The 72089-nt window shown below is 36.7% G+C and overlaps 2 protein-coding genes across 6 annotated transcripts; both read right to left on the bottom strand.

Moving 5' to 3' along the window:
- Positions 17486 to 42846, bottom strand: PMP2 (peripheral myelin protein 2). 5 transcript variants are annotated; one of them, XR_002343005.1, is made up of 7 exons: positions 42670 to 42810; positions 40130 to 40302; positions 39576 to 39677; positions 23523 to 23765; positions 20414 to 20586; positions 19829 to 19930; positions 17486 to 18507 (listed from the first exon to the last, which is right to left on the bottom strand). XR_002343005.1 is itself a non-coding variant. In XM_021088493.1 (6 exons), the coding sequence occupies exons 3-6, from the start codon at positions 23593 to 23595 to the stop codon at positions 18457 to 18459; spliced, it is 399 nt and encodes a 132-aa protein (XP_020944152.1). In that variant the 5' UTR covers positions 23596 to 23765; positions 39576 to 39677; positions 40130 to 40245; the 3' UTR covers positions 17486 to 18456. The 5 variants fall into 5 exon arrangements, 4 of the variants coding, with proteins under 4 accessions (XP_020944152.1, NP_001171994.1, XP_020944151.1 ...); XM_021088493.1 differs by lacking the exon at positions 42670 to 42810 and having other exon boundaries at positions 40130 to 40245; XM_021088492.1 differs by lacking the exons at positions 17486 to 18507; positions 19829 to 19930; positions 20414 to 20586 and adding an exon at positions 33343 to 33378 and having other exon boundaries at positions 23597 to 23765; positions 42670 to 42846.
- FABP4 (fatty acid binding protein 4, adipocyte) lies at positions 57896 to 62705 on the bottom strand. The gene is made up of 4 exons (NM_001002817.1): positions 62563 to 62705; positions 59762 to 59934; positions 58820 to 58921; positions 57896 to 58348 (listed from the first exon to the last, which is right to left on the bottom strand). The coding sequence occupies exons 1-4, from the start codon at positions 62633 to 62635 to the stop codon at positions 58298 to 58300; spliced, it is 399 nt and encodes a 132-aa protein (NP_001002817.1). The 5' UTR covers positions 62636 to 62705; the 3' UTR covers positions 57896 to 58297.

Raw genomic sequence — 72089 nt, 5'->3', positions numbered from 1 at the left:
GCCCTCAAAGAACAGATGCTGAAGATAGGGTTTGGAATCTTGACCACTGATTTTGCATACTGACCCTTTCTTCAAATATTGAGGAAAACATTTTGAAAATTGTATCGGAAAGACTGCCTTCTCAAATTTATTTGGGAACTTCCTAAATTGCTGAATCACCTTTCACCTTGAAACTCTGGAGAAAAACACCTAAAGGGATTTGGTGATAAAATTTGTTTTTTCAAAGGTGTCCAAATTCTCTTGTCCTTTAATGAATCATCTGCCCAAGATGTGAATAGAATTTGAAACAGAATCCCTGGCCACTGAGGCTATGGTTTCCAGAGAAGCATTTAACCTTTCCTTCTGATCTGTGAGGGGCCCATACACGGTAGGACACATGCAGTCAGCCCAGGAAATCAATAACCAGGTCTGGCAATAGCGTTAGCAGAGAAACTCTTCGCAGAAAAACTGGCTTGTCTTTTCCTCATGAGAAAATTCCAAAAAAGTGAAGCCGTGAGTTTCCTCTTTTAGAAGGGTAATACATGTTTGGGATAATGTGTACAAAGGCAGAAATATATATAAAGAAAAGCAGCTTTTGCTCAGAAATAAATATCCTCAGAAAACATGGTGGTTGTATTATATCTTGACTGACTGATGTGAAGACGAGGTGGACTAGGTGGAAAAGGGTGCTGCAGACTTCCTCGAGGATGTTTGGTGGACTACAACTTGAATCCTGGCTGGTTCCTGCTGATATGCTTCCTGAGAACTGCTAGTAGGGAAAGCACTTAATGAGCACAGCTTGTTTTCCTGTCTTCCCTTGCTCATGATTTTGTTTAGCTTCTAATCAGGAAGAGGCTGAATATCTTTAAGAAAATCTAAGAATTTGTTTATATGTCCTGGTCATGAAGGGATGAAATCTTAGACAACGTGGCTACAAATTACATAATTAATTTTCCATCAACTCTTTTCTAGTGACTTCCACATTTATTTATGTTCTAGATCTAACCTTCTCCCTTGTCCTTCTGTTTTCAGTTCTTCTGTCCAATCACTATGTGCGCCATAGCAGAAGGAGCGCTAAACTTGGAGTCGGAAAACCAGAAGTGTGTGATTTGGAGCAGGTCACTCAGTGTCAAACATTAAACAACCATCATTTTCTAAAATCTAGAAAATGAGAATTATAATAGTTGCCTGTCTCTCAAGGATGCTACAAACATCAAGTGGACATAACTAGGAAAGTGTTTTGTAGATGTTAAAGCCTAAAACAAATGTTGGCTGTTATTTATTTGTCTTATATCGGCTTGGGGGAAGATTTTAGAACATTCATTTCTTGGATGATAGTAGAGATGTAGAAATGAAAATATCAAAAGTGATTAATGTCCTGAGTTCTTTCCATTGTCAGCAGCACAATGAATATCTTTAGGAGGATGTTCTGTATACTTTGTGTGCACAGGAATTACCTGGAAAATCTTGTTAAATGCAGATCTGTTGCTATAGATCTGAGTGGGGCCTGAGGCACTGCATTTCTAAAAGCTCCCAGAGGATGCTCAAGCCACTGGTCCACAGACCGCACATTGAGTAGCAATGGATCACAGAGAAAGAAGAAGTGGGAGGAGGTAATACAGGTGAGGGAAGAAGTGAAGACAGAAACTTTCTGTCATCTTTGCATCGTGGTACCTTATCAGCGAAATGACTTAATGAAATAGTAACTTAAGAAATCTTTCTGTGAATGCTGTTAAATATCTGAACATGGCTTGTTGTTCTTAATTGAGCCTACTTCTTTGGGAGTAAATCTAGGGCAAAAGGTACAGAGAGGAAATTGTGGCCTAACTAGGAACATGCCAACCTTACTTGTGGTCTACCTACATGGTAGCAAACTAGGGAAATTCAGTTTGTAAGAGAAACAATTTGTATTCTGCCAAGTGGGAACTGATTCAATGATGATAAGATCATTAGCTCCTGTGACCTTAGCCATATTTAAGGAGTATTCTCTTGGGACCCTAGTATAACATATCTTGATTGGACATTGTGAACTAACATCCTTGTCGTTCACATTTAGAACCAAATGACTTCCTCTTGGCGTTTGCACAGTGATTTGGTAGCCTGCCATGATATTATGTATTGTTCAGAATAATTTTCCATGTTACTGAGCTTGATTCCCCTGATTTATAGCTTTTTGTAAAAGTTGTTTCTTAAAAGGGGTGGAGAAGTCAAGAAGAAAATAACTTTAAAATACATAACTTCAAACAAACAGTGGATAGTAACTTGAAATAACTAATAATTCTATCAAGGTATAGGCTTATGGTAAGCAGTTGTTGTTGAGCAAAGCCAAACGTGCAACTGTTGCATTTTTTTTTTTTTTTGAAATAAAGTGCTGTCTTGGCTCTTTGTTGGCTACCAAAATAACCACTCCTGAAAAATGTGCTGTTTAGTTAAAGCTAAACAGGCATAAACTTTTGCTCAGGTACCATTCTCTAAGATTTGCCATGTACTTAGACTCTCCACTTGAATAACTACAATTTTGGTTAAAATTACCTGTAGGGGAACATATAGTGAAATATCTATTTACACCAATAACTAATACCCTTTAGCTTGTTGTTTTATATTAAAAGGAGAAAATCAGAGAAGACCTCACTTTGTGAGTAAATCTTAACTATATAGTGAGAACTCTACCTTATACTTTTGTTTATTGTAAAGTTTTTTTTAAGAAGTCATTAATATAGAAAATGTAAGAACACAAAAATACTCGTTTGGTTCTATCATTAAATTTCTATTTCCTTTAAAGAGATGCTTTAAGACTTTCAGTTGACTGTGAGGTCTGTGCAATGGTGCAGTCTATACCCAAACTGGTAGTTGTTGCTCACATCTAAATCTGTTTCGAGCTCAATGTTAGGCCTTACTGCCCTAGAATGATCACTTCCGTGTATGGGCATTTTTAACACTTGTGGCAAATTCTCAATCTGTCATTGTTCAAGGGTCTAATACTGAGTCTTTACTAAGTATAGTTCCACAGCTTTTGCTATCTCTGTTCTTAATTGCACAGAACTGGAAGAGGCTGTCTGAGCCTCCAAAACCCATTGTCGGATGAATGCCAACAGTTGTTTCATCCCTCTGGTGGCCTCTCCCTTTAAACACTTCATCTGACTCCCAGGGCCAGTGACTTTGCTCCCACTCTGAGTGTGGTGGAAAAAGCAACTTCCAAACTGATTACAGGTTGAAAAACTGCTGTAACATACAACATCTCTGGATCAACCCATTAGACCCTCCATTACTACCTAAGAAGTGCCACTATCACGCCATGGCTACCAATCAGGGAGGCTATAATGTGAGATCCTATAGAAGAAATGGATTATTGTAATCAATTATCTTTTTACCAGAGATAATCTGGTATTAGTAAAAGTATTCTGTGATGTCTGTAAAGAAATGGAAAGGTATCCCATGCTCCTGGGTTGGGAAAAATTAATATTGTAAAAACGGCTAGACTACCCAGAGCAATCTACAGATTCAATGCAATCCCTATCAAATTACCCATGACATTTTTCACAGAACTAAAACAAACAATCCAAAAATTTATATGGAACCACAAAAGACCCAGAATTGCCAAAGCAATTCTGAGAAACAAAAACCAAGCAGAAGGCATAACTCTTTCAGACTTCAGGCAATATTACAAAGCCATAGTCATCAAGACAGTGTGGTACTGGGTACCAAAACAGACATACAGACCAATGGAACAGAATAGAGAACCTAGAAATAAACCCAGACACCTATGGTCAAGTAATCTTTGACAAAGGAGGCAAGAACATAAAATGGGAAAAAGACAGTCTTTTCAGCAAGTATTGCTGGAAACCTGGACTGCTGCATGCAAATCAATGACATTAGAACATACCCTCACACCATGCACAAAAATAAACTCAAAATGGCTTAAAGACTTAAACGGAAGAAATCAAATTAAAAGAATAATCAAATTAGACATTGAAAACTTTTCTCCAAAATAAAAATATTTTTCTGAAATATCAATAATTAATATTTATCTGGGAAGAAATGAAAATACAGAAAATTAGAGTTCCCATTGTGGCTCATCTGGTTAAGAACCCAGCATACTGTTTGTGAGGATGTGGATTCAATCCTGGCCTTGCTCAATAGGTTAAGGATCTGGTATTGCAATGAACTGAGTTGGCTCCGATCCCATGTTGCTGTGGCTGTGGCATAGACCAGCAGCTGTAGTTCCAATTCAACCCCTAGCCCCAAAACTTCCATATGTTGCAGGTTTATCCCTAAAAAGAAAAACAAAAAAATATATACAAAATTATGCTTACATCTCCTCAAACCACATCACATGGAAATAAACGTTAACATTTTTCTGTGAGCACTCATTGCTTTCTTCATATTCTTGGGCAACTTATTCAATCATTCACTTTTACCTAATAGGTAAAATGGGAATAAAAACAGTACCTACCCCTAGAGCTGTTTTGATATTTGCATGAATTATAATCTATAAAACATATGACAGTGCATGATAATAAACTGTTAACATTTATTAATATCTTTGCTTTATACATATTTACAACTTGTATATAAATATAATTTGCAAATGGTATAAAACTACACATGCTATTTTGTAAACTTTCTTCATTCAGTAATATGTTGAGGTCATCTTTCTATGTCAGTGAATACAGATCTACATCATTATTTTAAATTACTGCATAACACTGGTGTAGGCCAGCGGTTACAGCTCCAATTTGACCCCTAGCCTGGCAACCTCCATATGCTGCGGGAACGGCCCTAGAAAAGGCAAAAAGACAAAAAATAAATAAATAAATAAAACAAATTACTGCATAACATCCTATTATAAAAATGCACTCAAATGTTTTAAAAATCTGTTTGTTCCTTTATCATCCTCACTGGTACATCTTTGTAAATTTCCTTAGATTAAATTCCTAAAAGTGAAAAATCATCAAACAACACAACACTTTTTAAAGAAAATGTTTTTAAAAGCTCAGTTTAAGCTATTTTAAGCTATTCTGTAGTTCAACTTAATTTAGATTGACTAAAAAATGCACTTTAGTAATCATATTTGATAGGCAAATGAGAGAACCTGATGTGTGGTGGCATGCATGGTTGTTATGAGCACTGGCTTTGAGGAAGCTGACCTGGTCCACTACTTACTAGTTGCATGACCTTGAACAAGGTCTTAACCACTTGGTGCCTCAGTAGTCTAATTGTAAAAGAGGAATTCTTTAAATGGACCAATTTTATAGGTTGTTATAAGAAGAAAATGGGACTATGTAGTCTGAGCATTGTGCCTAATTCATAGTAAAAGCTCAACAAATATTACTGAATTTTTTTAACATTGGCAAAGTAAAATAGAAAAGGGAGTCATTATCTACCAAAATTGCTCTTTACATATCTTAGGAAAAGTGAAAGAAATTTCACAACTTTCCCCCAAAGAACTATTAAGAAACACCTTAATCCATTATAAATTATTTTCTTCTCCTTCCTTCATTCCATATATGTTGTTAGATTAACTGACTAAGATAGTTCTAATGCTTTGGCAGACGATGAAGCAAACTAGAAGATAAGCCTGTAAACATCTCGAGGTTAATAAATCAGAACCTAAAGACAACCCATCACACCCAGCCAGCTGGGCTTTTCCCAAGCAGTCAAAGGCTTAAGCTACAGCCAGTCGAGTATTTTCCTGGCTTTGCTTCCAGCTCTTCTCTCTAGGCTCCTGTTAGTGGAGGGCTCCTAACCACTTCCAGTTGGATGCTAGTGATTGGAATCTACTTTGCTCAAAGAAACTACTAAAAAGTTTAATATGCCTCAGTATAAAATGCTAACAATGGAGTTCCCTTCATGGGTCAGTGGAAATGTAACGGACTAGTATTCATGAGGACTCAGGTTCAATCCCTGGCCTTGCTCAGGTTCAATCCTGGCCTTGCTCAGTGGGTTAAGGATCTGGCGTTGCTGTGAACTGTGAGTAGGTCTCAGATGTGGCCCAGATTAAGTGTCGCTGTGGCTATGGTGTAGGCTGGCAGCTGTAGCTCCAATTTGACCCCTAGCCAGGGAACTTGCATATGTTTCAGGTGCAGCCCTAAAAAGACACACACACACACACACACACACACACACACACACACACACACACACACACACACGCTAACAATGTTGATACAGCATCACTGGAGGAAGTGCTTTGATTTCTTGGGGAATAAGGGACCAAATCATCTGAGCTAAACTGCTTAGGACCTCCCCTTCACAGTGTTGTGAGTTTTGTCAAAGTTATTTGTACTCCTTTTTAAACTCGAAGGCACAAACAGAAAAAATCTTTCTTTTGCTCCGGCTATTGCTTGGCAATAGACGTAAAAGAAAGTCATATTTTAAAAACACTGAAAAGTACCAGCAAAAACAATTTATTTGGCCTTGTCCATAAAAAGGATTTTTTTCATTCGCAGCACCAATTCTACTCATATACTTAAGGTAAAGCTGCAGGTGTGAGTTTTAATTAAATTCTTTTTTAAAAATTTAAATATATTTTGATATTGGTTCAGCCTTCTTCAAGCTCTTTCAGCTAATGTCTTTTACTAATCATGTAGACTATTTTAAAAAGAAAAAGTATAATATGACCTTTAATTTTTGTTTTTACAGCCACACCATATGGAAGTTCCCAGGTTAGGGGTCTAATCAGAGCTGCAGCTGAAGGCCTATACCACAGCCACAGGAACACTACACATCAGAGAAGCATCTGTAAACTATGCTGCTGCCACCAACACTGGATCCTTAACCCACTGAGTGAGGCCAGGGATGGAACCCACATCCAAGAAGACAGCATTGGGTCCTTAACTCACTGAGTCACAATGGGAACTCCTGATCTTTGTATTTAAGTGGCTTCCCAGACCAACATAATTGGGTAAAAACAGAAAAGACCTACGCTGAGTGTCATAAGTTTTTCTACTTTACCAAAAGGTGAGAACTGCCTGATGTCTTCTTTTAACAAAAAATAATTCCCCTGTACTTATGTAGCCCTGATCTTGCCAGATCTGCTTGGTCATAATTGGTGGTGAGACTGCCAGCAAAGCAAGTAAGAGACAATGGTGAGCTTTAAGAGCTTGGGACATCTTGGTCTGTGATCACAACTCAGGCAGGTAACTTGCCCTGCATTATGCTCTGCTGAGCCACATAGCAGTGATCACCCAGCAGTCATAAGGGAAAAGTTGGTTTAAATTGTGTTATGAATGTCCAGGTTATAGATATGGAATAGTATCACCTCTAAAGAGTCTTTTTTGCCCATCAGGTATAATACTATTTTATTTTATTTTATTTTTAGGGCTGCATCCACAACATATGCAAGTTCCCAGGCTAGTGGTTGAATCAGAGCTACAGCTGTCAGCCACAGCCACAGCTACAGCAATGCTGGATCCGAGCCACCTCTGTGACCTACACCACAGCTCAAGGCAACGCTGGACCCTTAACCCATGAGTGAGGCCAAGGATAGGACCTGCATCCCCATGGATACTAGTTGGGTTCATTTCCACTGTGCCACAATGAGAACTCCCTCAGGCATAATTCTTAAGGAAGGAGAAATGGATGATAGAGTAGAGGACCACTCAATATTTATGCTTAAGTGGATAGTATCAACTACCTTCCTTAAACCTATCCTCAAAGAACAACATACAACTCAGGAACATTTCATCTTTTGATGAAATTGACCTGTCATCCTCTTCTCACCTGGCCTCCCACTCACTGAGTTGTTACTTGCAGGCAGGATCTTTGCTTATTCATTTGCTCAGTAGTAATGTTTGTTGAATGACTAACTCTGCCCTTGAATTTCGATGGTGATTTGCTTATTTAAGGTGATGTCTCACATATTGTTGTTGTTAACATTACTGTGTAGGAATAATTTTTCTATAATTTTTTTCACCATATCCATTGGGATCAAGAGTGCCAAGTGTGGGAAATTTAGTGTCCTTGTGGCTTAGGAATCATACTTTGACTTTCAAGTAAATACAGTAAATAGTGATAAACACCAGTAAACATTTGATGATATTGCCTTTTTTCTACTTCTTTTTTACTTTCCAAAAATAGATTTATGTCCCTTTCTGTTCAACTGTAAGTTATTTAAGTATTTACCTGGGAGTTATTTCAAGTATCATCTCCATTTCTCATTCACTATCTATTGAGGACAAAAGAATGTTGACCCAAAGAGGTCAAGGTGCTTTGATTTAGACGTTTGCTGGCTGTATTTGACACATCTCCCAGCTGACTCAGCAAAACAGATCTCTGATAAATCCTGTGGGAATTCTAGATTCAATGAGATATAAATGCAATTCACAAATATGCAGAAAACTGAATGGAGTTTTCTTCTGTTTTGACTGCCCTTTGTGTTCTTTCCACTCAAATTTTTTGCACTCACATTAACAATTCAAAAATTAAAATCACATGAATTCTGTTTTTTTTTAATTTACTAATGAAATTAACTTTAGTGATATGCAACAATAACAGGTTTCTGGGATACAAAATCTATGATAACATTGTAATTTATTTTATTTTTTCACTTTTAACGTACCATTGAAGTATAATTGATTGATAATGTGATAATTTCAGCTGTAAAACAAAATGAAAAGTCAACATGAATTCTGTACACGATAAATACTGAGTGTGCAGTTGGAAACAGTATTCTAATTTACACTCTGTGTTACAAGCGGAAATAAACCTTAATCTGTTAATAAATAAATAAACCTTAATCCTGTTAATAAATAAATAAACCTTAATCCTGTCCATGAATTTCATGGACTCCCCTGTCTTTTATGATTTCTAAAAGAGAAATTCCTCAGCTTTCCTGTGGAATCAGGAATTTAACAGGAAATCTGTTAAGTCAGGTATTTAATGATCTCTGGGCTATGCATGTAACTTACCAGAGAAACAGAAAACAGACAGATTTCCTGTTTATAGTTTAACACTCCAGACCTAGCCATTTCAAGAGCAAGGAAGGGCAAGTTAGATGTGACAGCACATTATAATGGCATCTTATTATTTTTTGTTATCTGTAAAATTCCTAGGAAAAAGGATTTACCTTGACTAACCTGAGTAAAAATCTAACCATCTGTTTATTTTCAAACTCAGCATGGATGGAACCTCAGTGTGCAGGAGATTGTGGTCAGAATTGAAATGGTCATAATTCATGCATTTATTTATCCAGCAAATATTTACAAAGCCTCTTTAGAACTCAAACACAGTGAGTGTAAATGTTTTAAATTAAAAATTTCTTCAGTTGAGCTCTCAAACTAGAACTGTAGATGTCAATACATTGCTATCTTATCATGGTCACACAGTGAAGGGAATTATTGAATTCTTTTTCTTGGAAAGGAGAAAAAGTTAGCATGGGGTTGATAGCTCTGTAAATATTTTTTACAAAAAAAAATTGTAAATCCTAAAATTGAACCCTATCATCAACTTACTCTACATTATTTTACAACTTAATGTAGTTTATATACATTAATGATGCATTCATCATCTGAAAACATGTAATTATAGAAGACCAAGAATAATAACACTCTGATGCCAAATGCCAGATTGTGCAAAAATTCATGTCCATCTGGAATTTCAGCAACGGAGGGATATTATCTGGTCTTCTTAATGATGTGAAACTTTAGACTTGTCAGAGAAGCAGTTTTCAAAATGCTTTAACTGCAGAAACATCAATCCTTTGGTGCTGCTGGAATTGTCCCCCTGTCCTACTAGGCCAGTTGAAACTGTTACACAAGTTAGTTACTAAAAGAAGGATAATATATTTCAGTAGCTAGTAGCTAGTCATAGAACTTGGAACCTGAGAATTATGCATTCCATCTCTGATCTTTTTTTTAATAGACAGTAAAAGGTGAGATGTTATTTCAAATTTAGTCCCATACCACATTTTTGAGTAAATTGACCTTACTTTCTAAATTCTGCTGAAAGATGATTTCTTTTTGGTGAAGGTCTAGCATTATTTTATAGTTTGTTTTCCCTGTTGATCCACATTTTGCTATTTTTAAACCTTCACTTTTCCATATGTCATGGAGAATTGGCCAATTATTTTGCCTCCCATGGAAATAACAATGAGGTAAACACTTCCTTCCCTAACAAAGGACCTGATTACATCTGGGTTGATTTTAGAGTAGTATTTTCACTCTCTGTTGTTATTTAGGATCACACGGGGAACATTTGGTATTTTCACTCTCTGTTGTTATTTAGGGTCACATGGGGAACATTTGGTACTCCTGGCTTTGATGACCTTTGACTCTGTTTTAATTGGTAGCCACATAAGAGACTACATTAAAATTTTAACTTTGAAAGTATTTGGCACAGTGATTCTCACCCCTTCCTGGGTTGTTCTAGGAAAAATACCTATGCCTGGGTCTCACGCATCACCTAGATTATGACTCAATGTGTCTGCGGTGCCATCTAGTAAAGGAATGTTTAAAAACTTCCAGGTGATTCTAATGTGCAGCCACATTTGGAGAGGTACCACATGGTTTACAAGAAATCATCCTAAAAGCTAAGCAACAGTGTCATTTTAAGAAATCACCAGGTAAATCTTTAGTCAAGAATTTGAAATATTATGGTCAACATGAATCTAAGACTCTTACTAATAAAATCCAATAACTATGCTACTTTTAGACAATAATGTGTTAGTGAGTGTTTAAAACTATTTCCTCTGGCACAAATTGTAAATCGACTGTACTTTAATAAGAAAACAAAACAAACAAATAAAAAACCCATCTCCTCAAGAAACAAAGCTCTAATTGGTTATGTTTTAACTCTCTCCCTGGTGTAAATATTCCTATTATGGGTGATCTCAAGTACCAATGGTTTAAGAATCAGCTTGCCAAATTTATGAAAATGATATAATCAGCTCTTTTGAGACAGTTTTAAGCCAGTTCCAGCACATGGCTGCATATTAGAGAACTGACTTCTAAGAGACTTGACATCAGATAAATTACTTATCCTTTGGGGATTAAATGTATTTATTTGGGCTTTGTTTAGGTTACAGTAGATAATCATCAATTATCATTTTGCTTAGATTAGCGGAGTTATATAGAAATGTTTGTTAGTTTTTCTTTTTCTTTTATTTTTTGGCTGTGTCTATGGCATGTAGAAGTTCCCAGGCCAGAGATCAAACCCTAGCCACAGAAGTGATGCTGACAGATCCCTAACCCACTAGGCTACCAGGGAACTTGTTAGTTTTCTATGGATTCATTTTAATAGGCTTCTGGACTATTTCTACTTTTGTGGAAATAATGTTCTTAGTAAAGTTAGTCACTAGGTGTACAAATCCACATCCGCAGCTCTGAGATCCTGTGAATTTCTCATGTTTGAACATTATGTGCATCCCTAAGAAATAATAACAAAATACTTGTAATATGTTTTTCCTCTGCCAACCACTGTTCTAAGCACTTTACATATGTTAATTTATCTTTTGATCTCAACTCTTTGATGTATAGTTTATTATTATCCCCATTTTTACAGATAAAGATACTGAGGATTTGGGAGGTTAAGTAACTTACCCAATGACGCATAGCTAGTAAGTGGCAAGTTGGAATATGAACTAGGCAGTCTGACTACTCTTAAGCAGCTTATATCAAAAATAACTAGAGAGACAGGGGATTAAGATGGTGGAATAGAAGGACTAGAGCTCAACTTCTCTCCTAAAAACAACAAAATTCACAACTAAAGGCTGAGAAATCTTCAACCAAATGGACCAGAAACCTTCAAAAAGATATCCTACTCCAGGAGACAAAGAGGAGGCCACATCAAGAGGTAGGAGGGGCAATTACCTGATATAAGCAAACCCATACCTCTTGGGTGGGAAACCCCACAGACTGGAAACTAACTGGTTCACAGAGACTCACCTACAGGAGTGAGAGTTCTGAGCCCCACGTGTGGGGATCTGGCACTGGGAGAAAGAGCCCCTGGAGCATCTGGCATTGAAAGCTAGTGGGGCTTGTGCACAGGAGCTCCACAGGACTGGGGGAAACAGAGACCCCATTCTTAAAAGGCACACACAGACTTTCACGTGCACTGGGTCCCAGGGCAAAGCAAAGTTTCCATAGGAATCTGCATCAAACCTGACTTCAACTCTTGGAGGACCTCCTGAGAAAACAGGGGTGAATGTGGCTTGTTGTGAGGGAAGGACATTGAAAGAAAAGCTCTTGGGAATATTCAGCTGCTGTGCCTTTCTCTGGAGGTGACCATTTTGGGAACATCTGGCCCACCCATTAGCACTAAGAAGCTCCAGGGCAAACAACAATCCAGATGGGATCACAGCCCCACTCCTCAGTAAACAGGGATGCCTAAAGACCCCTCAGGCACACAGCTGCCTCTAATCCCATCCAGAGACAAAGCCCCACCAGAGGGATTAGAATCAGCTCTACCTACCCGTGGGCAGGCATCAGCCCCTCCCATCAGGAAGCCTACAGCAAGCCCCCATACCAACTTCAGCCACAAGGGGCAGACACCAGAAGTAAGAGAGGCTACAACTCTATTATCTGTAAGAAGGTCACCACACCAAAAACCTATAAAAATGAAAAGAGAGAGAACTATAACTCAGATGAGGGAGAAAGAAAAAACCCCAGAAAATCAGCTAAGTGATCAGGAGATTCTTAGCCTCTGGGAAAAAGACTTTAGACTGCCGAGGCAAGACATTGGAAATAATCTGGAGGCAAAGATGGATAGCTTACAGGAAACACTGACTGAAGAGATACAAGATATAAAACTTAAACAAGGAGTTCCCGTCATGGCACAGTGGTTAACGAATCTGACTAGGAACCATGAGGTTGCGGGTTCAGTCCCTGCCCTTGCTCAGTGGGTTAAGGATCCGGCGTTGCCATGAGCTGTGGTGTAGGTTGCAGACGCGGCTTGGATCCTGCGTTGCTGTGGCTCTGGCGTAGGCTGGCGGCTACAGCCCCGATTAGACCCCAGCCGGGGAACCTCCATATGCCATGGGAGCGGCCCAAAGAAATAGCAAAAAGCCAAAAAAAAAAAAAAGAAAAGAAACTTAAACAAGAAGAGATGCAAAATACAATACTGCAATAAAAAAATCACTAGAAGCAGATAACAGCAGAATACAGGAGGCAGAAGAACGAATAAGCAAGGTGGAGGACATATTAGTACAAATTATGGATGTGGAACAGAAAAGAGAAAAAAATTGAAAACAAATGAAGAGAGTCTCAGAGAACTCTGGGACAACATTAAACACACAAACATCCGTATCATAGAGGTGCCAGAAGGAGAAGAGAGAGAGAAGGAGACAGAAAAAATATTCCAAGAGATAAAAGCCGAAAACTTCCCTAACATGGGAAAGGAACCACTCACTCAAATCCAGGAAGTGCAACGAGTACCATATAAAATAAACCCAAGGAGGAATACACCGAGACACATATTAATCAAACTGCCCAAGATTAAAGACAAAGAGAAAATCTTGAAAGCAGCTAGAGAAAAGAAACAAATAACATACAAGGGAACCCCAATAAAGTTATCAGCAGATTTTTCAGCAGAAACTCTGCAGGCCAGGTGGGAGTGGCATGATATTTTTAACATGATGAAAGGAATAAAACCTCCAACCAAGATTACTCTACCCAGCAAGGCTCTCATTCATAGTTGAAGGAGAAATCAAAACCTTCACAGATAAGCAAAAATAACTAGAGAATCAAAATTATTTTCCAAGACTATTTTTGAATACCACAGAACTCTAGTTTTGTTTGTTTAATTTTTTTATTTTTATTTTTTGTTATTATTATTTTTAAATAGTTATTTCCCCAATACAATTTTTTTTCTACTGTACAGCATGGTGACCCAGTTACACATACATGTATACATTCTATTTTCACACATTATCATGCGCCATCATAAGTGACTAGGCGTAGATCCCAGTGCTACACAGCAGGATCTCATTGCTAATCCATTCCAAAGGCAATAGTTTGTATCTATTAACCCCAAGCTCCCCAACCACCCCACTCCCTCCCCTCCCCTTGGCAACCACAAGTCTATTCTCCAAGTCCATGATTTTCTTTTCTGTGGAAAGGTTCATTTGTGCCTTATATTAGATTCCGGATATAAGTGATAACATATGGTATTTGTCTTTCTCTTTCTGACTTACTTCACTCAGGATGAGAGTCTCTAGTTCCATCCATGTTGCTGCAAATGGCATTATGTCATTCTTTTTGATGGCTGAGTAGTATTCCATTGTGTGTATATACCACATCTTCGTAATCCAATCGTCTGTCATGGACATTTGGGTTGTTTCCATGTCTTGGCTATTGTGAATAGAGCTGCAATGAACATGTGGGTGCGTGTGTCTTTTTTAAGGAAGTTTTCGTCCAGATATATGCCCAAGAGTGGGATTGCTGGGTCTTATGGTAATTCTAGGTAGAGTTTTCTAAGGTACCTCCATACTGATCTCCATAGTGGTTGTACCAGCTTACAGTCCCACCAACAGTGCAGGAGTGTTTCCTTTTCTCCACACCCTCTCCACCAGTTGTTATTTGTGGACTTATTAATGATGCCCATGCTGACTGGTGTGAGGTGGTATCTTGTAATGCAATTACATAATTGTGATTTGATTTGCATTTCTCTAATAATCAGGGGTGTTGAACATTTTACCATGTGCTTGTTGCCCATCTGTACATCTTCCCTGGAAAAATGTTTATTCAGGCCTTTTGCCCATTTTTCAATTGGGTTGTTGGCTTTTTTGTTGTCCAGTTGTATAAGTTGTTTCTATATTCTAGAGATTAAGCCCTTGTCAATTGCATCATTTGAAAGTATTTTCTCCCATTCTGTAAGTTGTCTTTTTGTTTTCTTTTGCTGAGCAAAATCTTGCCAATTTGGTTAGGTCCCATTGATTTATTATTGCTTTTATTTCTGTTGCTTTGGGAGATTGACCTGAGAAAATATTCATAAGGTTGATGTCAAAGAATTTTTTTCCCCTCTGCTCTTCTGTTTGTTTGAAAATCTTTTTCAAATTTGGCAATACGTATCACCTGCTGAAATAATTATTTTGTTTTCCTCGTTTTATCAGTGCAGTTCCATTTTTCCTGTTCTGAAAGCAAAAGCAGTCATGCTTTTTGTATAATAGTGCAATTATATTTATTGAGGAATACATTTTATGATGAGATGTATTACCACAAACCTCTAAAAACAGCAACATAGTTTTTAAAACTCTTCTTTTTATGAGTTTATCTAGTTAGAGCCAAAAACTAAATAAAAAAAAAAACACACCTTAGTTAAAATGCCCTCCAGACAGTGCTGACTGAATGCCCAAAGGCAGAGGAGCTTTCCAAGTGTAGCTTTAAAAAATTTGCTTGGAAATAACTTTAAACTTGCATAAAGTTCAAAGAATCAGACTAATTCAAAGAGAACACAGAAAGCTTTTACGAGATTAGTCCGTTGTTAAATTTTACCCTGTTTGAACAGTATGGAGATTCCTCAGAAAACTAAACATAGAACTACCATTTGATCCAGCAATCCCACTCCTGGGCATCTATTCAGAGAAAACCATGACTTGAAAACACACATATACTCCCGTGTTCATTGCAGCACTATTTTCAATAGCCAATACATGGAAGCAACCTAAATGTCCATCGACAGAGGAGTGGATCAAGAAGATGAGGTACATATACACAATGGAATATTACTCAGCCATTAAAAGGAATGAAAATCTGGCATTTTTAGCAATGTGGATGGACCTAGAAATTATCATGCTAAGTGAAGTCCGTCAGACAATGAGACACCAACATCAAATGCTATCACTGACATGTGGAGTCTGAAAAAAGGACACAATGGACTTCTTTGCAGAATGGATACTGACTCACAGACGTTAAAAAACTTATGGTTTCCAAAGGAGACTGTTCAGGGGGTGGAAGGATGTGCTGGGGTTGTGGAAAGGAAATCCTCTAAAATTGTATTGTGATGATCATTGTACAACTATAAATGTAATAAATTCATTGAGTAATAAAAAAAGAATATAAAGAAATTTACCCTGTTCGCTTTATCAATTGCTCTCTGTATTTATGTATGTATGTATATATATGTATGTATGTAATATTATGAGTACAGACACACACACAGTACTTTTTTCTAAAAATTTTGAGAGTAAATTGTATACATTATGGCTCTATTACCCCAAATATTCAGTGTACATGTCCCAAGAATAGGGAGATTCTCTTACCCAATCATAGTAAACTTCTAATTTATTACCTATATTCCAATTTGCCAATAAACCTAATATTGTCCTTTGGAGTGTTTATTTTATCTCCAGTGCAGGATCCAGTCTGGGATCACTTACTGCATTTAGTGTTCATGTGTTTTTAGTTAATTTAATCTGGAACCTCTTCACAGAGTTTTTGCCTTCTATGACATTGATATTTTTGAAGAATTCAGTCAATATCCCATTCCCCCTTTTACTAGAATATTTGTCATTTGGAATGTGTCTGCTGTTTCCTCATGATTGGATCCAGATAAGGAATCCAGGCTGGAATACTGCAGAAGCCATGTTGCTTCCTTCTCAGGGTATCACAATTGAAGGCACATGGTTTTCATCCACCCTCATTGGTAAGATTAATTTTCATTTTTCAGGCCAGAGGTAATCCAATTTTTCCACTGTGTAGTTACTATTTTTTCCCTTGTAAGTAACAAGCAATCTGTATGGAGTTATTTTAAGACAAAACTAAAATCCTGCTCCTAATCGAAATTTTGCCTTAGCTTTAGGATCCAATATTTGCTGTGATGATTGAAAAATAATGGTTTTTCCAATTCTGGTGCTTTCTCCACATTTATCAGTCAGCCTGTGACATTCTACTATAAGAAATATACTTCCTTCTCCTCTTTCTTTCTCTCTCCCAGGATGTATTCACAGATTCTTATTTACAATTTTCCTCTATTATATTCTTCTCAAACTGCCCCAGTTTTGGCCAACTGAGAGCACTTTGGCCAACTGATACTTTGCTGACATATCTCTATTGTTTTTTGGAACACCTCCTTACTTTCTGACATAACAAGATGGATCAGGCTTATGTTGTACCTACCCTTCTCTCATATCAGAATCAGCTATTTTCCCAAGGACCCATCATTCCTTTTCGTGGGGAATATATTAGACACCAAGTTCCAGGCACTGGGTGTACTTATTTCTACCGAGGTGTCTTTGCTTCTAAGCTCTTTAGGCTGATAGAGCTAAGAAATTTAAGCATGTGTATACACATATACACACACATATGAATTTATATCTATTCCGACCCACTGGCAAATGGTTCTTTCTTTCCTTCCCTCTGCCGAATTTGTGTGTTCCTTCTTCCAGGAGGAAAATTCTAGCTCCTAACAACATTAACACATCTTCTCATTTTCTCAATCATGTACTATATCAGAAATAGTTCTGTTACTTGGTTCCTTACTCCTGCCTGTCAAAAATCAATTAGACCCAGTAATTCCATGCCCAGTTATTTACACAAAAGAAAAGGAATGCATATTTCCACAAACAACCTTGTACAAGAATGTTTATAGTAGTTTTATTCATAGAAGCCAAAAACAGGAAATAGCTCAGTGGTCTTAAGAGAAGAATGGATAAACTGCAATATATTCACGTAATGGAATACTACTCAGCAATAAAGGGAGCAAAGTACTACTGCACGCAACCACATGGGTGAGTTTCAAAAACATAATGCCAAGTTTAAAAAAGGCAAGCAGAAAAGAACATATAACATGTAATTCCATTTATATGAAATGTGAGAGTAGGGAAAACTAATCTATAGCTATAGAAATGAAATCACGTCTTGCTTTTGTTGGAGCTGGGACAGGGCGGGGCATTGACTGGGAAGGAGCATGAGAAAACCTTCCGGGATTAGGGAGTGGTGCTATATCTTGAACAGGATGTGAATTATGTGGGTGCATGCACTTGTCAAATTGGATTGCACTCTATCTTTAGTATCTGTGCATTTCACTGTCTGTAAATTAACCTTCGTTTTTTAAATTGGCAGAAGTAGACTGCCTTTTGTAGCCCAATCTGGGGGTCTTCATTAGAAAACAGCTTCTACTTCTAGCTCGCCTCACTTGTGATCCTTCTCCGCTCGACCCTTCTGGACCCTGAAGACATTTGAGTTGGTGACCACAATCAATATATTTACTTCCTTTTACTATCCTATTACTTCCTTTTACTATCGTTTCAAATATGCAAAAGTACAACACAGGTTAGAACTCCACAGATAATTAAATGACATTATCCACTCCTGAGGTCTGGCTGATATACATACTTTAATCTTGAAAACAGCCAACAAGTACAAAGTGAAACTGTTTAACTAAAGTGAAACTGTTTAGATTAATCCTCAGTTTAGGTCTTTGCCTGTCAAATCTATTAAGACAAAAGCAAACAAACTGCAGTATAGTCAGGCCTTGCCAAGGGAAACAGCTGATTTCCAACATCAAATGATCAAATATCACTTCAATGAGGAAACAGTTTTCTCAGACCTTCTCATAAATTCTGGTGCACACCACATCCTTCATCTTACATTCCTTAAAAAAAGAGAAAGAGATTAATTGAGTATTGAAAATTAAAACTAGGAGACAGTAAATTTGTAATAATAACAGATATTAGAAGAAATGTCATAACATTAAACTCAAAAAGAAAACAAATTTTACTCTCCAAGAATTCAGAATCATTACCATTGAAATGAAGGAAACAGTTTTAAAGTTGATCTAAGTTAGAACAGAGTTTTTTTTTTAAGTGGCAAGTTTTTATGCATAATTTGCATAGATTTAAATCTATTAAAGTAATGTTTTTCTTTTCTTTTTCTTTCTTTCTTTTTTTTCCCCTCTTTTTAGGGCTGCACTCATGGCATATAGAGATTCCCAGGCTAAGGGTTCAATCAGAGCTGCAGCTGGCAGCCCACGCCACAGCCACAGCCACATCCACGCAGGATCCAAACCATGTCTGTGACCTACACCACAGCTCATGGCAATGATGAATCCTTAATGCACTGAGCAAGGCCAGGGAGTGAACCTGCATCTTCATGGATACTAGTCAGGTTCGTAAACCACTGAGTCATGACGGGAACTCCATAAAGTAGTGGTTTTCAAAACTATCTGCACATTTGCATTATCAGGGGAACATTTTAAAATACTGATGGCTTCTTCCCCCACCAAGAGATTTGCATTCAGTTGATCTGTGTTGAGGACCCCATATTAGTATTTATTTCCCATGTAAATCTGTTGTGCAGCCAGAGATAAGATCTTCTGTGCTAAAGAAAAAAACATTCACAGCACTGCATGAATCTACTTATAGTCAATGTATGTGTTGATTAGTATGAACAGAAGTAAGACTTTAAAAAGTTGTTAGAAGTCATCTCATATAATCTTTGTTTTCATTTTTATCTGCCACCTACAAGAGAGCTCTAAAAAGCTAAGCTTGAGTTATTGACATGATTTAGTCCAAGTTACATTGGATTCTTGAAAACAAAATTCTTAGATATCTACAAATATTCTACAATTGACACTTTCAAGATGAGTTCTACTTTTAAAATTTAAACTTGCTTTTCTCTTTGTGAGTCCAAAATAATGAGGTTTATCCATACTTTTTTTTACTATCATTTTCAAGTGTTGTTATTTCTAAAATAACAAATAGGTTTTGTCATTTCTAAATTCTTATATCTGAACTTGAAGTACATATAGATGAATCTTTGTAGTTCAAAAATCACCCAAACATTAACTCTGACTTTATTTCCAACCATTCTTATCCATTTGTATTCCAAAGAAAAAAGATTACCTTGAAAATAACATAACCAATTTCTCTGTTTAAATAGCATCTTGATGCATTTAGAAAAAAAATTGTTCTTACCACTACCATTTTTCCATCCACCAGCTTTCTCTTTATTGTTGTCTCTTTGCCATCCCATTTTTGTACTTGATTCAGCGAGCCTCTTGCCAAGGTTACAACGCTCTGCAAAGATAATTTCACATAATTGACTTATTTAGACTCTAAAGGATTAAAGAAACAGTTCATTCAGTTTTGAATCATTTTCTTTTCTTTTTTTGCGTGTGTGTCTTTTTAGGGCCACACTCATAGCATATGAAGTTTCCCAGGCTAGGGGTCGAATCAGAGCTGTAGCTGCTGGCCTATGCCACAGCCACAAAATTCGGGATCCGAGCTATGTCTGTGACCTACACCACAGCTCACAGCAATGCATGCTCCTTAACCCACTGAGTGAGGTCAGTGATCAAACCTGAGTCTTCATGGATACTAGTCAGATTCATTTCCGCTGAGCCACGACAGGAACTCCCTGAATCATTTTCCTAACATATTTCATAAGGCACATTCGTTTTCAAGAGAATGAGGTGGGCTACCCTTTTGAACACTAGCAAGATTAATTCTCTCCCAAAGCAGTAGACCAAACCTATTTTGAAGAAAAACAATGAAGTTTACCTTTGCTTTCCTATTGTCAGCTGTAGTTTCTTCAAATTCCTGGCCTAGCTTGAAGGAGATCTCTGTGTTTTTAAAGGTACTTTCAGTTCTTATAGTTATAATATCCCCTTTCTTGCTGATAATCACTCTGGGTTTGGCCAAATTTCCCAGTTTTCTGGTGGCTAATCCCACTCCTGAAAACCAAGAGAATGTTAGAATATTGTTGACTAAGAAAGCATTTACCTAAAGAGACTATGGGTTGCCACATCCTCCACTCAGCTGTGCCTCAGGTGTGTAGATGACAGGTTAATATCACTTACTGCCAAGTACTTCCTTCCATATTTCAGTATCTAATGGAAACCATGTCCACGCACTTGAATGTTTTGTTTTGTTATTACAAAGTACATCTGCAGATTTTAAAGATAAACGTGTCTAGCTGAAATAGTGCAAGTCATCTGCTTTTACCACATCCAATCCCATGCTCCATTAAAACCACTAATTACAGTTCTGAGTAAATCACTCCAGACTGTACATACAAATAATATAGATATATTTTATTTATTTATTATTTATTTATTTATTTATTTTTTAGGGCTGCACCACAGCATATAAAAGTTCCAAGGCTAGGGGTTGAAACAGAGCTGCATCCACCAGCCTATACCATAGCCACAGCAACGTGGGATCCGAGCCACATTTGTGACCTACAACGTAGATCATGCAAAGCCAGATTCTTAACCCACTGAGCAAGGCCAGGGATCAAACCTGTGTCCTCATGGATACTAGTTGAGTTTGTTAACTGCTGAGCCATGACAGGAACTCTTATCTTATAGATATATTTTAAATGAGAATATGACATGTACAAGTTGTTCCATGATTGTTTTTTTCTTTTTCTATTCTGGAAATAGAAAAGAACTCCCCCCACGTCCTTGGTACAATCTCACTTCTTTTTTCTTTTTCTTTTAACTCAATGAATTTTATTAAATTTGTAGTTGCACAACAATCATCACAACCCAATTTTATAACATTTCCATCCCAAACCCCCAGCCCATCCCTCCCAACCCCTGCAACCTGTCTCCTTTGGAAACCATAAGTTTTTTGAAGACTGTGACTCAGTATCTGCTCTGCAAAGAAGTTCATTTTATCCTTTTTTTAGGTTCCACATACAAGTGATAGTATAAGATGTTGGTGTCTCACTGTCTGACTAACTTCATTTAGCATGATAATTTCTAGGTCCATCCATGTTGCTGCAAATGCCATTATTTCTTTCCTTTTTATGGCTGGGTAATATTCCATCATGTATATGTACCACATCTTCTTTAACTACTCTGTCAATGAATATTTAGGTTGCTTCCGTATCTTGGCTATTGTATACAGTGTTGCAATGAACATTGGGGTACATGTATCTTTTTGAGTCATGGTTTTCTTTGGATAGATGCCCAGGAGTGGGACTCATTTAAAAAATTTTGTTTTGGCCCCTAAATCTATCTGTATCATGATCACAGATAAAGAAAATATTTTTTTAAATTTTCTGCTTTGGAAAACAAAACAAAATTAGGCCCTTAAGTATTATTACTCTAGCCACCCAAGATTATAGAAACAGATGGAAAAATAGAAATAGAAATACATCTGGAGTTCCAGTTGTGGCTCAGTGGTTAATGAAACTGAGTAGCAACCATGAGGTTGTGGGTTTGATCCCTGGCCTCACTCAGTGGTTTAAGGATGTGGCGTTGCTGTGAGCTGTGGTGTAGTTCACAGATTTGGCTTGGATCCTGCGTTGCTGTGGCTGTGACGTAGGCTGGCAGCTGTAGATCTGATTCGACCCCCAGCCTGGGAACCTCCATATGCCACATACACAGCCCTTAAAAAAAAAAAAAAAGACAAAAAAGAAAAGAAATAGAAATACATGAACAAAACTAGTTATGTATAAATATATATGTATAAGCATAGTTGCATATACATAAAGGAGTATGAAGAGTTAGAGCTAATAAAGAATTGTGAACTCTCTTCTAATTCTGATTAATCTTTTGTTATTTGGTATGATTAAGAACAATGTTTTTCAAACTAAACTTCTACAGTAGAGTCTAAAAATCTACATTTTACACCCCCCTTGGTGCCTTCATGCACACCAAAATTTGAAAATGACACAATTAGGGAGTCTTTCATTGAGACTTCCTTCTATTTTTCTTCTTTCTCAACTGTAAGAGGAACCCCATAAATCTAGCTAATCTTATACTATGGATCTATTCCCATAGGTTCTCATAGTTTTCAAGACAATGCGACATGATTTTGCTTATTTTATCTAAAAACGGAACCCTTCTCATAAGCTATCTAAACAGATAAATCTGCAGGAACTTGATAAGCATAGTAACCTAACAGAGTCACTGTCATCACTCTCTACTTATTTGTAGAGCTCTGGGTATTTCCAAAGACTCTTCTCACCTACTGTGCTCATACCCATGGACCATTCCCTAGAAATAGTATCAAATAAAAACTGATGTATCAATGACTAGACTTTCCATCTTCATCCACTGCTCCAACTCCAGGAAAATCTGATGTTAGTGTAAATGAGTTTGAATTCACTGCCACAACCCAATACTCTTTCTCTTGGTAACTTTCCTAAACTGTGAACATCCTTCTCTTTGAAGCACTTACTTTTTTTTTACAAACTCTCTATCACATAACTATGTAATAACAGACAACCTAGAGGTAGAGAGAAAACTTCTGGTTCAGCTGAACATCAAAATTTTAAATTGAGGTTTTCTATTAACTTTAGTATAGTCAACTTCTTATTTCATGTGCACCTTAGTTGTTAGAAAACTAACTTTCAGGAATGTCAGAGGATGGGTTGGCTAAGCTTCTATGATTTCTTTCTTCTGGAACCAAAACCCTATTGATATGAAATTGCCTTTGAAATCATCAGGAGTTCTATGCATCTATGTACTTCTTATCTGAGTTAAAATCTATTAAAATTACCACAAACAAACTGCAAATTAATTATCTATTGACACAACAGAAGATTAATCCCAGAAGAGGATTGTATTTTTAGCCCGAGCAAATTTTTTCAGACTCTTGGAAAAGGAGTTAGAAAGAAATAGTCTAAGTCATTAGAACAACAAAGAACATTTCTTACCCAGAGCTTTCATGTAATCATCAAAGTTCTCACTGGAGACAAGTTTCCAGGTACCTAGGAATTTGTTGCTCATTGTGATGGAAGAAAATTCAACACAGTGCTAAGTGAGATTCAGGAGACTCAAATGAGATGCCGAAGCTCTCAGAAGATTCTTTTCAAAGATGTCCAAAACATGTGACTCTTGCAGAGATCCAATGGGGAAAAGCAGTGTCAGGGCTAGGCGATGAATGGCTCTTCAATCATCTATTGGGACAAAAGAAAACCCCACATAATGTCTCCTTCAGCCTCCAAAAATGTTTATTAAAAATCAATGATAGTACAATTTGAACCTTCAACAAATTTTTGGTCCATCTTATATTTTGACAAAGTGCTTAGGTCCTTAATGCTTTGGAAGAAAGTCCATGAATTGAGTCCTCTACCAAATTACATTATATGAGCATCAATGAATGAATGTGTGTGTGTTTCAGCATCTTGCTCACTCTCCATCCTGAGTCTGCACAATTAAGAATTCTTATTGAAAGAGAAGAAAGAGGGGAAAATGTCCATGAGTATTGTGGCAACAGCCTCAAATATGTTGTGGGAGAGAAATGCAGGGGAACAGTGTGAGGAAGTATTGATAGGTAAGGGAGGCTTGGCATAGTTCGCATATCCAAGGCAGGCAGAGTAGGCGGACAATACGGTCAGTCTATTAGAGCAGAGCACAGAAATCGCATTCATGGGTGAACAAGAAGTAGCACTATAACACGCTCTTTGACCACAGCAAAGATTTTCATCTAAAAAAAAATAGGTCCAAAGTAAGCAGGTTCTTGGCTAATACAACTTTAAGTCCTTTAAAAGAAATCTACAGTTTCTTAAAAAGGAAGGATTTTATATAAAAATAAAACTAATGTATTTTGAGAGCACACAGTGGGCTAATCGCTATGCTAAGTGCTTAATATGGATTATTTCACTTAATCCTTTCAACAACTCTAAGAGTAAGGTACTATTATTTTTTAATTTTTTAAGTTTTATTGAAGTATAGTTGATTTACAAGGTTGTGATAATTTCTTCTGTATAACAAAATGATTAAATTTTACATATACACATATCCATTTTTGTTTGGATTCTTTTCCTACACAGATTATCACAGAATACTGGGTAGAGTGAGGTACTATTATTATATCCATCTTACTAATGAGAAAATTGAAGCTTGTAAAGGTTAGGTAACTTGCATCTAAAACTTTAATAAGGAGAGATAGAATTTAAACCTGGTATTGATTCTCAGTGCACAGATATTAGACCATTATCTTACATGGCTCCTGATACATATGTTGGAAGCTCTGGCTGAAGATCAGGCAATACTGACATCACCATGACTAGATAGAGACATGCATTTTTTTGCTAAAAAAGCAAGAGAAGTAAAAATTAAGAGATGAAGCATCCAGGTTATATGATACATCAGACTTCCACTTTTTGACCAGGGGGAGCAAATAGAAGACTATTTCAAATATAAATGTTGCTCTTGCTAATACCAAGTTGATGCCATACCCTTTCCTAGCAGGTTTCCCACATTGGCATTAATCCTGCCCTTGACACAACTTATTATTACTAGGCTTTATATATTTGGTACACTAGGCTTTATATATTTTGGTGCACTCCTCACAATAATGAAAATAACCCATTATCAATTTACTCATAACAAGTAGAATCACTGATCTCTAGTGTTTAGATTACCAATGTCATAGTTGTACCTAACAATGGCAGTTATGTGGTAAGGTTGTAAATAGAGTCAAAAATATAGAATTATACACAGTGGATCCAAGTGTCATCTTACGTTACCCGTGCCTGGATAACTCAAGGTAGGAATGAAATAGTGACTAGAAAAATTCTTAAGCTAATTATCTACCCAATCTTAGACCCAAGAAAATGTAAGTGAAGGCAGTACATTGTACTGGGATGAAGGAAACAGCTTTGAAAGAAAGGGCCATTGATTAGTGGATGTGTTGTTTTCTCATCCAAAATACTTAATAAAAATGAATAATGCTATGGCTTGTGTTTTCAAAAATTTAGGTGTTCTGCCTAAATCTATAAAGTACTCCCAAACCTTTCCACTTGAGCCAAGGAAGGACTCATTTAGGAGAGGTGTAGGAATTGTTAGCAGCCCTTATTTTGTATTTAGAAATAGCTATGAAGTTTAAAATACAAACTTTGAGCTATATATTGGTAAAGCTTATAAGTTTGAAGCATAGTTCGCATATCCAATGGAGGCAGAATTTTAAACAAAGAAAAAAAACTATATTTTAGGCTTGTAAGTAATGTACCAGAATTCTGAAATTGGCCAAAATGAAATTCTAAGGCCTATGTATGATTCAAAGGCACAGATCAAAGCAATGAGAGAGATACTGGCTTGAGACTTTAAGTCACTCCTAGGTAAGAAAGTAATCAGTATCCTAGTGAGAAATGATAAAAAATAAACATCAGAACCACATTATAATTAGACATATATACTTATGCTTGAACTAAAGATTCAAAAAATGGATTTAGCCTTTCTACACTTTGGGTTCACCTTTCATTGATTTGCTGACTGTATAAATTCTCAAGATTAAAGAAGCTACTTGAATCATACACCAGAAAGAACACCCAGAAGTCCAAAGAAAATGGACAAGGAAAGCTTGCTCTATACATGTCATGTATATATATCTTATATATTGTCATCAGGCTATACCAATTGTATATTTGCAAAAGCAATAATCATCCTGTAGCATAAGAACAAAGAATTCATGATCCTCCCCTTGAATGCCAAAGATCTGACTCCACTCCTTTCATTCTTTTACCTGCATAGGTATTGAGAGCCTACTAAGGGCTAGATACTCTTCAAGGTGCTGGTTAAACATCATTAAACAAAATTCCATGCCCTTGGGGAACTTATGTTTTATTCATTAGTGGATAAAAGCTTGAAGCAAGAAATTTTAATTCTAATGAGTCTGAAATTATTTGTAAAATAGAAGTGTTATGATAATAACTGGTAGGAGGAAAAAACACATAATATAACAGGAAACATAACAAATAAAAAATGGTCATTTAAAAAATTGGGGGGAGGAGTTCCTGTTGTGGCTCTGCAGTTAACGAATCTGACTGCAGGTTTGATCCCTGTCCTTGATCAGTGGGTTAAGGATCTGGAGTTGCTGTGAGATGTGGTGTAGGTTGCAGATGCAGCTTGGATCCTGTGTTGCTGCGGCTGTGGCATAGGCCAGAAACTACAGCTCCAATTCAACCCCTGGCCTGGGAACTGCCATATGCTATGGGTACAGCCCTAAAATGCAAATAAAATAAAGTAAAATAAAAAAATAAAAAATTGAGGGGAGTTACTATTGTGGCTCAGCAGTAATGAACTTGACTGGTATCCATGAGGATGCAGATTCCATCCCTGGCCTCTCTCAGTGAGTTGGGGATACAGCATTGCCATGTGCTTTGGTGTAGGTCACAGATGCAGCTCAGATCCCATGTTGCTGTGGCTGTGGTGTAGGCCTGCAACTGAGGCTCCATTTCAACCCCTAACTGGGAACTTCCATATGCCACAGGTGCAGCCCTAAAAAACAATATCTAACTAACTAACTAAATAATTGACAAAATAGAAATAAAACATAATTTTTATTTCCTTATGATAGATGAGAAAAGTAAACTAACTATCCAACTATGATATCTAGAAAGAAATTAACAATATTTTTAAGATTCTTCAAGATATAAAAGATTTTTAAAAGGCAGAGAAAAGTTAAGGGTTTAGGACTTGGGCAAAAGAAGAAAATCGGTGAAACAGGCTCCATATTTAGGTCTGATGCCCTTCTAGGAATCTGTGAATTGCAAGAGGCAGATGAGAGACCAAATTTGAAAGATGTTTATGACAATATTGCAAGAATAATGGAAGAGTGAGGGAGAGTCCTGATTAATCATGATTTTAGTTTGGGACTTTGAAAGGCTGGAACAGAAGAGAAAAGAAGAACAAGAAATAGATTTGTGTTAACATCAGTGAAATTCTTAAAATTGGTTTTGTGTGATCTGGGAAAGCTAGTAAAGTTACCAGTCAGAAATAAATATAAACACTCTCCCCAAAAGTGATAATGTCATCATAGGGCTAAACTTATTTCTATAAATTTTCATATATAGTGCTAATCAAAATTAAATAACAAAAAAGATAGGAAAATATGCTCAAACAACCAAAGAAAAAATGAAAAACAGAAATAGATGATCCACAGACAAGATGTTAATAAAACAAAAACAAGCATATTACAGAAAATATTATTAATTCAAAAGTTTTTAAAGGCTAATAAAATTGACAAACTTATCGAGATGGATTTAAAAATAGAGAAGGCAAAGTTTATTAATTGCAGGTATATCAATATACACTATTAGAAAGATCATAAGAAATATTATGAACTCTTCATGCCAATAAATTTGAAAATTTAAAAGAAATGTGTAAATTCCTTGGAAAACAAAGTTTACCAAAAATATGCAAGAAGTCAAAATGTGAATACTCCCAAATCTATTGACATTGAATCTATAAATAAAACTTTTCCCACAGAGGTACTCCAAGTCTGTAAGCTTTAACAATGAATTCTTACAAATATTTAAGGAAAAAAATTACACCAATCTTACACAAAAGTTCCCACAGATTAGAAAAGAAGGTACTAATTTCCACCTTGCTTCCAGCAAGGTGTTTGCACATACAGTTCCCTTTTCCTGGAATGTTTAACCACTCCCATACAGTTTAACTCTCAGCTCAATTATACTTTCCTACCTTTGTTGACATCCTTTAGATTCAACTCAGTCATCTGTACTAACCTTTTATAGTATATCCTCATTTTATAGTTACTGAAGTTAACAGACGTAAAAGAAAAAATGAACAATAATACAGTAATAGTAGGAGACTTTAACATCCCACTTACATCAATGGACAGATCATCCAAACAAAAAAATCAATAAGGTAACTGTGTTCTTAAAAGATGTTAAACCAGTTGGACTTAATAGCTATCTACAAGACATTCTATCCAAAAACAGCAGAATACACTTTTTTTATTCAAATGCACATGGAACTTTATCCAGGCTAGAGCACATGTTAGGCTACAAAACAAATTAAAGGGGATAGAAATCAAGCATTTTTTCTAACACAGTGGTATTAAACTGGAAATCAATTACAGAAAAAAAAATGGAAAAAGAACAAACACATAGAGACTTAACAACGCTATTTAAAAAAAAAACATTAGATCAATGAAAAAACAAAAGATGAAATCAGAAAATGCCTCAAGACAAATGTAAACACAATACTTCAAAATCTATGGAATGCAGCAAAAGCAGATCTAAGAAATAATTTTATAGTGATATAGGCCTACCTCAAGAAACAAGAAAAATCTCAAATAAGCTACTCAAACTGCCTGAAAAATTAGAAAAAGAAGCATAAACAAAGCCCAAAATCATAAGAATGAAGGAAATAATAAAGATAAGAAAGGAAATAAAAAAATAGAAATCAAAAAACAATAGGAAAGATCAATGAAACTGAGAGCTTGGTTTTTGAAAAGCCTTTTTTTTTAAATTGATAAATATTTAGCCAGGCTCAACAAGAAGAAAAGAGAGAGTTACAAATAAACAAAATAAGAAATGAAAGAGGAAAAATAACTGATACCACAAAGATACAAAAAAATTATAAGAGAACACTACAAAGATTTATATGGCAACAAATTGGACAATGTGGAACAAATAGATAAAGTCTTAGAAACATTCAACCTTCTAAGACTGAATCAAGAGGAAATAATTTGAACAGACCAATCACCAGTCCTGATAGTGAATTTAGAATTTAAAAAAAAAACCTCCTAGCAAACAAAAACCCAGTACTGGATGGCTTCATAGGGAATAGGGGAATTCTACCAAACATATAAAAAGGAATTATTACCTATCCTTCTCAAACTATTCCAAAAAACATTGAAGACAAGGAGGAAACACTCCCATATTCACTCTACGAAGCTACCATTATCCTGATAAAAAAAAAATCAGATAAAAACACTACCAAAAAAAAAAAAGAAAAGAAAATTACAGGCCAGTATCTTTGATAAATGTATATGCAAAAATGCTCAACAAAGCATTAGCAAACTGAATTAAACAATACCTGAAAAGGATCATACCTCATGATCAAGTTGAATTTATTCCTGTGATACAGGATGGTTCAATATTCACAAATCAATCAATTCGATACATCACGTTAACAAAAGGAAGGATAAAATAATATTCATTACACAATAGATGGAGAAAAATTATTTGACAAAATACAACATTCATTCATGGAAAAAACTCTCAGCAAAGTGGGTATAGAGGGAACATATCTCAATATGATATAGGCCATTTGTAACAAGCCTACAGCCAATATTAAAATCAATGATGAAAAACTGAAAGCCTTTCCTCTAAATTTAGAAACACAAGGATGCTTACTCTTGCCATTTCCATTTAACATAGTTTTGGAAGTTCTAGCCACAGCAATCAGACAGAAGAAATAAAAGGCATCCCAATGTGAAAAGCAGAAGTAAAACTATCACCATTTGCAGATGACATGATACTATATACAGAAATCCTAAAATCTCTGTATTAGAACTAATAATGAATTCAGCAAAGCCACAGTATAGATTAACACAATTAGAATAAGAGAATTCAGCAAAGCCACAGTATAGATTAACATACAGAAATCTGTCGCATTTCTCTACACTAGACATGAACTATCAGAAAAAGAAAATTTAAAAATCCCATTTAAAACTGCATCAAAAACATATCTAGAAATAAACACCAAGAAGCTGAAAGACCTATACTCTGAAAACTATAAAACATTGATGAAAGAAATTGAAGGCAATACAAAGAAATGAAAATGTATCCTGTGGCTCTTTGATTGGAAGAATTAATATTGTCAAAACAGCAATATTATCCCAAGCAATCTATGATATAATGCAACCACTATCAAAATACCCATGACAGTTTTCACAGAACTAGAATAAACTACCCTAAAATGCATATGGAAAAACAAATGACCCCTAATTATCCAAAGCAATCCTGAGAAAAAAGAACAAAGTTGAAGGTATCACCCACCCAGACTTCAGACTATACTAAAAGCTATGGTAATTAAAACAGTATGGTACTGGCACCAAATAGACATGTAAATCAATGGAACAGAAGGAAGAGCCCAGCAACAAACCCAGACAACTATAGTCAATTAATCTATGACAAAGGAGATAAGTACAATGGAGAAAAGACAGTCTCATGAACAAGTGGCACTGGGAAAACCAGAAGGCTACATGTAAAACACTGAAATTAGAACATCTTGGGAGTTCCCGTCATGGTGTAGTGTTTAACGAATCCGACTAGAGGTTGTGGGTTTGATCCCTGGCCTTGCTCAGTGAGTTAACGATCCAGCGTTGCCATTGGCTCTGGTGTAGGCTGGTGTGGGATTGGTGTAGGTTGCAGACACGGCTCAGATCCTGCGTTGCTGTGGCTCTGGTGTAGGCTGGAGGCTACAGCTCCTATTAGACTTCTAGCCTGGGAACCTCCATATGCCATGGGAGTGGCTCAAGAAAAGGCAAAAAGACAAAAAAAAAAAAAGAACATCTCCTCACATCCTCACATATAGAAGAATAATCAAAATGTATTAAAGACCTAAATGTACAACCGAAACCATAAAACTCCTAGAAGAGAACAGAGACAGAACACACTTCGACATAAATCAAATAATATTATTTTGGATATGTGGATCTGTCTCCTAAGGCAAAAAAAAAAATAAAAGCAAAAATAAACAAGTGGGATCTAATTAAACACAAAAGCTTTTAAATGACCAAAGAAACCATGGACAAAATGAAAAAACCTACAACATGGGAGAAAATATTTGCAAATGATATGACTGATAAGGGGTTAATGTTGAAAATATATAAACAACTAAAAAAAAAAACAAATTAAAAAATGTGTAGAAGAGCTGAATAGACAGTCTTCCAAAGAAGACATACAGATTGATAACAAGCACAGGAAAATATGCCCAACATAACTATTATCAGAGAAATGCAAATCAAAACCGTAATGAGGTATCACCTCACATATCAGAATGGCTATCATCAAAAAGAACACAAATAACAAATGTTGGAGAGGATGTGGAGAAAAGGGAACACTTGCACACTGTTGGCAGGGATATAAGTTTCTGCAGCCACTGTGGAAAACTATGGAATTCCTCAAAAAACAAGAAATAGAACTACCATATGATCTAGCAATTCAATTCCCGTGTTTATATATCTGGAAAAAACAAAAATACTAATTCAAAAAGATATATGTACCCTAATAATTATAGAAGCATTATTTACAATAGCCAAGATATGGAAGCAACCCAAGTTTCCCTCTATAGACAAATACATAAAGAAGAGGTGATCATGTATAATGGAATACTACTCTGCCATAAAAAAGAATTAGACTCTGCCATTTGCAGCAATGTGGATAGACTTAGAGAATATTATACTAAGTGAAAAAGGCAGACAAATGAATACTGTATGATATCACTTCTATGTAGAATCTAAAAATAATATAAATGAATGCATATAGCAAAACAGAAATAGACTCATAGATATGGGAAACAAATCAGTGGTTACCACTAGGGAGAGGGAAGCAGGGAAGCGCATGTTAGGGTATGGGATTAAGAGATACAAGCTACTTTGTATAAAGTAGGTAAGCAACAAGGATATATTATTTAGCACAGGATATATTATTACAGCCATTATCTTGTAATAACTTTTAATGGAGTATAATCTGTAAAATACCAAATCACTATGCTGTACACCTGAAACTAATATAATTTTGTAAATCAACCATTTAAAAATAACCACTCCCACATGGTTAATCCTTAACTCTCAGCTCAATCATTCTTTTCCACCTTTGAGGTTATATCCTTTAGATTCCAGTTAAATCATCTTTCTTATTTTCTAGTATAACCTTATTTAACAGTTATTACAATTAATTAAAAAGTTAATTTTTATTAACTTTAGACATCATTTAATTAATATGTATGTCATCCATCAAAGTCGTAATTCCATGTATGTGGGAACATGTGATTTTGCTCACATAATATTCCAAGTACATAACATCATGCATGTATACACTAGGTAATCATTTGTTAATTACCTGAATGAAGAAAACGTAAATTTTCTACTTATGAGGGGTTTATTTGCATTAAATAATATATCAAATATGAAAGCATCTAAAATTTGTGCTTGTAATCAATAACAGGATTCTCCTAAACTTCTTTCCTCCTCTCCCATCCTTCTCTTCCTTTCCTTTTTCATACCCTCTGGAGGCATGAGAGCAAGGCTTTGAGTTACATCTAAGTGTAAAACTTAGTTGTAGTGCCCATTCCTTCACCGGATCATTCTTTTGGTCAGTCATAAAAGCAGGTAGTTCTTTCCATATTCACAATGACATGATCTTATTACAACACTAGGAAAGTGCATATAAGATAATTCCAGGATTCATCACACATATTTTCACCTGCATGCATGCAGATAATTGATCAACACCAATTTCTTGAACTGTAGCAGCACTGGAGATAACATGGTGAATGAAATGGCAACACTTCTTGCCCTCATGGGAGCTTATACTCCAGTTAGAAAGACATAGGTTAATCAGTCATTCAGATATTTTAGAAAATCCAATTATTTCTTATCATTTGCAGGTGGAGACAGTAGATGACATTAAAGAGCCAATGAACCATTTCTATGTAGAAAGATACATTTTGGGATTTCTTAGACACTAGATGCCCTGAGACCAATGATCTTACCTTCACCACTAGGACATCTCGTGCTCCCCTTGGTATCTGTTTGACAGAAGGTGACAATGGTACTTCAGGGTTGATAACTTCCTCTTTCATGTTTCAGATAAACGCTTTTCTCTCATCTTGAAAATGCTGAGATTAAAGTTGCTTTCTTAATGCAAACTGTTTCCTGGGGGTTTCTCAGCCACCAGTGAATGTTTGATCTTTTGGTTACTATGGGGACAACTGCATTTATGCAGTCCAAAGGAAGTTAACAGCTTTTCTTTTGCTGAATGCCAAGAAATAGAGGGAAGAAATAGCTTGTGATTCCTCCAAACAATGTAATTAGCTTCGTCTTTACTAGACTTGACCTTTTTGCATATGCGGCCTCTTTTACAAAAACTACTCTAAGATTTTATGTCATTACTCCTAATAGAATACTTGAGAACTGAAGTTACTCATTCCCTGGGGATGGAACCAAAGAGAGAATTTCTGCATTTCAGTGTCTTTCTCTAGTTATTACGGCATATACTGAGCTAGCCACAGTTTTTTCTACTTCATTTACATTTCCTCTTAAAGAGAATGTGGTAATAACAACAACATTAAAGCAGCCCATATTTTCTAGGCATTAGCACAAAGATCCTTAGGAAACACTCTTTAGGACTCAGCTATCTGCTCCCTTATAGCCTATGGGAGAAGGAATCTCTTAAAAATAATTCATTTGCAGAACATAGTGAAAAATGTATGTGGAGTTCCCTGGTGGACTAGAAGTTAAGGATCCAGTGTTATCACTTCTGTGGGGTGGGTTTGATCTCTCACCTGGGAACTTCCATATGCCACAGGCACAGTCAAAAAAAAGAAGAATGTGTGTGTGTGTGTGTGTGTGTGTGTGTGTGTGTTTGTGTGTGTGCGCGCGCATAGCTTTCTTTCATAAGGAAAAAATATAAACTCATAAAAATTCAGGTAGTTTTCTAATCATGGGTTATGATGCCTACTTTATTTCCTACTTTGTTTCCTTGATTATGTTTTACAAAATGTTTCCAATACTTGCGATAGTATAAAGGCTTTGATGGAAAATGTGATTTATGGGAGTTTCCACTGTGGCTCAGGGGAAACGAATCTGACTCGTATCCATGAGGATGAGGGTTCGATGCCTGACCTCGCTCAGAAGGTTAAGGATCCAGTGTTGCCATTGCTGTGAGTTATGGTGTAGGTCGCAGACTCTGCTTGGATCCCTATGCTGTGGCTATAGCATAGGCTGGCAGCTGTGGCTCTGATTGGACACCTAGCCTGGGAACTTCCATGTACCTCGAGTGTGGCCCTAAAAAACAAACAAACAAAACATGTGATTTACATATTTATATATGTAACACACATGTGTAAACACATATTTCAAACTACGTAAAGTTAGATCTGAGAATCAATTAAAGTCATGTTTAAGCTGTACTTTTATTTATTCATGCCAACCCATTCCTTCCTTCATTTGAAGACAAGTGTTGTAGATAAATTCTAGCCTATAATATTCTCATGCCTGGGGATACACAGTGAAAATGCAGTCTATTAAATGGCACCTTGACTCAGAGTAATGCTAGCTGCCATCATTGCTAATACTTCAGTGACTTGATCCAGAAATTTATTTCTTGCTCCCTGTCCAGTCCACAGTAGATGATCCTGGTCTATGGTCAGATTTCTCCGTGAGGTGACTCAGAGGCTTTGGGTCCATTTTCTCATGCCTACACAATCCTTCAGATTTCAGAGTCATCTCTTCCAAACAGTTAAGGGTTGAGAAAGAAGAAAAGGTAGCACTTGCCTCTTTAGTCTTTTGATTCCAAAGTAGCACACCTCACTTCCACTCAGACTCCAATGCAGGAAATAGTCATGTGGCCCCACGGAGTCAGGGGAGGGACTGAGCAGCGCCTGGCCGGCAGACTCTTCTCAATGCCAACGCTATGCTATGGAAGGGCGAGTCCATATTTCTCCTAGGCAATTAGCTATCTCTGTTGCATTCCAATCTTGGTGCAGAGTCTTGACATTATATTTTAATGTACAAAGATAGAATGTTATAATGAACTTGGAGTAAGTTCTGGTCTAGCTTTACCACTTGCCAAACAGATGACATTTGGGTTGCAGTTTTATCACCTGTAATATGTTAATTATTCTGAGAACCAAAAAAGAAAACTTCTGTGAAATTGATTTGTGACTTATGTATTGAAACCTAAACTGTTTTACAAAGTAAATCAGAATCCATTTTCTCCAAAGCCCACTTCTAACTGATTAGTTGGGTCAAGAACCTGCCTACCTCTGCTGCCACACTCTTCTGATCTAACTTGTTGTTCTGCCCGCTGTTTTAGTTCACATGCCTTTCCATTGTTCCTATTCTTTGCATTTTAATCTCCTTAAACTCTGGAACGGGAATGTGGGGAATATGACATATGAAGGATTCCTTGTGCTGGTCCATTGTACAATGTCTCACTTACCCTAATCACAACGCTGTGAAGTAGACAGTCTCCGTTTTGCAAAGGAAAGAGCTAAAGGGGGGAAGTAACTCCTGCAGCTGTCAGATGGCAGAAGCAGGATTCATGCCCTGCTCTGCCTGGTTCTTGAATCCCATTCGTTCTACTTCCCTGAAATGTGCCTCTGGGGCAGCAGACACTTCCTGTTTTATAATGGAGCTGGTGGTTAGATGCTTCTTTCCCACCTTGTCCCTTTCTAAAAATTACATAGGATCTAGATACCAAACTTCAAAGTGGATGGACTCTATTTTTCCATAAATATTTAAAATAATGCAGCAAGTTAAAGATCCAAGCATTGTCACCACAGTGGTTCGGGTTGCTGCTGTTATGAAGGTTTGATCCCTGGCCCAGCATCTTCTGCATGCTGAGAGTGTGGCCAAAAACATACTAATAAAATAGTAAGGATCTGTAACTTAATGACTTTTTATGTCCTGATACTTCATCCTAAATTTCCATCTGTTTTCTGTTACTATCTTCACAATAGTCAGTTGCCTTTTAATAACCATTTTTAAAAAGCATGTTCTTTTACACTTATTGAACTTTTGTGCAAAAACATGAAATTTAAATACATTAAGTATATTCAAAACAAATTATTTTTGTTACGGTTTACAAAATAGTATTGGGTAGCAAAAAAAAGAAACGGAGTGAATTGTTCTTTGGTAACAGTATTGATCTTGGTTTTAGTATGATTGATCTTTGGATAATTAATACTTTCCTGTAAACTTCAGTGTGGATTTAAAATGTAATCATTTACTACTAAGTTATTCAGTCAAAAAATATTCAAAAATAAAATATATCTTCCTTTGTGGTTTATAAAAGCTACTTTCACTTCCTCTATTTCTAATCCTTTTGGAAAGTAAATAAATAATGGACTTTTATTGCTCAGTAATGAAAAGTGTGATTGTTAACCTTTTTCTATAACTCCAGTACACTTGACAAATATGACGTGTTATTTACTTATAGACCCATAATGACTTTTAAAGGTAAGTCAGATATACCAGGAGATGGATCATGTGAATATCCTTAGTAAAGACCAGGAATTCTAAGTATAAACTTCAATGGATTATTTTCTTGCAGAAATTTTGACACGATTTGACTGAGAACAAAACTAAAGGCAATAGTGTTTCAAGAGGCCTCTGCCCCTGTAACATTAAAAGGCAATTGTGGGGAGTTCCCATTGTGGTGCAGTGGAAACAAATCCGACTAGTATCCATGACGATGCTCACTCTGTGGGTCAGGGATCCGGCACTGCCGTGAGCTGTGGTATAGGTCAGAGACGCGGCTCGGATCCCATGTTGCTGTGGCTATGGTGTAGGCTGGCACCTGTATCTCCAATTCAACACCCTAGTCTGGGAACTTCCATATGCCGTGGGTGTGGCCTTAAAAAAAAAAAAAAGCGAATTGTGAACTCCATGTCTAACTCATTGCTGTTGGCTATCACCTAATACAGTATTAAACAAACAATGTTCACTGTGTGAGAACTTGATGAATGAATAATTTCCTCAGGACAAGTATATTTGATTCTACCTGCGAAAGATTCCACATCAGGACTTATTTCTCATTTAGGCTGTCTGTGCTTTGACTTGTGACATTTATGAGAGGCGGAATAAGTCTCGAACATTCAGAACTATAATATTAGTGAAGCCAAAGATTGAAATGAGTAAGTGCCTAGTGCTTTTTAGAATAGTCTCTCCCTGATCTGAGTTGCCACTAAAGTGCTGTTGTCCAGCCCCAGCGCAGAAACCATCATCTGATGAAGGAAACCTTAACCTGTACTTCCCTTTGTGCACCAGACACTATCCTGGGGATGTGGGGTGGGGGGTAGCTTCTTTGAACACAGGTACATTTTGTATACATGTGAGTCCTCCAGGAAGGACAGAGACACATCACGGGGCCAGGACGGGGAGTTAGGGTGGGGATGACTGTCATTGCCCACATCTGGCAGTTGTATGGCCACTACCAAGCCCATGACTTCAGGTACAAAACTCTACACTCAGAGGTTTTCAGGGTTTAATGTGACAACTCTGGTTACTTTCCTTCACCAATAATTCAGTTCTTGTCCTAATCCCATGCCCAATCCTTTTATATATTACCCTCCAATTTCATCCTTACTAAGGTGAGCACACCCCCAGTTTGCCTAGGGCGGTCCAAGTTTATACTTGTTGTCCAGGTGTAATTTTCTTTCTTTCTTTTTTTTTTTTTTTTTTTTTTTTTGCCTTTTCTTTTAGGGCGGCATCTGGAGGTTCCCAGGCTAGGGTTCGAATCAGAGCTGCAGTGGCCAGCCTACGCCACAGCCACAGCAACACCAGATCTGAGACATAGCTGCGACCTACACCACAGCTCATGGCAATGCCAGATCCTTAACCCCACTGAGCAAGACCAGGAATCCAACCCACGTCCTCATGGATACTAGTCGGGTTCGTTTCTGCTGAGTCACAGTGGGAATTCCCAGGTATAATTTTGATAGTGCCTCTTTCCACTTTTCACCTCTTACCCATTTCAGAGGACCAATTATATGGACAGTCTACTTTAGCACATATTAAACACTACTACCCTCAGACATTATTTTTGAGCAACTACCATTTAGATGGCAACATGATATTTACATAATTCTTTATTTTACATAATGTAAAAGCTAACTTTAACTTTACCTATATGACTCTAAGCTTTTCTCTAAGATCTGAGAGTATTTCCAGGGAACAGTAATTGATAAAATTATTAAAGGACTTTGCATAGCTCTAACAATTTTAAAAGATTTTATGGAGAAGTTAGACATTTATGGCTTTAAATGTTCTTCTATAATAATTCAAGCACAATGTACAAGGTCCAGTCTCTATTGCATAGTCTACCTTGCTCCATCTCCCTCTCTCTCATCTATCTTCTATCTATCTATCCAATTTCTTTCTTTCTTTCTTTCTTTTTTCTTTCTTTCTGTCTGTCTGTCTGTCTGTCTTTCTTTCTTTCTTTCTTTCTTTCTTTCTTTCTTTCTTTCTTTCTTTCTTTCTTTCTTTCTTTCTATCTATCTACCTACCTACCTACCTATCATCTATCTAGCCTATCTACTTTACACAGGGCCAGTTTTCTGCAAAAATTAAAAAAATAAAATTAAACAGCTACATTGGTTTTCAGCATCTGTGTTGCCCAAAGTGGGTTACAAAGATTAGAATGTATCCCCTATTCAAGGTCCCATGAATTTCAACAGAGCATCCTTTGACAGAATGTCTTAACCTAAATGGAATGGATCCACTGGGGGAAAATCAATGGCTGCAGTTAGGTGTGCAAAGATAAAGGGCACTTTGGTGATGTTACAATCACAATAGACAAGTGGCTTCTTGTTTCACCAGTTTATCAGATCATCCCTAATCCTCAACACTACAAAGATCCAAAACTGCACTTAATTTGGTTTATTGAGCAAATTTAAGTTGAGCAATTTTCTTTTAATCACTGGCTCTGAGCATATCCTCTTCAAGTCTGTTTCCTGTTAGTGAACGAGTTTTCACTGATGCAGACACTTTCTTCATACCTTTTCGTACACTCGAGTGCTGACAATATTGTTCATGGTATATTCCTAAAAGCAAAGAGGGATCTAGTAGAGTTGGTACATTACAGGTTAATCTTCTTCCACCCCTCTTTCCCCAGATCCTCTATTCAGGATGCAAAACAATTAAGTAACTTGAAAGGCCTGTCTCAAATAGGAACATCTAAAAAAAAAATAAAAAAAAAACCCTGAATTTAGAGAAAACTCACCACTACCATTTTCCCATCTACAATTTGTCTTCTGATTGTTGTCTCTTTGCCGAGCCATTTTTGGACATGAATCATGGACCCACCGTCTAAGGTTATGATGCTCTATAAATGCAGAAAGGAATCAGAAACAGCAAGTCACTGAATTCTAATCTACACAAAATGAGACATCTACCTTTTAACTTTGATTTTGAAATTCCTTTCTCCAAAATTCTCACATTAATTCTTGTCATAATTTAATACCATCAAGCTAAGGGAGTCTCAAGAGATTATGCAATCAATACTTTTCTCCCCCAGGAGAGAAACAGCTAAACTATTTGTGAATAATGTTCTACATGTTCTTTTATCCAATGATAAAGAGAGATCAGAAAAACAGTGAAAACATGTTGAAGTTTTTGGCCCTGAATCATTTGCAAAAGAATTGACTTTAAAGATGTACAATATTAATTAACAAAACAAGACCAGACAGACTTGATGATTAATTAAATTAGAATAAACCATGCCTAATCCCCTTCTAGTGTTTTCCTGAGTATGCACCAGGAAGATTTAGTTCTTACTTTCACTTTCCGGTTGTCTGCTGTGGTTTCGTCAAATTCTTCCCCCAGCTTGAAGGTGATCTCTGTGTTCTTGAAAGAGCTTTCTGTTTTGATGTTAACATTATCCCCATGGGCACTGATACGGATTCTGGGTTTTGCTAACCCCGCAAGGTTCCGGAGGGTAGCGCTCACTCCTGAAGGCAGAGAAAACACAATCTTCTAAAGAAGCTTAGGAAGAAGGGCTGGCAATTGTTTTGGAAAGTAATTTAAGAAGAATGCATTCTCCCCCCCATTGAAGTTTTGATTAATATGCCATATTTTCTTCAGTGCTCTTGGTGATAGCTAGACTGAGCCAGACCTCCGCATCAGAAGGTATGCCTAGTAATTATACTTGACATTTTGAAAAGCTAAATTCACTTCTTGAGACAATTGTGCTTCACCTGAAATCTTTGAGACCCTTGTACTTCCTTTAAAATGTATATTTGTACAGTGTCTTTCAATCTTGTCTGTACTTTACTACATGAAATATTACCACAACAGCGCAGGGTGTGTTATCCTCATTTTAGAGATGAGAACACCAAGTCCCAGAGAGGCAGAGAGGTTTATTTTAGGTGATGTATCTGGTAATTATTGGAGCTGGAATTCAAACACAGTTTTTATTTTTAATTGTCCAAGAATTTTAACACACTTTTTTTTCTTAAAAAAAAAAAAGAAATGCAGTTTTCATTTTCATCTAATCTACTCTGTCTATGATTTATTATAAAGTCCAAGCTTCACTCGTATTTGCAGATAAAATTCAGAGCTGACCATGTAAAGAGGAGGTAGGAAACTGGACAGTTTGGCTGAGAGCCTGGCCGTGTTGTTCAGGTTGGGGACAGTCCACTGCTGAACTTGACTCAGAGTAGGTGGGCAGAAGGGCTGACTCCCATCTCTGAGTATTGATATAGAACTCAATTTTACACTCATTCTTGGGCTGACTACAGAGAAGCAGTGTTATCTGTGGGTGACAGAAGAGTGAGAAATAACGTGGCCAAAACCCCGGGCTCCAACACTGCCACTTGTTAGGTTGGCCATGGTATTTCCCTTTGGTAACTTTCAGCTTTCTGAACAGTTAAGTGTGGATAACTATGGTACTCACCTCAGAGTCATGTTGAGAGAGTAAATGATGGGACTTAGCCTGGTAGAATCAGATAGTAAGTGCTCAGCTGTTATTCTCTCTTGCATTCTGCTGAAGCCCACCTTCCAATCAAAACATGGCTACTTTTGCCAAAGCCCCACGTTTCTTCGATGCCTCCAAACTCATTTAATTATTTATTATTTTAAAAAGTGTTTTTAACTAAAAAAAAATGGTCTATAAATCCATGAAGAGATAGGGAATTATATTTTTTATTACTTCCTGAGAGAGTTTATACTAAATAAAAAGGAACACATGTTGTATTATGAGCTCATTGACTTCTGATTATGTATTGATCAATTTCGTCAAGTTTAAAAAAAGTAAGATTAAAAAATTCTTGACTTAATATACAATTGATTAGAAGGGGGATTCTCTGAGTTAAATATTTTAAATTATTTAATTAAATATTAAATAAGGTTCTTCTAGCTTTAGTAAATGATTGTTTAGTTATTACAGCTCTGAGTTATCATCAATAATGTTTATTCAATTGAATAGGAACCAAAGCATGCATGCAGTTTATGCTTTTGAGAAATATCCAATAGTGAGAAATTCCTTGAGTAAAAATGTTCTAATTTTCTAATAAAACATTTGAAATTCTTCCATATAATATTTTTAAATATCTCCCACATGTGTCAGAACTGTAAAAATTAACCAACTAGAAATTTTGTTTGTTGCTATTGCTCTTTTTAAGTTATAACTTAAAGAAAACTTTGAGGGAGTTCCTGTTGTGGCGCAGTAGAAATGAATCTGACTAAGAACCATGAGGTTGCGGGTTCAATCCCTGGCCTTGCTCAGTGGGTTAAGGATCTGGCATTGCCATGAGCTGTGGTGTAGGTTGCAGATGTGGCTCAGATCTGGCATCGATGTGACTGAGGTATAGGCCAGCAGCTGTAGCTCCAATTGGACCCTTATCCTGGGAACCTCCATATGCCGTGGGTGTGGCCCTAAAAAGACAAAAGAAAAAAAAAAAGAAAACTTTGAAACAAATTGAGTTGATAAATTTAATTACAGATAGGTATTACTGTCTATAAGTGTGAAGCTGGAAAGACCTATTTAATGAAATGACCACGCTAAAAAAAAAAAGACTCTCATAAGAGTAGGATGAAGTATTTTCTAAAAGGATAAATTATTTAACTATATGAATAATAACTAGAAGGAAGTATCTGTGAGCCTAGTATTCCAAATAGAGATAAACATGAGTAATAAAAAAAGTAAAAGTAGACATAAACTTTGTTAACCTCACTTGAATATACCCTGGAATCACAAAAAAAAAAAAAAAAAAAAAGAGAGAGAGAGAAAAGTGTAGAAAAATTTATTGTAATGTACAAACCCAACCGCATCACAAAATGCATTACCAGTTTTTGAATATTGTAGTGGTATTTCTCACCTAACTCTTTCATATATTCTTCAAAATTTTCACTGGATACCAGCTTCCAGGTTCCCAGGAAATGCTCAATCATGATGAAAGCTTGCTAAGAAGAGGTTCTCACAACCAAAAGTCAAAGAAACTTAGGCAATACTTTGCTAGCAGTATCTTAATTTAAAAGGCATCTTTATCATGTGACTTCTGAAATGGCCAATGAGCAGCAGCTAAAGCAAATATTCTAGACACCAGCACTTACTCACTTTATTTACCTCCAAATAGACAGAAAATTAACAGGTTAAGTTAAATTTAAGTCAATAATTATAGCTTCTAGCAAAGACACTTGTAAGCTAATGGTCACCAGATGAATATTACTTGGAATGGAGGCAATTTTCAATAGACATCAGCATTTTGAACTATGAATGCTGAGGCAATCCTGTAAGAATAGCCCAACAAATGCCTAATGAATACCTGACTGAGGTGTTTTCCCACCTGACCCTTGTTTGGACATCCTTGCTTGGTCCACCTCAGCTGTTTTTTATTTGGACAAGTCACAATGCCAGAGTACCTTCTTCATTAAAATAATATCTGTCCCTCCCTTCCTTGCTGGGTTGATGAACTGATATTAGTTAATGTAACTTAAATGTCTATGACTGGTTGGAGTGAGGTGTAGGGTATTATGAATATTATCACTGTTGTTAATTGAGAGTAATTGAGGACTTGGAAGAAAAATAACAATTATCATTGATGGTGTTTTGTAATTTAAGTCTTAAAAAAGAGAGGAAGCTGATGCTTGTTAAATTCACCTTTTAGACTCATAAGGAAATCTTGATGTTAAAATATACTACTTGAAATTGTGAGGGGAAGTTTTAAGGAGAAATATGGTATTTTAATATCTGTGTTCTAAAAGAAAGACAAAGGCAACAGATAATTTAAATATCTGTGGAATTACTTCTGAAATCATCTGCCACCGAAGTAATGGAAGTAAACCTTGCAGGTACTGCCTTTACTAAGAAGGATTGGACAGGCAAGCTCTGGATTTATATCACACCCTTGTTTTGAAGAAGGCTGGAAAATTAGAGTGCCAGGCACCAGAAGAAGAATGTTCACACTATTACCTGCCTGCATCAGATATTTCTTTAAGTCAAAGAACTCTTCATTCAAATCACCTTTTTGTGGAAAAAAAATTTTTAAGAGGTTGGTGGTTTGGCACCACAAAGTTATATTTTAAGTGGGATAAGGAATTTATTTTGATAAAAACATACAAAGGAAAATGTATAATGCAGTATCCTTATAGATGAAATGGTTATTAAACTATCTGGAGGGCAAACCAGAGGGAACAAAAAGCTAGAGTTAGTTTTAGGAAACCGAGATCCAGGCTGAAAATAAGTGCCTTAGCAGTTAAAAGTATACTCAGAAGCAATGTTCAATTAAAGAATTGACTAGATCTTGCTTTACTGGGTATATGTGTGTACACACATACAGTATATGTATACTCTATATATGTATACTCTCTCATATATATATATATATATATACTCTCTGCTTAAAGATGGCCAGCCTACCTGCCTGTGTATGTCTGCGAGTAGGGTAGTATGACAAAGATCCCCGATTAGTGTAACCACCTTTGTTCCAATTATTCCACCATTTGTTGATTCTAAAATAAATTCTGTGGCCCATGAGACAAAAGAGAAAGTTAAATTTCTGGCTTTGATAAAATTCCCTCACCCCAAGAGAGAGCCAGAGGGGCAGTCCCCAGCCTACCTATATTTCTGTTAAATTTTGCTTTCTCATATGATACATTTTTAATGATTTTATTTTTTCCATTATAGTTGGTTTACAGTGTTCTGCCAATTTCCTACTGTACAGCAAAGTGGCCCAGTCACACATACATATATACATTCTTTCTCTCACATTATCCTCCATCATGCTCCATCACAAGTGACTAGATATAGTTCCCAGTGCTATACAGCAGAATCTCATTGCTTATCCACTCCAAATGCAATATTTTGTATCTATTAATCCCAGATTCCCAGTCTATCCCATTCCCTCCCCCTTCGCAACAGCAAGTCTATTCTCCAAGTCCATGAGCTTCTTTTCTGTGGAAAGGTTTATTTGTGCTGTATGTTAGATTTCAGACATAAGTGATATCATATGGTATTTGTCTTTCTCTTTTTGACTTACTTCACTTAGTATGAGAGTCTCTGGTTCCATCCATGTTGCTACAAATGGCATTATTCTTTTTTATGGCTGAGTAGTATTCCATTGTGTATATATACTGCATCTTTTTTAAAAAAAAATATTTTATTTTTTAATTGTTTCCCCAATACAATTTTTTTTTCTACTGTACACCATGGTGACCCACTTACACATAAATGTACACATTTTATTTTCTCACATTATCATGCTCCATCACAAGTGGCTAGACATAGTTCCCAGTGCTACACAGCAGGATCTCATTGCTAATCCATTCCAAAGGCAATAGTTTGTATCCATTAACCCATATATACTGCATCTTCTTAATCCATTCATCTGTTGATGGACGTTTAGATTGTTTCCATGTCTCAGCTATTGTGAATAGTGCTGCAATGAACATACAGGTGCATGTATGTTTTTAAAGGAAAGATTTGTTGGATATATGCCTAAGAGTGGGATTGCTGGGTCATACAGTAGTTCTATATTTAGTTTTCTGAGGTACCTCCATACTGTTTTCCATAATGGTTGTACCAGTTTACATTCTCGCCAACAGTTTTGGAGGGTTCTCTTTTCTCCACGCCCTCTCCAGCATTTGTTATTTGTGAACTTACTAATGATGGCCATTCTGACCGGTGTGAGGTGGTACCTCACTGTAGTTTTGATTTGCATTTCTCTAATAATCAGTTATATTGAGCATTTTTTCATGTGCTTGTTGGCCATCTATTGTATGATGTTTAGAACTGTTGCATTCATTGTGTTACCAACTTAAAGTTGAGACAAAAACTGAGAATGGGGCACAGTGGAAAGGAGAGAAAAATTCAAAACCAGTTTATTTCTGGAATCCTTACTGGAAGAATTCACAAATTCCATGATTATTTTTATCTGAGTTTTTACTTGCAGTTTAAGCCTTTGTATATAGCTCCACCTAAATTAATTTGGACTCTTAAAACCAATTCCCCCATGTATTGGGTGATATTGGCCTTGTACACAGCATCTCCCATCTCTCCAGATCAAACTCAAACATCTTTGAAACTGGTTCAGACTGGTTGATCCCTATTCTGTGCACAACTATACTTGCATAGAAATATCTTAGAGAACTTTTCTCGAAGCATGGCGAGTTACCTTCCAGCTGTCCCCTGAGCTCTTTTGTGAGTGCACTGAGCAAAGGAAATATTTATTATTCACTTCTGTATCCCTAAAACAATGCTTGGTATATTGTATGTGCTCAATAAATGTTTTGTGAATGAATGACCAAAGGAATAAACAGTATTTATTTCATTTTAACTGACACCTTCCCTCATCACTAATCTTAATCTTTATAACAGTGAAGAAAGACAAGGTTTTAATATATCATTCTCTCCTGAGCTGTTCACATGACAGGCCTTTTTTCTGGTCATTAGCTGTTACAGGGACTATCAGACTCCTTTCATCCTCCCTCAAGGTCTCATTTTTATCATACAAGTCTCCCTTCTCAAATGAGAAAGTTCTCTCTGGTCCTGCCACCACTATCACTAGCCTTTGGCATTTTTGTTTGATTAATTTTTTAGAATTAAAAAAAGCACCATTTCCTCCAGTAAAAAATAAATAAATAAATAAATAAAGTTAAAATGTTTTTAATTGAAGCTATGGTGTAGGTCACAGATGAGACTTGAATCTGGCATGGCTGTGGCTGTGGTGTAAGCCAGCAGCTGCAGCTCCAATTTTACCTCTAGCCTGGGAACTTCCATATGCCACAGGTGTAGCCATAAAAAGAAAAAGAAAATGTTCTTAATTGATAATCCCAGCAAAGTCACTAGAATACCATAATTTGCTATAGAACCATTATGTGTCTTATTTTTGTGACAGTTTGAATGCTTATTTCTCCATTGTCTCATTTTTCTATGTTTCTCCCATATCTCATTTTCTATATTAACTTTATTTCTTGTGACATTGTAGATATTAAGTACTTTTTAATACATTTTAATTTGGGGATGATACATTCTCCTCTGGTGAGGGAGATTGGTGAAGTTAAATGTACTAGAAGCCACAAAAGTATTCAGAAATATGTCATAATTTATTGCTGTACATAAAATATTTTAGCTGGAGTCACACTAGATTTTTTTCTAATTATATACTGTGGTAGAATACACATAACAAAATCAACTATCCTAAACATTTCTAAGTGCACATTTCATTGGCATTAAGTGCATTCATGTTGTTGTGCAGCAATCACCAACATCTACCTCCAGAACACTTCGTCTTGCAAAACTTAAATTCTATACATATTAAACAATAACTCCCCATTCTACCTTACACCCCAGCCCTTGGCAACCACCATTCTACTTTCTGCCTCTATGATTTTTACTACTCTAAGTACTTCATGTAATTGAAATCATGCAGTATTTGTGCATGTGTTCTCGTGTAACTGGTTTAGTTCACTCAGCATAAAGTCTTCCAGGCCAATCCATATTGTAGCCTATCTCATAATTTTCTACCTTTTTAACCCTTAATATTATTCTATTGTATGTAAATGCCACATGTTGCTTATCTGTTCTTCTGTTTATGGACATTTGGATTGCTTCTACACTTACTTTTTTTCTTTTTATGGCTACACGTGCATCATATGGAAGTTTCCAAGCTAGGGGTCCAATGGGAGCTGCAGCTGAAAATTATATCACACCCACAGTAACACTGGATCCAAGCTGCGTCTTCAACCTACACTGCAGCTTGCAGTAATGCCAGATCCTTAACTCACTGTGCGAGGCCATGGATCACACCCAACTCCTCACAGTGATAACGTCCATTCCTTAACCCACTGAGCCATAATGGGAATCCATGCTTTTACATTTTTGGCAATAAATGAATAATGCTGGTATGAACATGGATCTATTTGAGACCCTGCTTTCAATTACTTTTGGGTATATAGTCAGAAGTAGAATTGTTGGATCACATAGTGAAATTTTTAAAGTTTTGAGGAACTGCCCTACTGTTTTCTACAGTAAAATGGCAACTGTACTACTTTACTTTTCCATCAATGATGCACAAAATTCCCAATTCTCTATAGCCTTAACAGCAATTTTTTATAGTCTTCATTTTAATGGGTGTGAGGCAGTATCTCATTGTGATTTTTATTTGCATAATCACTAATGATTAGCAATGTTGAACATCCTTTCATGTGCATGTTGGCCATTTACATGTCTTCTTTGGACAAATGTCTATTAAAGCTCTTTGTACATTTTTGAATCAAGTTGTTTTTTGTCATTGAGTTTTAGGAGCTCTTTGTATATTCTGGATATTAACCCCTTATCAGAGATATGATTTTCAAATATTTTCTCCTATTTGTGAGTCACATTTTTACTCTACTAATAATGTATTCTGTTGCACAGAAATTTAAATTTTCTGGAATCAAATTTGTCTGTTTTTTCTTTTTTTGTCTTGCTTTTGGTGTTACATTCAAAAAAACCATTGCCAAATCCAATGTTGTGAAGATTTTGCCTTATTTTTTTTCTAAGAGTATTAGAGTTTTAGGCCTTACATTTGGGTCAGTTCCATTTGAGCTAATATTTAAATATGGTGTTAAGTACGGCTCCAGCTTCATTCTTTTGCATTTGGATATCCAGTTTTTGCAATATCATTTGTTTAAAAGACCATTTTTTACCCATCGAATGGTCTTGGAACAGTTGTTGAAAATCATTTGCTCATATATTCAAGAATTTCTGTGCTCTCTGTTCTCTTCCTGGTCTATATATATTTATACCAATGACTTTTTCTTTTTTCTTTCTTTTTTTTTTTTTTTTTTTTTGCATATGGAGGTTTCTAGGCTAGGGGTCAAATCAGAGGTGTAGCCACTGGCCTACCCCACAGCCACAGCAACAGTAGGATCTGAGTCACTTCTGCAACCTACACCCACAGATCATAGCAATGCCAGATCCTTAACTCACTGAGCAAGGCCAGGGATTGAATCCGCATCCTCATGGATACTACTTGGATTCATTTCTAATGCACCACGATGGGAACTCCCAGATTGTTCTGATTGTAGTAGCTTTGTAATACATTTAGAAATCAGGAAATATGCATTCAATTTTGTTCTAATTGTCAGGATTGTTTTGGTTCTTCAGAATCTCTTAAGATTCTATGTGAATTTTAGAATTGGTTTTTCTATTTCTGCAAAGAACATCACTAGAATTTTGATAGGTATTCCATTAAATCTGTAGATCACTTTGGGTAATATTGGCATCTTCCAATCTATGAATATGGGATAACTCTCCATTTATTTATCTCTTTAAAAACTTTTTAAAACTTTTCTTTGTTTTCTTTGTACAAATATTTAATTTCCTTGGTTAAATTAATTCTTAAGTATGTTATTCTTGATGCTATTGTAAATAGAACTGTTTTCTTAACTTACTTTTTAAATAGTTCAACATAAATTTATAGAAACACAACTGATTTTGTGTTTGTATTCTGCTACTTGGCTGAATTTAATTCTTAGTGTTAACAATTTTATGGGATGGTAGTCTTTCTTTTTATAAGATCACACCATCTGGGGAGTTCCCATTGTGGCACAGTGGAAATGAATCTGACTAGTATCCATGAGAATGTGGGTTCAATCTCTGGCCTCGCTCAGTGGGTTAAGGGTCTGGCATTGCCATGAGCTATGGTTTAGGTCTCAGACACAGCTTGGATGCCAAATTGCTGTGGCTGTGGATGAGGCTGGCAGCTGTACTACAATTTGACCCCTAGTCTGGGAACTTCCATATGCTGCAGGTGCAGTCCTAAAAAAAGTAAAAATAAAAAATAAAAAAAAATCACATCATCTGTAGATAAAAACAATTATGGCTCTTTCCAATTTGGATGCCTTTTATTTCTTTTTCTTCTCTAATTACTCTGTGTGGTACTTGCAGTACTACATTGAAAAAAAATTGCAGGAATGGACACCCTTGCCTTTTTCCTTATCATAAAGGAATATCAAGTTTTACTATTGAGCATAGCATTCATTGAGAATTCTTTATATATGGCTTTTATTATGTAAAGGTAGTTTCTCCTATTCCTAGTTTATTAAATGTTTTTACATGAAAGAATGTTGAATTTGAGTTCCTGTCATGGTGCAGTGGGTTAAGAATCCGACTGTGGCTGCTAGGGTCACAGCAGAGGCACAGGTTCTATCCTCAGATGGGTACAGTGGACTAAAGGAGCTATAGCACAGGTCACGGCTATATCTCTAATTAAATCCCTGGCCCAGGAACTTCCATATGCCACATGTGAGGCAATAAAATAAATAGAAAATGTCAAATTTTATCAAGTACTTTCTCTGTATCAATTGAGGTAACTGTGAGCTTTTTTTTTTTCCTGCATTATTTTAATGTAATAGTATATTATATTGACTGATTTTCACCTGTTGAATCATCAATTCCATGAATAAATTCCATTCGAGATACTTTTTAGTGTCATTTTATTTATTTTTTTATTTTTTAACCCCACACCTCCCTGCTAAACACACATCTGAACATGTCACCACGCTGCCTGGAAGCTTATCCTTTCCTGAAGAAGCAAGTCCAACTCCTTAGCTTGGTCAACTGAGCCTTCCCAGGTGGATAAGTAGTGTCACTTTATTTCAACTTGAATGTCTCGATTTTTCCATTACTTTATTTATTTATTTATTTACTTATATATGCTATTTTTTAGGACCTCACCTATGGCATATGGAGGTTCCCAGGCTAGGGGTTGAATCAGAGCTACAGCCAAAGGCCTACACCTCAGCCATGGAAATGTGGGATCTGAGCCATATCTGCAAACTATACCACAGCTCACAGCAGTGCCAGATCCTTAACCACTGAGTGGGCCCAGGGATTGAACCCACATCTTCATGGATACTAGTCAGGTTCACTACCACTGAGCCACAAGTGGAACTTCTTCTGTCACTATTGAAGGACAGTTTTACTTAATATGAGATTCTTGGTTGACCACATTTTCTTTTAGCAATTTTAACATGTCAGCCCCTTGCCTTCTGGCCTCCAAAGATTCCACAATCAAGTCTTTCCTAAAGGCAGTTTCTGCGGGTTTATTTTTTTTCTTTGAATGGATCATACTGTACTGTTTCTTTGTATGTCTTGTGATTGTTTTGCTGTTGAAAACTGGAAGTTTGAATTTAATAATGTGGCAATTTGGAAAATTAGATTCTCCTTCTTTGGTATGGTTTGCTGCTTTTTGTGTTTGCTTTTTGATTGCTGTAAGCTGGCTTTGTGCCAAGGGCAAGCCTAAGGTATCAATGTAAGGTCTTCTCTTATCTTCTCTGAGTATGCACAATGAATGATTTTCTTTCTTTTTCTTTCTTTCTTTCTTTCTTGGGCCATATCTGTTGGACAATGGAACTTCCAGAGCTGCAGTTGCTGACCTATGTCACAACCATAACAATGCCAGATTGTCAGATCCGAACCACATCTGCAACCTACACCACAGCTCATGGCAACACTGGATCTTTGACCTGATGGGTGAGACCAGGGATCAAACCTGCATCCTCATGGATACTAGTTGAGTTTGTTACCACTGATCCAAGATGGGAACTCCCACAATAACTTTCTAATTTCCTCTATATATGAAATTGCTTTTGAATTTCCTAGTCTTTTGTTTGTTTTTTTGAGGGAAGCATCTGTGGCCTATGGGAGTTCCCAGGCTAGGGCCTACTGCTGGCCTATACCACAGTCATAACAATGCAAGATCCTAGCCTATATCACAGCTCATGGCAATGCCAGATCCTTAACCCACTGAATGAGAGCAGGGATCAAACCTGCATCCTCATGGATGCTAGTCAGGTTCCCTACTGCTGAGCCACAATGGACCTCCCTTGAATCTCCTAGTCTTTAATTAAGGGTCCAAAAATGAGGAAAGGTAGAAAATGAAGGGAAGGGAAATGTGCTGGCCCTTTATATGTCCTAGAAATCATTTCAGTTGGGGAAGGAAGGTGGATAACTTGCAATGATGGAAGAAAGTGCAATGATAGTGGCCACCAAATGTTGTGGATTGAGATGGAGTTGGTATATGAATGATGGATGGATTTATAACTGGTTTAAAGGTCAAAATTGTGTTTTCCATGTATACTGAGCCAAGGGTGTTCATTGATAAGTTATCAAAGTGGTGTGCCTTTCTCTCTCACCAAGAAATTCCCCACTCATAACTTCTGATTAATAGTCCTGTAACTACATTACCCAGAAGCCATATCTCAAATATGAACAACATCACCACCCAAAAGCCATCTCGGAGGGTTACACATCCTGAGTCAAAAATTCATTGTCTATTTTTCTTCTCTTCAACAAAACACCTAAGGGATAATTTTTGCAAGTGCCTCACAAACCCTTGATTATTTCTCATGTCCAAGTGATAACTTAACCTTCTTCTCTCCCACTCAAGAAACAAACAAATGCAAGAATATAGAATAGAGAAAAGACAGTCCCTTTAATAAGTGGTTCTGGGAAAACTGGATAGCTACAAATGTAAAAAATGAAATGAGAACACTTCCTAACACCATACAAAAAAATAAACTCAAAATGAATTAAAGACCTAAATATAAGACTGGATACTATAAAACTCTTAGAGGAAAACATAGGCCAAACGTTCTGACACAAACTATAGCAATATCTTCTCAGATCCACCTCCTAGAGTAATGACAATAAAAACAAAAATAAATAAATTGGACCTAATTAAACTTTAAAGTTTCTGCACATTGAAGGAAACCCTAAACAAAATGAAAAGGCTGCCCACAGAATGGGAGAAAATATATACAAATGAATCAACTGACAAGGGATTAATCTCCAAAATTTATAAACATCTCCTGCACCCCAATACCAAAACAAACAACCCCATCAGAAAATGGATAGAGGATCTAAACAGATATTTCTCCAAAAGGAGACATAACAGATGGACAAAAAAAAACAAAACATGAAAAGATGTTCAACTTCAGTCATTATTAGAGAAATGCAAATCGAAACTACTATGAGGTACTACCTTACACCAGCCAGAATGGCCGTCATAAAAAAGTCTACAAAAAAGTAAATGCTGGAGAGGGTGTGGAGAAAGGGGAAACCTATTCACTGTTAGGAATGTAAATTGGTGCAACCGCTGTGGAAAACAGTATGGAGGTACCTCAGAAAACTGAAAACAGAATTACCATTTGATCCAGCAAGCCCACTCTTGGGCATCTATCCAGAGAAAACCATGACTCGAAAAGATACATGTACTCCAATGTTTTTTTCAGCACTCTATACAATGGCCAAGACATGGAAACAACCTAAATGTCCATTGACAGAGGTGTGGTATGCAGATAAGGTACATATACACAATGGAATATTACTCAGCCATTAAAAGGAAAAAATAATGGCATTTGCAGCCACATGGATGGACTTAGAAATTATCATGCTAACTGAAGTTGGACAGTGAGATACCAGCATCATATGCTACCACTTACATGCAGAATCTAAAAAAAGGACACAATGAACTTCTTTGGAGAATAGATACTGACTCACAGATTTTGAAAAATTTATGGTTTCCAAAGGATACAGATTGGGGGTAGGAGGATGGGCTGGGGCTTTGGGATGGAAGTGCTGTAAAATTGGGTTGTGATGATCATTTTACAACTATAAATATAATAAAATTCATTGAGTTAAAAAAGAAAGCAAATAAAAGAACAGGTTTATGACAAAATATTTTATAGGACAATACTAAATTTTAGTAATTTATTTTTAAAGTAAAACAATTCTTAAACTTTTGGTACTTCATTATTAGTAGTAACTTATGGCATATGTTTCAAGTCATAATAATGACTTAGGTGAAAATCACTGTATATATAATTTTTTTGTCTTCATAGGGCCACATGCACAGCATATGGAGATTCCCAGGCTAGGGGTCTAATCAGAGCTGTAGCTGCTGGCCTACGCCAGAGCTACAGCAACGCCAGATCTGAGCCCCATCTGTGACCTACACCACAGCTGATGGCAACACCAGATCCTTAACCCACTGAGCAAGGCCAGGGATTAAACCCACAAACTCATGGTTCCTAGTCAGATTCGTTTCCCCTGTGCTATGATGGGAACTCCAAAAAGCACTATTTTAAGCAAGAGCTTAGTTCACCTACCCAAAGTTGATGCATGATTTTCAAGTAAAAACTAAAGTCAACGATGCTTTTTTGGTTTTGGAAGAAGTATTTATAAACCAAAAATTGTAGCTCAATGAGTATAGCGGTGGTAATTGGAGAAAAGAAGGAATATGCTAGCCGATTATTTCACCTTATTCTTACTGTTTCTAAAGATGGAGTAAGTGGTTTTTTTTCAAATATACTTCAGGATATATTTGGACTCTACGTCCACATATTCCCTTCCTAGAAGTCCATTTGATCCTATTGCTCTTCCTTTAAGAGTAGAATCTCCTGTATTTTTTCTGTATGGGTATGGGTATACGCAATGCCAATGAAAAACTATGGAGCTTCAAAGTGGTCCCAGTCAGGATAAATCAGATAATTGACACAGAAGATATGTTGTGTTTCTACAGACTTGATATTATGGCAAAAATGTAGAGAAGAAGAAGTTTATTCTCGTAAATTTATATTGCCTGGATTTTCTTCTTACTCAGTATTTCCATACCACTTCAAAAATAGGAATTAAACTTGAATAGTACATTTTGAAAAATAATTCACAAATACACATACCTGGAAGTGGCACTTTGTAAGAAGTACCATTAATGTATGGAGAAGGCTTAGAAGGAGGGAGGAAGGAATTCTAGATGGGAAGAAATAGAATAATTCACACACACACCAAAAAAAAAAAAAATACAGGAATTCCTGCTTTGGTGCAACATGAATGGTGGCATCTTGGGAACCCTGGGCCACAGGTTTGATCTCTGGTGTGGCATAGAGGGTTATGGATCCAGTGTTGCCACTGCCACAGCTTGAGTCAAGACTGTGGCTCAGATCTGATGCCTGGCCCAGGAACTCCATATGCCACAGGGCAGCCCCCCAAAAATAAATAAATAAAAGAGAGAGAGAAAGAGAAACACTAAGGGGAGTTCCCAATGTGGCTCAGTGTGTTAAAACCTGACTAGTGTCCATGTTGGTGCAGGTTCAATTTCTGGCCTCACTCAGTGGGTTAGGGATCTGGCCTTGCCACAAACTATGGTGTAGATCATAGATGTGGCTCAGACCTGGCATTGCTGTGGCTGTGGCATAGACCAGTGTATGCAGCTCCTATTTGCCCCCTAGCCTGTGGACTTCCTTTTTTTTCCTTTTGGTATAAGTGAAGAAAAGAATGTAGACAGAACAAGAGCCATGATAAAACTAAAAAGTTATAGATAAGAAAATGCATGTGTAAGACACATTTACATGACATGCTAAGGAGAACTGACCTTCTGTGGATGAAATGGGAACCACCTAAAGGCTTTAATAATTAAGTGTCTAGGTCAGGTTTTCATGGTGTAAATATCATTCATCAAGTCTATATGGCTTGGAGAAGAGAGGAGAGAATAAAGACAAAGAGGGATATTTGTTAATAATTAAAGGAGAAAATGACAGTGCTATAGCAATGAGAACGAGAACCATTAAATTTTTTAAGTTAATAGATTCAACATGATTCTTTAATAAAATAAATGTTGCAGAGTGAAGAAGAAGTCATCTTCAAGGATGGTTTTCAGATTTACGAAATAGACAATTGGATAAAACATTCTGACATTCCCCGAGATGTGGAAAGTAGAATAATGAGCAAGCTTTAAGAGTGGATTGAAGGGGTCCCACTCTTGGGCATCTATCCGGACAAAGCTCTACTTAAAAGAGACACATGCACCCGCATGTTCATTGCAGCCCTATTCACAATAGCCAGGACATGGAAACAATCCAAATGTCCATCGACAGAGGATTGGATTCGGAAGAGGTGGTATATATACACAATGGAATACTACTCAGCCATAAAAAAGGATGACATCATGCCATTTGCAGCAACATGGATGGAACTAGAGAATCTCATACTGAGTGAAATGAGCCAGAAAGACAAAGACAAATACCATATGATATCACTTATAACTGGAATCTAATATCCAGCACAAATGAACATCTCCTCAGAAAAGAAAATCATGGACTTGGAGAAGAGACTTGTGGTTGCCTGATGGGAGGGGGAGGGAGTGGGAGGGATCGGGAGCTTGGGCTTATCAGACACAACCTAGAATAGATTTATAAGGAGATCCTGCTGAATAGCATTGAGAACTATGTCTAGATACTCATGTCGCAACAGAAGAAAGGGTGGGGGAAAAAACTGTAACTGCAATGTATACATCTAAGGATGACCTGACCCCCTTGCTGTACAGTGGGAAAATTAAAAAAAAAAAAAAAAAAAGAGTGGATTGAAGGGGGAAGTAACCATAAGTTTAGTGTAGAACTTGTTGAGTTGAAATTCCTGAGACAGGCACTTGGACAACTTCAACTATTTTCTTTTTACAAACTCTCCCTTCTCCTGAGATGATCTCATCATCATTTATGAATTGTTACCACTTGAATACTGAGGGATCCTAGATCTGTATCCCAGCCAGGATTGCTCTTTTGAATATCAAATTCCTACATCTATTCCTTACTACATTTATAGACTTGAACTTTGAAACTCAGGTTTCTTACCTATAATTGGGAATACTAAATCCTTCTCATAGTATTATTTTAATAGTAAATTAGGTAAAGAATGCAAAGTGCCTAGACCATAGTAAGTGCTTAATAAATACTGGTTTACCAAGATTTTCTTAATCAATCCCTACAAATATTCTCTTTTTGAGTTCTCCAATCCTTGAGTGAACCTAAAGTGGAAGTCCAACTGTCTTTTTTTTTATGAAAGGAAGAAAATTCTTATGATCAGAAATTTAATTAACCTTTTCTGTCTTCTCCATCTTAGTGTTATGCATACAGTTGGTATTCAAAAAATAATAAACTTATGGGAGTTCTCACTGTGGTGCAGTGGAAACATATCTGAATAGTATCCATGAATATATGTGTTTGATTCCTGGCCTCACTCAGTGGGTCAGGGATCCAGCATTGCTATGGCTGTGGTGTAGGCCTGCACCTGCAGCTCCAATTCGACCCCTAGTTTGGGAACTTCCATATGCTGTGGATGCGGCCATAAAAAGCAAAAAAAATAAAATAAAATAAACAATAAACAATAAACTTATTTTTAAAGGAAACATCACAAACAGAATTGTATCAGTTGCAGGACATTCTTTCTGGCTTACTATAAAATACATGTGTGTGGTTTAGAAATGTCAGTCTATGTACATGGATCTCCAGTGTTCTATAGTGGTGCTTCAAGGCTTCACAAAGTGCAGGAAAAAAACACACACAAACACAAACATAAGAATGAACACACACCCCTATCTGAGAAACCTTATTCTCATTTTTGTCTGTTTTATATCTTGGGATTCCATGGAGATTTTATTTGAATAGAAAGTTCCAGAACATATTCACTCTTACTTGAATAAAAAGTTCCACTGGTAAGAAAAAAAGAGCAATTTGGAAACCACTACAAGAACATTTGCATCATTATCCATTACAAGGCTGTCATTCCTTTTCTGGAATAAGTATTATTAGATTATTTAGACTTAACTCTCAAGGTATTCCAGGAATAGTTTAGTTTACCAATAATTTTTTATTAAAACTTGTAGCCTAGAAAACTTTTTCTACATTTCGCATTGTTACTTTACTTCTCTCTCTGTTAATATTCTAAGACAGATATACATGAAATGACAGCACTTGGGCCAGCTGACCATGAACTATTTCACACATGTAACAACTGCCTTAGGGGAATTCCTGTTGTGCCTCAGTAGGTTAAGAACCTGTGTCCATGAGGATGCAGGTTCAATCCCTGGCCTCACTCAGTGGGTTAAGGACCTGGCATTGCTGCAAGCTGCAATGTAGGTCACAGGTGCAACACAGATTCAGAGTTGCTGAGGCTGTGGTATAGGCCTGCCGCTGCAGCTCTGATTTGATCCCTAACACGGGCAACTTCCATATGCTGCCAGGACAGCCATAAAAAGAAAAACAATACAAAAACTATCTTAGGTCTCTGAGAGATAGTTACTTGATCCTAGTTATGCTAAAGAAGGACTTCACATTCAGTAATAGCACATATTTATCATTTCATACCTAAGATAATGGAAGATCCATAAACACTAATTTTTTCACCTTGGATTATTATTTAAAAAATCATATTCTACTGGAAACAAAGAAATTATACAATCTTTCTAGTCTCTTCACTGTTATAAGTAAGAAGTTATCTAACACAATGAATAAATCATTACATCGCCTTATAAATCTAAAAAGTTTTATTTAACCAACAAGCATATTGAACAAAATCAGTCTGGGGGAAAATTAGTTGCTTCCTAATTAGTGGAAAATAACAACATATGTCGGGACAATACATCCAACAGAGTGTTGTAGAGTTCGATCCAAACTTTTGTACAATTTGGCTTATGCTCTCTCATAAATTCTGGTAGCCGTGACACCTTTCATGATACATTCCTAGACACAAAAATAAAGATTGGTAAATCCTTAGGACCAAGCCACTTAGTGTGTTGTTGTTATTTACTAATTGTCTTCTCCAATGGTGGGAAGGAAACAATATTCCTCAAAAGATATTTGTCCTGGGATCCTCCCTATGCCTCATATTGTAATAAGCTAGGGAGACTGAAAGATCAAGATGTAAGTCCCACCCCCAGAGAAACTTACAATCTATATGTTGAGTGGAAACATAATTAGAAATGCACAGTACAAAATGGTTCATATTGGAAGAGGTTAGGTGGTGCTTCTGGGGGATAGTATGCCTGGGCTAAGCGTAAAAGCATAAAGGGCAATTGCCTGAGTGAAACCATAGTCTCAATAGAATAAACCTTTTGTACTACAATTGTGATTATCTGTTTCTCTGGGTGGAATATATCATTATGAGAGGACCTAGCAGTAGAATCCAGAACTAAGTAGCTTGAAGATACTCACCACCACCAACTTATCATCTACTATTTTTCTGTTTATGGTGGTTGTCTTTCCATCCCACTTCTGCACCTGTACCAGGGCGCCTCCATCTAAGGTTATGGTGCTCTGCGGGCATAATAAAAATTGATTACAATAGTGGAGAAAAATAAAATTTAAAAATAGAGCAGCTTTATTTGGAGGAATATTTAGAGGTCATTAATAATTCTAAATTATAAGAAAATATTTCAATGAGAAAAAACTAAGTACCAAAAGCAACAGCATACACAATTACACATGATATAATAGTACACAAATATGCATTTGAAAAAACACCCGTGGGAGTTCCCATCGTGGCTCAGTGGTTAATGAATCCGACTAGGAACCATGAGGTTGCAGGTTCGATCCCTGGCCCTGCTCAGTGGGTTAAGGATCAGGCATTGCCGTGAGCTGTGGTGTAGGTCGCAGAGGCGGCTCGGATCCCACTCTGCTATGGCTCTGGTGAAGGCTGGTGGCTACAGCTTGGATTCGACCACTAGCCTGGAAACCTCCATATGCCACAGGAGCGGCCCTGGAAAAGGCAAAAAGACAAAAAAACAAACAAAAAATACTGTGAAAGAACATAACATAATAATTTTATGTTGAGGTAGTAGTATTATGGGTGATTTTTTTTCCCTCTTTTCCCCCACTCTTCTATAAGCGTTTTCTACCACCGTTATGTTAATTCATTTCAAATACTGGTATGACAAAAAATAAATTACATCAGTCATTTTTTGAAATAATAAGGACAACTTCATAAAAAGAGGTAAAATTCAACAACTAAATCTTAGGCAACATGGTTCAGATCTAGAAGTCAGGGATCTTTGGTCTATGAAGGAGTGATTTTCTTCCTTTTACATGGTGGCTTCTTATAAGCAACAGTCTTTTAGGAACCAGGATTTTACTCTGCTCTAGTTCCTTATTCCTCACCTTGACTTTCCTGTCATCTGCAGTGACTTCATCAAATTCCTGGCCCAATTTGAAGGCAATCTCAGTATTTTTAAAGGTACTTTCTGATCTAATGGTGATCATATCCCCATTCACAGTGATGATCAGGTTGGGTTTGGCCATGCCAGCCACCTTCCTGGTGGCAAAGCCCACTCCTACAGTTGGGAAAAGAAAAAGATCAAGTTTACAATTTTCTCTCACATCTTTATCTAAGAAGGAATGCGTGTATGTGTGTGTGTGTGTGTGTGTGTGTGTGTGTGTGTGTGTAGATGGATGCACATGTGCATAAAAGGAGAAAGACTTCAAGAGTTCCCCTGTGGCTCAGCAGGTTAAGAATCTGGTGTTGTCACCACTGTGGCACCAGTTCAGTCCCAGGCCCAAGAGTTTCTACATATCACAGGTGAGACTAAAAAACAAAAACAAAAAAACCCCCAAAAAATGGGGGAGGGGGAGAAAGTCTCCTGAGAGTTTCTTAAATGTCTTATTTAAACATCTTCTGCAGGTAAATAAAGTAGGCTAATACTTAAAGAACACTTGAAGCATGATACGATGTAAGTCCATTCTTTAAATTTCCCCCTCAGGGTTTCAGAAACAACTTCTTAGGAGATTCATTGTTACTTTTGAACAAGAATATGTACAAAGATTCTCCTGGAACATATGTTTCAAAAGCCACTACACTCTCAATTAACTGGCCATCTCAACAATGAGGGCAACCACTTGTCACTCAGCTCATGACACACTTGGGCCACATTGACCTTGGATTCTTAGTTAACAAAAATGATCTAATCCTGAGTCAAGGAAAGAATTCTCAGTAGTATTTTGGGGGCCTGATATAGAATTACTCAATTAAAAATGAATCTGTTGGGGTATCCAAAAATCCCATTTCATGGCATTTTCTGCCAAGTCTAGTTTTCTTGGCTTTTTCCAAATTACATGCAATGAAGATTTTGATTAATTTTCCCAAAACCATTTCCAAACAATATTTCCTACATTCATTACACTTTAGAATGATAAGGTTGTTCCCAATAAATTATAGAAAATATTAATGAGGACTTAGGCATCGATTGTGAAAACTTTAAAATTTAAGAAATTACTGTTGTAGTAAGTTTAGAAATTAATCCTTTGATTCCCAATCACTTAAATGGAAAACTCTTCTATTTAAAAGAAGAGGAATGTATTTTGCATGTGTGACAGGCATGGGATGAATAATTTACAGCCCATCACAGAGAGCACTACCTTGCTGACACTGCATATGTTATACAAAATTTATGATTGTCATAAATGTGTTGGATTAAAAAAGAAAACATGTGCACAAATCTAAGTTGCTTCTTTGACTAAAGGCTACTAATAGATACCAAAGTTTAGAAATAGAAGGGTCAAGGAGGGGAATATTGTGCAGAACAAGCCATGGCAGCTCTGATTTAGCTCCTTGTCTGAAAATGGGAACAGGTAGAAAGATAATATGTTGCTTCATCAAGCCCTGGCTCTTCTACAAAATAAGACATCAAAGACAGAATGAATCAGCGTCGTGAATGGATGCAGAGTGGAGTGTGATTCCAGATGGGACGAGCTGAGAAAAATCGTACTTTCCGCTTTTTTGCTTCTGTCCTCATCTGGCTGATGAAGGCAATATCTGCTTACCATAGGCAATCAATTAAACCAGCTAATTTCAAGACATAACTTTTTGTCTTTCATTATCATTAACACTTTATCATTTTAAAACAGCATGGTCTAAAATTTATATATAAATACTAACAGTGTAAAATGTTTCTAAAAATCAGCAGTTAAATAATCTCAGATCCTGGCATATCTGTATCAGTACATGTTAATTTGTTTATTGAATTACAACTAGTTGTTATTTTAGAAAGCTTGGTCTCATTCATGCCAAAGTCCCTGATTACCCTCTTGCCTATAAACAAGAAAAACAGTAGTTACAGACAAAAAAAATACACCATAAGGTTTAGAAGAAGCTTAACTCTTGAGATTTAGGGAGTATGCCATAACCCTTAAAGATATTGTGAAAAAAAGTCCCTCCCCAGTTTTCAGCCCCTGGATACACCTTGTTCACGATGAGGGTGGCTACCAGAGTGACAGATATCTCACCTCTCCCTTGCTTTGCTTCTGTCACTATCGGGGAACACACAAACAATGTCAACAGAGTCTCAAAACCCGAAAGCCTCCATTATCAACAATACTATGCCATCTCATGTAATTTTTAGTCAAATACTTCAGATCTTTAAGGAACATATTTTCTGAAATTAAGATTTTGTTCTCCCCTTAGATAGCCACACACTTTAATAGATTGACCTTAAAACAATCAAATAATTGGTTAACATATGTTACTCAAAAAATTACATTAAGATGACAGATACAATGCTTTCAGTTTCCAGTGGAAAATACTGCATGCTAAGAAGTAAATATAGTTTTATTTCCAAGTTACTGCTTAGTTTATATGCAAAAGGAATGAAAGAACAAGAAGCAAAGAGCCAAGTAAGCCAAAGATACCCAGGTTTAGCAATCAAATAAAATCTTGTCATTTCTGCACATTATAACAATTCATTTATATCCTTTTTCATATCAGTTCACCTTTAAGAAGCATTAGTTGTGACTTTGGTCTAGAATGTTTCTAGAAACAAGTGATTCTCAGTTGTTACTTTATAGTCTCTATACAAAAAGCAGTACTTCATGTCTGGCTGGTGCTTCCAGAGTGAAAAACAGCCATAAATTACTCTTCCCCAGAGAAAAACTTGTAAATCCAGCTATCCCATAATGTATTTCCTTACCCACTTCTTTCATGTAATCATCAAAGTTTTCACTGGAGACAAGTTTCCAGGTACCTACAAATGCATCACACATTTTGTGAGCACTCTAGGATTATTCTTCAAGGTGAGAAAGAAGCCGTAACCTTCAGGAAGGTGCAATGACTCTCTTCAGTCCAGATAACTTCCTTTTAAAGATGCCCAGAACATGTGATCTTAGGAGTAACCAATTAGGAACAATATCATATCATTTCCACCATTACTAGCCTCTGCAGTTTTTCTTCTGAGTCATGTTTTTAATAGAAATTTCTCAACTTTGGTTCTCCCTGGCAACGGGTCATTGGACTTAGAGTACAACTTATTTTTAGCCGTTAAGAAAATATTTTAAACATTTTCGTTCTGACCATTTAGTGTTCGGCGCATTGAATTTCCTCCTATTATTTTCATACATATTTATCCCAGTGTGGAGTAGAGCAGGCTTATTATCATGGGGTAAATTTTGACTCCCTTTTCTGAAGTCTTTATTAAAATTACAATTGTGTGGTTCGTTAGAATTGAGGAATGTAAGAATTACCTTGAATATTAAGTTATTTGCAGAGGCTTTGGGGAACAGTTTTATCTTAAGAATTACCTGGCAATTAAAACAAAATGAGTAATGGCATTTCAAAGTAACCGAAGCTTCTCATTTCAAATATTTGGGATGGATTTAAAAAAAAAAAGAGTAAATCCAATTATCCACTGTGATCTGGACAGTAGATTTAATTAATAATGATAATTAAACCTCAATGAGAGGATGATGTTGCTTTTCACGGACCCCTTAAAAAAATAGACCCCAGTCCAAAACATACTTCCCATACTGAGAAAATTCATCCAATTCCTGAACTATATCATAAGCTCTAAATTTATCCAGAGCTCAATGGTGTTGCTTTCCTTAAAAATAATCAGAAGTGGTTTGGTCACAAGCCATCAAAATCTAATTTCTTTCTCTCACATGGTGAAGTATTCCTGAGGATGCTTTTCTAAAATAATTATGTATTTCAGCCCCCTCCCCCACTTCCTTCCCTGTACCAGAATGATGGGAGATATTCACATAAATGTACCCAAATTTCAGGAAAGAAAAAAAACAAATTAAAATATTACAGAGTGGTGAATCTCTACACCATGTATTCAACTGAGCAGTATCTGCATCAAAGAATTGATTTGTCAGTATCCTGAAATCTTCCCAGAAATATTTGAGACAGAGCCTTCTGTAAACCACAGGATTTTCTGGAGGAAAGCAAGTTGCTATGAAAAATTGATAAAGTCATGTTACAATAGTAATTTTAAGTGTTGCATATGTTAATGGCACAGTAACATATGTTTGCTCACTCAGGACTGTTGCTTAGAGATATAGACTGTGGGTGGTGTACGTTTCCCCATGGGCTTTTGTTATTATATATTCATTGAACAAGAAAATAAAAATGGGGAGTTCCCATTACGGTTCAACAGTAACAAACCTGACTAGTAACCATGAGGACTCATGTTTGATCCCTGGCCTCACTCAGTTGCTTAAGAATCCGGTGTTGCCAGGAGCCGGGGTGTAGGTCACAGACACGGCTCGGACCCCACATTGTTGTGGCTGTGGTGTAGGCCAAGCTGTGGCTCTGATTTGACCCCTAGCCTGGGAACTTCCATATGCTGCAGGAGAAGCCCTAAAAAAGCAGGGGAAAAAAGAAAAGAAAGAAAGAAAGATAGGAAAGAAAAATGATCAGTCTTCATCCAGGGATAACAATGTTCTAAACTAATAATGGCTTTTATTTTTTGTTTGCTTGGTTTTTAGCTTATGTTCTAAGACAATTGTTTTTAAAGAAGTTTTAAGTTTACAAAAAACGTGAGAGGAAGTACAGAGATATCTCATATACACCCTGCCCTGACACAAGCATAGTCTCTCCTATTATCAACATCACTCACTGGAATGGTGCATTTTTTCCTAATGATGAACCTACACCAGCACATCACAATCTCCCAAAGTCCATATTTTACTTTAGAGTTCGCTCTTGATGTTGTATTCTCTATGTATTTGGACAAAAGTATAATGACATATGTGCATCCTTATAACATCATACAGAGTATTTTTACTGCCTTAAGAATCCACTGTGCTTTGCCTGTTCATCTCTCTCCCACACTCCTGCTCTCAACCCCATCAAACCACTGCCATTTTTACTCTCTCCATAGTTCTGCTTTTTCATATAATTGGGAGCATACAGTGTGTAGTAGCCTTGTCAGATTGGCTTTTTTCACTTAGTAATATGCATTTAAGTTTCCTCCATGTTTCTTCATGGCTTAAGAGTTCATTTCGTTTTTAACACTGAAGAATATTCCATTGTCTGAAGGTACTACAGTTTATTCATATATTCAACTATTGGGGCCATTGTGGTGGTTTCCAAGGTCTAGCGATTATCAATAAATCTGCTGTAAACATCCACATGCAGGGTTTTCTGTTTGTTTGTTTGTTTGTTTGGGGGTCCTTTTGGTTTTTTTGGCCACCCCTAGGCATATGAAGTCCCTAAGCCAGGGATCAGATCCAACCCGCCATTGCAGCCTAATCTGCATCTGTAGCAACTCCAGATCCTTAACCCGTTGTATTGGGCCAGGGATTGAAGGTGCATCCCAGTGCTCCAAAGCACTGCCCATCCCATTGCACCACAGTGGGAACTTCCACATGCAGGTTTTTGGGTGGAGATAGTTTTTACTTTCTTTGGGTAAATACCAAGAAGCATGATGGGGTACGAGAATATTTAGTTCTGTAAGAAACCATCGCACTGGCTTCCAAATGGGCAGCACTATTTTACATTCCCAGTAGAAATGAATGAGTGTTCTGTTGCTTCACATCCTCAGCAGCACTTGATGTTGTCAATGTTGTAATTTTGGCCATTTTAACTGGTGCTATCTCATTGTTTCAGTTTGCATTTTCCTGATGACATAATGTGGAACATCTTTTCATATGCATATTGGCCACCTGTATATCCTCTTTGGTGAGGTGTCCATTAAAGTCCATAGACCATTTTTTCAATTATGTTGTTTCTTATTTTTTAGTTTGAAGAGCTCTTTGTACATTTTGGATAACAGTCTTCTTTCCAATGTGGTTTTTGTAAATATTTTTTCACAGTCTGTAAATAATGGTTTATTTTTCAAAATATATGCTGGTTCTTTACTTTTAATAACAAACTGCTTCAGACAGATTTTCAAATGATCATCACATTGAACATGTGTGTATTGTGAGACTGCTATTTAAACATTTTTTTAGAGATGGGCTATTCAATACTGTAGTTTCTAATCACATGTGGCTCTCAAATACTTGAGACATGCTAGTGTAACTGAGACATTAAATTTTTATTTCACTTAATTTTTTTATGCTTTCTTTTATTTTATTTTTTTTTAATTTTTTTTTAATTTTCCCACTGTACAGCAAGGGGATCAAGTTATCCTTACATGTATACATTACAATTACATTTTTTTCCCCACCCTTTGTTCTGTTGCAACATGAGTATCTAGACAAAGTTCTCAATGCTATTCAGCAGGATCTCCTTGTAAATCTATTCTTTTTTTTTTTTTTTGTCTTTGCTATTTCTTTGGGCCGCTCCTGTGGCATATGGAGGTTCCCAGGCTAGGGGTCGAATCGGAGCTGTAGCCATCAGCCTACGCCAGAGCCACAGCAACACGGGATCCGAGCCGTGTCTGCAACCTACACCACAGCTCACGGCAACGCCGGATCCTTAACCCACTGAGCAAGGGCAGGGACCAAACCCGCAACCTCATGGTTCCTAGTCGGATTCGTTAACCACTGCGCCACGACGGGAACTCCTGCAAATCTATTCTCAGTTGTGTCTGATAAGCCCAAGCTCCCGATCCCTCCCACTCCCTCCCCCTCCCATCAGGCAGCCACAAGTCTCTTCTCCAAGTCCATGATTTTCTTTTCTGAGGAGATGTTCATCTGTGCTGGATATTAGATTCCAGTTATAAGTGATATCATATGGTGTTTATCTTTGTCTTTCTGGCTCATTTCACTCAGTATGAGATTCTCTAGTTCCATCCATGTTGCTGCAAATGGCATTATGGCATTCTTTTTTATGGCTTAGTAGTATTCCATTGTGTATATATACCCCATCTTCCGAATCCAATCATCTGTCGATGGACATTTGGGTTGTTTCCATGTCCTGGCTATTGTGAATAGTGCTGCTATGAACATGCGGGTGCATGTGTCTCTTTTAAGGAGAGTTTTGTCTGGATATATGCCCAAGAGTGGGATTGCGGGGTCATATGGAAGTTCTATGTATAGATTTCTAAGGTATCTCCAAACTGTTCTCCATAGTGGCTGTACCAGTTTACATTCCCACCAACAGTGCAGGAGGGTTCCTTTTTCTCCACAGCCCCTCCAGCACTTGTTATTTGTGGACTTCTTAATGATGGCCATTCTGACTGGGGTGAGGTGGTATCTCATGGTAGTTTTGATTTGCATTTCTCTTATAATCAGTGATGTTGAGCATTTTTTCATGTTTTTGCTGGCCATCTGTATATCTTCCTTGGAGAAATGTCTATTCAGGTCTTTTGCCCATTTTTCCATTGATTGATTGGCTTTTTTGCTGTTGGGTTGTATAAGTTGCTTATATATTCTAGAGATTAAGCCCTTGTCGGTTGCATCATTTGAAACTATTTTCTCCCATTCTGTAAGTTGTCTTTTGGTTTTCTTTTTGGTTTCCTTTGCTGTGCAAAAGCTTTTCAGTTTGATGAGGTCCCATGGGTTTATTTTTGCTCTAATTTCTATTGCTTTGGGAGACTGACCTGAGAAAATATTCATGATGTTGATGTATTTCACTTAATTTTAACTAAAATTTAAGAAAGACCTTGATTAAGTTATTGCAGAACTTTTAAATAGATGTATAAGAATTTGATTATGAGTCTATCTTTTCAGCTATAAATTTTTCTCAAAAATTTTTTTATGTTTTTCTTACATTGCTTATATGTTGAAATAACAACATTTTAGAAATATTGGGTTAAATAAAATATATTACTAAAATTAATTTCACCTGTTTATTTTCTTATTTCTTAGTGTGCCTGTAAGAAAATTGTAGATTACATATGTAGCTCATGTTATGTTTCTATTGGGCAGTGCTCTTTTAGAATACCATGACACCAAGGTTCATTTGTTTATTCAGCATGAATCATATGCAATTTGCTAGCCACCAGAGATTCAATCATGGGCAAGCCACAGCAGGCTCTTGCTTGCCATCATGGAGCTTACAGTCTAGTATTGGAGAAAATAATATACAAAGATATAAGTAAATAAACCAACCTAAGTGTGTGTTTTATAGAAAACAAAGCAGAGTAATCTGAGCTAATGACCACTGGACATTGCAGTCCAAGAAGATCAGTCAAAGGAGGTGGACAACTGGTCTGACACTTGAGTAATGAGAAGACGACAGCTATGGAAAGACCAGAGAAAAGAATGTTCCAGACAAAGAGAATAACAGGAGTTTCTGGTTCCATAACTTGTTAATGAGAAGTTTACTCAAACAAGACCACCAATAGAAACGATGACAAATGTATAGATATATATTCCTGTAAACCATGACAAAAGTATAGATATATGTTCTTGGCGATCAGAATCTAAAGTCCCTTAAGGAAGGGGCTTTCATCTAGGTTTTTCACTGATGAGTATCAAGTAATCAAATATTCAATAAAATTCATAAAGGAAATCCTAGTTAGGTAGGCTAGTGAGAATTCAGCAGAATTTTCTGTAAAAATACTGCAAGAACATTTCTGCAGGCTAGTATCTTCATGTCCATATGTCAACATATTTAGTGTCTGATCATTGTTGGGTGCCTGATCAACAGCAGAGTTGAGATTTTCTAGAAACAACCACTAGCTCCTGTAATGATTGCATATTAAAAAAAAATAGTAGTAACCCCACAATGAAGGGTCTTGGCAATGAAAGAATTAAAATGTGAGAAAGTAATTGAGTTTACATGAAGGAATTTCATGTTATCAGTTATGTGGAGTAACAAAATAAGGTTAACAGAATTACTTACTTGAAGAGAGGTTGTCTTTAAGAGCAGCTCATTTTTTTGTTCCAAACATATAGGCAATCCTGCGGAGTGCTGATATTCTTTCCATGCACAAGTCCACTAAGTTATGTATCATGTAAGGTAGAGAATTCTTTCTAGACAATCGGTTGTCCAGAAATTTAAATCAGAAGCCCATACCTCATATTTTCTGTATCTGCTCTGCAGTATAACTGGGAATATGAGAAATAGTTCCTGCATAATATATCTTCATCTCAACTTCTAAGACTTTCTCTTGCTGTATAAATAAGGTAGAATGTTCCCTGACCTAATAACCATCATCTTTCACCCCAGCATCCAATGGATTGGAAGTGAGGAAAGTGGTATATGATGAAGAGGATCACACTAAAAAAAATTAATGTTATGCAACCTTGTGTTCAACACTCTTTAAGGAATATCAGTGTGTTAAGAATCCAGCTTTGTCACTGCTGTAGTGCAGGTTTGATCTCTAACCCTACCGCATGCTATGGGCATGGCCAAAGGGGGGAAAAAAAAAAGACTATTTTCCCTTTGTTTTAATGAAGAGAATTCAGACTTAACCTAGTTCCATTACATAAAGCTCCCAATGACGAATATTTTCACATTTTTTTTTCAAATTTGCTATGTCCAAGGCGCTATGCTAGGTATGGTGCAGAAATGTAATAATAAATAACACATGATTTTTGTCTTTCTTCAGTGATCCAATTTCTCATTCTAGTTACCATCCTGGGAAAAAAACATACTACAATATAAAATCTTTTTATATATTTTGCTTTTACAAGCATCTTATATGAATTATTTTTTTTTTTGCACAAGCGGTTCTTGATGCTCTCCTAAATTTTTTTTACATATTTAGCATTTTTATTAGCATACGATGTGTAAAAGATGAGTAACACTTTCATCTCATTCCCAGTCCTCCCTCTGTCCTAACCTCCCTTCTCCATCCTGAACTGTATCCCATCTCTAACTTAAAGTTTCTAGAACCTTACTCATTCACCAAATATTTGCTGGATTAATGTATTAATGAACAAAAGGAATGAGGTATGGATTTAGGGTATGAAATCATGTTTCATGCTTGTTTATGAATTTTGAACCAACAAACCTCAAATATGAGTTTTGCAAAGATATAGCGGCACTAGAAAGGGTGTATTATAAAGAGTGGAGTAGGCAGATGTAAATCTCCTTACAAGGCAATAGTTAAGAGATGGCAAGGGGCTGAGCAAAAGCAATGACAATGAGATAGTGGAAGGGTGGTGGAAGAAATTGAGAAATGCTATAGGAGGGGTATGGGAGGCTCTTTCTTCTGGAGGAGCCTGGTCTCCATAAACAAGGTACATGGGAGAAAATAACGACTGTTTAGGAAAGTAATTCCCATAGGGAAGACTATGCTTTTGTTCACAAATATTCAAATATAACATTCAAATGCACATACAAAGCCCTTTCCTCAGAGCTGTGGGAAGGGGTCTTCAGTGCACAGAGTCTTGCTTTGCTGGGAAATGTGGGAATGGGGGATGTAATCCCTAATCCTCAGTGCTGATGGGGATGGGACCGGCACTCTTTGGTTTGGGCCAACTGTCTTGCACTTTGCTCTACAATGGACAGCTTCCATGGAATGCATCCCTCTGACCTTTGCCTGTGTTTATTTCTTTTGGAGGAAATGAGGGTATTTTCTCTGAAAATTTTTAAGTTCAAGAGGAAACATACCCAATCACTGGATAATAAAGAGTAGGGACAAAGCCCTGATGAGAGGGAGTGTTTTCACAGCATGTGGGTGGTAGGGTAAGAAAGAGGTCATGCCAAGGCTCTTTTTTTTATTGAAACAAAGTTTCTATATGAATGCATATCATTACCAACATTTTGGGGTTTGTCAAGAGTTCTAAGATGAAATTCTGACAGGAAATTTAGGCAAGCATCACTTGATTCTCTCCCCCTACAAACTGCTGGGAATATCTCAGATGAAATTTGTTTTATATTTCCTAGGTCTTACATTATTTTACATAGAGGCAACATAAAGGTACCCCTATATTAGTTTGTATACCATTCATTGAACACATGTTCATAGTGATCGATCATCCAGTCTGACTTCAAAATGGTGGTTTTGGAAAGAGTGAGTAAGCCAGTAGGCTATGGGTCAGTTAAAAAAGTAGTGGTTAATTACAGGCTTGTGTTGTGGCTTCAAGCATGTTGCATAACTTCCTCACTTGCCCTCTTACTCATAAAAGGCATTCTTCATCCATAGTCTGGTAGGCGTTAAGTAGGAACCAACTAAAGAGCTAGCAAAGCACTTTCTGAATGTAGAGTGTGCCCTACTTTGTCTTTATTTGATAAAGCAAGCATCATGATGAAGAACTGACTCTAGGCAAAAATGAAAATATTAACTAGGAAAACCAGAAAGGAATGTACAAATGAATCAGAAGACGTCACCAAGAAAATGTTCAGGAGGACAGACAGAAACACACGTACACACACCCAAGTTTGTTCTCTTCTGGCTGTGAGCTCTTTGGGGGTAGGGATTATAGTTTATTCACCCTTAAATACTCAGGCTTGGCACCCTGTGTAACAGCGGTTTTAGAGCTCATTGTTGAATTAGGAGGAAATCGATTAGATTGATTTAGATCATATTAAGATATAAATGACAGATAATATCATAATATTACTAGAAGTATTTACATCTTTTAAAAAGATTCTGATTAACCCCTCAAAATTGTTTGTGACAGAATCAAGGGGAAATTTTTAGGGTTGGGGTATACCATAGAGCAGAAGAACCAGTCTGGACCCTTGAAGCTGTAGTAATTATGTCAACTGCTACTTATGCTTATAAGAATGCTTTTCAATTCACAAAGAATGACCACCACACTCTGTCTCTTCTAAACTTCTGTTCATATTCTCACTTTTGCCAGTCTCAGCCCAGCTAGATTCTATATGCTTTTTAAATTGTCCACATATTGAGTTTTAAATTAAATAAACAGAGTTACAGGCAGATAGTCAGCTATGTATTCATTGCATGTCTAATAAGTACCAGTCTTTGTGACTGATGCTCTGGCACAAGAATGAGTAAAATGAGCAGGGAAGGCATATGAGAATTTTGAGCTTCTTGAAAAGGAAGGATGTGTATCCAGAGTGATTCTGGCCAGCAGTTGGCATAGTTTTGGGTGCATAATAGGAAACATTATTTTGGAAATAATGTTTGAGAGAGAAGTAAAAAGAAGCCAGGGAGGAGGAATACAAAAGGGAGAAAAGAATAAAAAGAAGGAGAAGAGGGGTAGAGAAAGAGATTGATTGCATGCTTAGGATGAATACGTGCACAGCCTGTGGTTGTAGACAAATGAGAAGGATGTGCTGGAATGAAAAGATTAGATGGTAGCAGTTGCCACAATAGGCACTAACTGTGAGACTTGGTGCTGATACAGACTCAAAACGATTTTGTTCTGCTCATCCAAGTACGATTTTGGTTACAAGGAAACGCTAAGT

The sequence above is a fragment of the Sus scrofa genome, chromosome 4 (assembly GCF_000003025.6).
Source record: "Sus scrofa isolate TJ Tabasco breed Duroc chromosome 4, Sscrofa11.1, whole genome shotgun sequence".
NCBI lineage: Eukaryota > Metazoa > Chordata > Mammalia > Artiodactyla > Suidae > Sus > Sus scrofa.
The sequence above is the reverse complement of the archived record's forward strand: the minus strand, read 5'-3'. Positions and strand labels throughout refer to the sequence as shown.

What these genes read in the sequence shown, in the direction of transcription:
- PMP2 (XM_021088492.1), bottom strand. Translation starts at nt 42,742, where the DNA reads ATGATTGAGCATTTCCTGGGAACCTGGAAGCTGGTATCCAGTGAAAAT. An exon ending in CAGACAACCGGAAAGTGAAA is followed by an intron (nt 39,678 to 40,129) that starts GTAAGAACTAAA and finishes CTGCATTTATAG; the next exon opens with AGCATCATAACCTTAGACGG. An exon ending in GAGATGTCCTAGTGGTGAAG is followed by an intron (nt 23,766 to 33,342) that starts GTAAGATCATTG and finishes TTGTCCCAATAG; the next exon opens with ATGATTGAAGAGCCATTCAT.
- FABP4 (NM_001002817.1), bottom strand. Translation starts at nt 62,635, where the DNA reads ATGTGTGATGCATTTGTAGGTACCTGGAAACTTGTCTCCAGTGAAAAC. An exon ending in TGATTACATGAAAGAAGTGG is followed by an intron (nt 59,935 to 62,562) that starts GTAAGGAAATAC and finishes TCCCAACTGTAG; the next exon opens with GAGTGGGCTTTGCCACCAGG. An exon ending in CAGATGACAGGAAAGTCAAG is followed by an intron (nt 58,922 to 59,761) that starts GTGAGGAATAAG and finishes TTATGCCCGCAG; the next exon opens with AGCACCATAACCTTAGATGG.